The sequence below is a fragment of the Chaetodon trifascialis genome, chromosome 10 (assembly GCF_039877785.1).
Source record: "Chaetodon trifascialis isolate fChaTrf1 chromosome 10, fChaTrf1.hap1, whole genome shotgun sequence".
Classification (NCBI taxonomy): domain Eukaryota; kingdom Metazoa; phylum Chordata; class Actinopteri; order Chaetodontiformes; family Chaetodontidae; genus Chaetodon; species Chaetodon trifascialis.
Genome location: NC_092065.1, coordinates 28,772,857 through 28,839,867, shown reverse-complemented (window position 1 = coordinate 28,839,867; position 67,011 = coordinate 28,772,857). Strand labels below are relative to the sequence as shown.

General features: G+C 48.3%; 9 protein-coding genes across 16 annotated transcripts in view; 6 read left to right on the top strand and 3 right to left on the bottom strand.

Moving 5' to 3' along the window:
• irx5b (iroquois homeobox 5b) overlaps positions 1–1,883 on the top strand; it is a 4,344-nt gene extending 2,461 nt beyond the window's left edge. Inside the window, exon 3 of the mRNA XM_070972568.1 lies at positions 1,040–1,883. Coding sequence (XP_070828669.1) covers positions 1,040–1,680 — 641 coding nt within the window. The 3' untranslated portion in view covers positions 1,681–1,883. The remainder of the gene's footprint in view (positions 1–1,039) is intronic.
• Positions 1,884–10,012: 8,129 nt separating this feature from the next.
• On the top strand, positions 10,013–13,226 carry LOC139337792 (uncharacterized). 2 transcript variants are annotated; one of them, XM_070972557.1, is made up of 3 exons: positions 10,013–10,831; positions 10,916–11,036; positions 11,285–13,170. In XM_070972557.1, exons 1-3 carry the CDS (start codon positions 10,053–10,055, stop codon positions 11,729–11,731), a joined length of 1,347 nt encoding a protein of 448 aa, XP_070828658.1. In that variant the 5' UTR covers positions 10,013–10,052; the 3' UTR covers positions 11,732–13,170. The 2 variants fall into 2 exon arrangements, with proteins under 2 accessions (XP_070828658.1, XP_070828659.1); XM_070972558.1 differs by having other exon boundaries at positions 10,041–10,831; positions 10,919–11,036; positions 11,285–13,226.
• A 429-nt stretch (positions 13,227–13,655) lies between these two features.
• Positions 13,656–27,385, top strand: rbl2 (retinoblastoma-like 2 (p130)). Of its 3 annotated transcripts, XR_011602538.1 has the most exons (23): positions 13,667–13,986; positions 15,375–15,505; positions 15,915–16,115; positions 16,303–16,367; positions 17,916–18,044; positions 19,252–19,412; positions 20,164–20,228; positions 20,510–20,681; positions 20,767–20,930; positions 21,017–21,129; positions 21,224–21,327; positions 21,424–21,561; positions 21,663–21,827; positions 22,031–22,139; positions 22,316–22,606; positions 22,680–22,879; positions 23,295–23,471; positions 23,563–23,634; positions 23,939–24,029; positions 24,303–24,532; positions 24,638–24,811; positions 25,053–25,997; positions 26,048–27,384. XR_011602538.1 is itself a non-coding variant. In XM_070972344.1 (22 exons), exons 1-22 carry the CDS (start codon positions 13,849–13,851, stop codon positions 25,218–25,220), a joined length of 3,255 nt encoding a protein of 1,084 aa, XP_070828445.1. In that variant the 5' UTR covers positions 13,656–13,848; the 3' UTR covers positions 25,221–27,385. The 3 variants fall into 3 exon arrangements, 2 of the variants coding, with proteins under 2 accessions (XP_070828445.1, XP_070828446.1); XM_070972344.1 differs by having other exon boundaries at positions 13,656–13,986; positions 24,306–24,532; positions 25,053–27,385; XM_070972345.1 differs by having other exon boundaries at positions 13,714–13,986; positions 22,334–22,606; positions 25,053–27,385.
• A 1,655-nt stretch (positions 27,386–29,040) lies between these two features.
• sall1b (spalt-like transcription factor 1b) lies at positions 29,041–38,242 on the top strand. Its single transcript, XM_070972959.1, has 6 exons — positions 29,041–29,113; positions 29,809–33,068; positions 33,558–33,770; positions 36,109–36,169; positions 37,108–37,237; positions 38,173–38,242. Exons 1-6 carry the CDS (start codon positions 29,044–29,046, stop codon positions 38,240–38,242), a joined length of 3,804 nt encoding a protein of 1,267 aa, XP_070829060.1. The 5' UTR covers positions 29,041–29,043.
• Positions 38,243–38,337: 95 nt separating this feature from the next.
• snx20 (sorting nexin 20) lies at positions 38,338–39,875 on the top strand. The gene is made up of 3 exons (XM_070972742.1): positions 38,338–38,425; positions 38,558–38,697; positions 39,120–39,875. Exons 1-3 carry the CDS (start codon positions 38,338–38,340, stop codon positions 39,789–39,791), a joined length of 900 nt encoding a protein of 299 aa, XP_070828843.1. The 3' UTR covers positions 39,792–39,875.
• A 1,245-nt stretch (positions 39,876–41,120) lies between these two features.
• mphosph6 (M-phase phosphoprotein 6) lies at positions 41,121–43,957 on the top strand. The gene is made up of 5 exons (XM_070972707.1): positions 41,121–41,310; positions 41,706–41,818; positions 42,132–42,222; positions 42,424–42,527; positions 42,675–43,957. The coding sequence occupies exons 1-5, from the start codon at positions 41,263–41,265 to the stop codon at positions 42,811–42,813; spliced, it is 495 nt and encodes a 164-aa protein (XP_070828808.1). The 5' UTR covers positions 41,121–41,262; the 3' UTR covers positions 42,814–43,957.
• A 642-nt stretch (positions 43,958–44,599) lies between these two features.
• hsd17b2 (hydroxysteroid (17-beta) dehydrogenase 2) lies at positions 44,600–48,292 on the bottom strand. The gene is made up of 5 exons (XM_070972111.1): positions 48,022–48,292; positions 46,773–46,985; positions 45,789–45,974; positions 45,572–45,709; positions 44,600–44,998 (listed from the first exon to the last, which is right to left on the bottom strand). The coding sequence occupies exons 1-5, from the start codon at positions 48,281–48,283 to the stop codon at positions 44,658–44,660; spliced, it is 1,140 nt and encodes a 379-aa protein (XP_070828212.1). The 5' UTR covers positions 48,284–48,292; the 3' UTR covers positions 44,600–44,657.
• Positions 48,293–49,421: 1,129 nt separating this feature from the next.
• Positions 49,422–59,769, bottom strand: gpia (glucose-6-phosphate isomerase a). The gene is made up of 18 exons (XM_070972103.1): positions 59,495–59,769; positions 57,711–57,801; positions 57,080–57,148; positions 55,912–56,031; positions 55,740–55,823; positions 55,170–55,316; positions 54,736–54,807; positions 54,431–54,475; positions 53,854–53,907; positions 53,257–53,317; positions 52,422–52,465; positions 51,959–52,111; positions 51,381–51,510; positions 51,162–51,238; positions 50,601–50,729; positions 50,368–50,443; positions 50,017–50,083; positions 49,422–49,875 (listed from the first exon to the last, which is right to left on the bottom strand). The coding sequence occupies exons 1-18, from the start codon at positions 59,611–59,613 to the stop codon at positions 49,752–49,754; spliced, it is 1,662 nt and encodes a 553-aa protein (XP_070828204.1). The 5' UTR covers positions 59,614–59,769; the 3' UTR covers positions 49,422–49,751.
• Positions 59,770–60,369: 600 nt separating this feature from the next.
• lsm14aa (LSM14A mRNA processing body assembly factor a) overlaps positions 60,370–67,011 on the bottom strand; it is a 12,321-nt gene continuing 5,679 nt past the window's right edge. For 4 of the 5 annotated variants that reach the window (XM_070972107.1, XM_070972105.1, XM_070972108.1 and 1 more), the window contains 4 exons: positions 66,268–66,442; positions 66,078–66,116; positions 65,628–65,868; positions 60,370–64,825 (listed from right to left, as the gene is read on the bottom strand). In XM_070972107.1, coding sequence (XP_070828208.1) covers positions 64,802–64,825; positions 65,628–65,868; positions 66,078–66,116; positions 66,268–66,442 — 479 coding nt within the window. In that variant the 3' untranslated portion in view covers positions 60,370–64,801. The remainder of the gene's footprint in view (positions 64,826–65,627; positions 65,869–66,077; positions 66,117–66,267; positions 66,443–67,011) is intronic. The other variant, XM_070972106.1, reaches the window with a different exon arrangement.

Genomic DNA, 67,011 nt, shown 5'->3' with positions numbered 1-67,011 from the left:
TAACAATTAAAATAAATAATCAAATCAATTAAAACAAATAATCAAAACAATCAAAATAAAAAATCAAACTGACACTGACAGCAGCTTCATGTGTTCATCTCCTCCATCCTTCATGTGTTCACAAAGCTCTGTCCTCTGTGATCGACTGATTCATACCCAATCATGATCCTCTCACCTGTTCACCTGTGGAACGATCCAAACAGGTGTTTCTGGAGCGTTCCATCTTTCAGTCGCTGCATCAGATTCACACAGAGATATTTACAGAAATCAATGAAAACACTGAACATTTTGACTCTGAGCTGTTCTCAGGTCAGTTTGTCAGACCAGCTGATCACAGTCTGTTTTAAGTCGACTCGTTATTTTCATCATTGATTAATCTGTATTAATCTGTATTAATCTGTATTAATCTGTATTAATCTGTATTAATCTGTATCGACACGCTGATTATACGTTTGGTCTGTAAATGGTGATTTTGTTTTGTTCGACCAAAAATCCAAAACCCCAAAATATTCAGTTTACTGAGACAGAAAAAAAAGAAAAGCAGGAAATATTATTTTGAAAAATAACAAAAAAAAACATGAATTCATTTAAAATAATTGTTGATTAATTTTCTGCCGTTCAGCTCGAATTCTGTTCACTCTGTCATCATTTTAATGTGTTCATTTTGTGTTTCTGCTCGTGTTTTACATCAGATTGAATCTGTTTGTTTGTTTGTTTGTTTGTTTGTGGATTCTTTTAAAACCCAAATTTAAAAAATCATTAATTCATTTATCCAGAAAATAATCTGCAGATTAAATTATGATGAAAATAATCAGTCGTGTGCGTGTGTGTATGTGTGTGTATGTGTGTGTGTGTGTGTGTGTGTGTGTGTGTGTGTGTGTATGTGTGTGTGTATGTGCATGTGTGTGTGTGTATGTGTATGTGTGTGTGTATGTGTGAGTTTATGTGTGTGTGTGTGTGTGTGTGTGTGTGTGTTGCTGTCCGTGCTCTCCCTCCTCTCTGCTGACCTCCTCCTCTTCCTCCTCCTCTCCCTCCCCAGCCGTCCGTCGCCCCCCCTCGGTCGGAGACTCGTGTGTGTTGATGTTCAGGGACGACAGCGGCAGCGACACCGATCGAGGTTTCACCGATCCGGACTTCAGAGACTCTGGGGACCGCAGGCTGGCCCACGTCCAGGGCCCCGCCTCCGCAGGGGCCCCTCCCCAGAACCCCCTGCAGGGGTCGGTCAGGGCGCCGGAGCCGGAGCGCGGGTCCAGCCCGCCGTCTAAAGAACACGTCGACTCCTGCCGCGCCATTCAGGGGCCCCACCCGGCCCCTAAACCCAAACTGTGGTCCCTGGCTGAGATCGCCACGTCTGCGGATAAAAGCAAAGGATCTAATGACTCTTCACAGAGCGGGGGGGCCGGACAGCAGCGGGCCCCGGCCGCCCCCGCGTCCACGCCCCGGACCCCGTTCCCCCACAGCCCCGCCCTGCCCCGACACCTGTACTACCCCTCCCCCTTCATCCCCGGGTACTCGGGCTACGGCCCCCTGGGGCCCCTGCACGGCAGCCCCGGCTCGCACTTGGCCCCCACGTCACATTTAAACGGATTACAGCAGACGATGCTGCAGCGCGCCGAGGCGGCGGCCAGAGACTGCAGGCTGCGCAGCCACGAACTGAAGAAAGGCACGACCAGCGCGTAGACCAGCGCGACCTTTGACCTCACTTACCGGAGCCAATCAGCGTTTGTGGGATTGTCCCGGATATCAAAGAAAACTATTTAACAGACAAAGGCCTCTGACTTTTATTTAGACACACAAATATTCAATTTTAGACGGCGTTTTCTATGTTGGTAAGATGTAACCTTTGTAGTGCGTTTCTGCACAGAACACCAAGTCCCATTAAAAGATAGTTTTATTAATACCAAACTGAGCAGCCGCCGTTTTTCAGCTCGCACAGCGCAGCGCTGAGGGGCAGGGCCGGCGTGAGCAGAAGATTTTCATTTGACGTTTTCCAGAAAACATCAGCAAGTCTCACAAAGTCTGACAATCAGTGAATTCAGAGCGGGAAAAAAAATATCAAAAAAAACAAGGTTTGAGCCCCACTCAGACTGGATTAACGAAATCTGACTCCTCGTTCAGGACGCCATTTTAACCACGGCGAAGTTACAGGACCCGGTCTGCGTCAGACCCGGTCTGCGTCAGACCTGGTAACAGTAGAGGGTGAAGCAAAGATACTGCATGAGCTGAATTCCAGTCATAAATCTCACACAGACATGAAACATGTTGATCTCAGTCAGTGAGACTTCACTTCCTCTGATGATCCACATCAAACCTCCAGAAATCCACTCAGAAACCAGACAAGAGGTGATTCAGACCTTCAGTACGTCCATGAGCACACTGCTAACAGCTAACAGGAGCTGCTAACTGCTAACAGGAGCTGCTAACTGCTAACAGCTAACAGGAGCTGCTAACAGCTAACAGGAGCTGCTAACTGCTAACAGCTAACAGGAGCTGCTAACAGCTAACAGGAGCTGCTAACTGCTAACAGGAGCTGCTAACAGCTAACAGGAGCTGCTAACTGCTAACAGGAGCTGCTAACAGGAGCTGCTAACTGCTAACAGCTAACAGGAGCTGCTAACAGCTAACAGGAGCTGCTAACAGGAGCTGCTAACAGCTAACAGGAGCTGCTAACTGCTAACAGGAGCTGCTAACTGTTAACAGCTAACAGGAGCCGCTAACAGCTGACTCAGCAGACTGTTCATGGAGGCAGCACCTACCTGCAGCTACAACAGCACACCTGTCCTGATGGCTTTCATTGTTTGTTATCATGGCAGTTCCCAAATAGGCCTATATTTTGTTGTTAGCCTGTTAGCATCTCTCAGATTAATGTCAAATTTTACACTAATTTATTCCAGATCCAAACTTTATTAAATGAATGAATCCGTTTTAATTGGTGGATCAATCAGTTCTGCTTGTCCAGGTTGCTTCATTTAATTAATTCAATCAAAGGAAATATTGTTCTTTAGCAGCTAAGCTAAAAGTAAATAGTGCGTTTACAGCCACTATGTCATTCTTCCTAACTTAGGGTGCAACAATAATAATAATAATAATAATGATAGTAACTTGTAGCTCGTGCTCTGCTGGGCTTTGGTGTTTTGGACAGCACTTACGCTACGCTATGCTACACTACGCTACGCTATGCTACACTACGCTAACATAACGGCAACCTGACGTTACGTTTTTGAGGTTTCACAGGTTTTCATTATTTAGCGCTGACCCACAACACTCAAAAATATTGAATTGGAAGTAACCTGAGTATATTTCACGTATACTCGAGTCCTGCCCTGCGAACGTCCACACAGTGTGGCGCTCGAGCTGCAGGTGAGCGGTGGAGGGCGGGTGTAGGTAGAATAACTACATGAAGGCAAAGGTGTAGAGTTACGCAGTATCTGAGCCATTTTAAGGTATTTTTACTGGGAAAAAACTTTTAAAAAAAATGTAATACTGTTACGATTTGTGGCTGTGCAAAAAAGGAAGTGAAACCAAATTGTGGACTTTATCAAAATAACAAGGCAACAGAGGACTTACAGGAGGGAGAGGCAGGTGAGGTCAAAACCAAAGAAAAATAAAATGCTTAGAGTTCAAAAATCCCAAAAACAAGAAGGCAGCTCCATCGAACAAACAGGAAAGCAGGAACGAGACGAGGACAAAGGGACGCGATCGCTTAAACGGACGGGGGAGGACACCTAATCACACACAGGTGGACACAATCAAACAATCACAAGGGCGGGAAGACACAGGAAGTAAAGCAAACATTGACACACGAGGGACGGCTACAAAATAAAACAGGAAATAAAATGAAAGTCCTGACTCATATCTGAGGGTGCGGAGTCATCGACACGTCCACTGATAGGAGACAATCTGCTCCACATCAAGCAGATTATAGATGAAGGTGGGGGCCACACAGGGTCCACGAGCCGCAGCTTGGACACCACTAATGTCTACCAACATTTCCTCAGCGTTTATTTCTTATTATTTATTCATTTATTTCAGTGGAGCTGCTCATAGAGAGAGCAGCAGGTCTTCATCAGCAGTCATCACGAGTCAAACTGCATGTTTATCACACACACACACACACGCACACACACACGCACACACACACACACGCACACACACACGCACACACACACACACGCACACACACACACACACACACACGCTGGAGGCGAGTAGGTAGCATTAATCTGCCTATTGAGCTGCTGCTCTGACAAACAGGAGGGAGCGCTGGACACGGAGGATGTGAGCGGCTAAGAGGCTTACAGAGCTGCAGCGCTGCCTTCAGCCTCTCTGAGGAGCGAATCGTGGACGTTTCAGATTCACACTTTTGAAGCGGGCGGATTTGATGCTGATCCTCCAGCAGCAAACACAGGAAGTGTGTGTCAGGGTGAGCTGAGCAGAGTCCATGTTTCATGTTCAGCAGAGAGGAAGAGGAGGAGGAGGAGGATGCTGTGAGGCCGCTCACCGCCGGGCAACCAGTTTTTATTCTGGAGCGTCTTCATGTTCATCTGCTGCCTGTACATTTACTGCACCGTGATACTGCAGACACGTCTGTCTCCTGAATCTCAGCACGACGTCTGAAAAAAGCATTTATAACACCAACATTTTTCTCTTTAAATCCCAAAATTTAAGTTTTCGTTTCATCTCAAATGTCCATTTGCAGCCTGAAGGAAGCCGTTTAATTTATTTTATTTATGCGTTTACAGCCACAACCTGTTTGCTTTTCCTGCGTTTGCAGTACTTTTATATGCACTGTAGTATTTTCCATTATGAGATTCATTTCACTCACTGATGCTAAATTACAGGCTTTTCTTCAGATGTTTTATTTATTCAGGCTAAAATAAATCAGTTTCAGTCAGTTCTGAATAAGCCATCAATGAGGAACAGTTCAGCATGATACAGACACGTTTAAACAGATTTTTCTAATCAGCAGAGATTAAATCAAACACGGAAATTAAATGCAAAATCAGCTTTTAAAAGAGGAAATTCTGCACTTTTTATGACTATTTAATTTAGTCAGATTGTCCCTATTAAAAACAATTAATCTGAATATTAATTATTTCAGGTTGAATTCTGAACATTAGTGTTGATGGTGAACAGTTGGAATAATAATAGTAATAATAATAATAATAATAATAATAATAATAATAATAAATGAACAGTGATGGTCCTGTTGTGTCACCACGTGAGACTCGCTGACGTGTTCGTGTGAATAAAGACTGAGGGGACAAAATGAGACGTTTCAGCCACGTTTGTCTCTCAGATAAAAGACGTTCACATTATTTTAAAATGAATTATTGTTTTGGTTGCTCTGTGTCGCCACAGCACGTCTGTCCTTCATCTTTGTCTCGTGCAAACCTTTGATTTAACTTTTGTTTTTAAGGACTTTTGAGGTGAAACCTGATTTCTCAGAACAAAAACCTGGAAAATAAAATAAAATGTGTTTCTTCTTGTGGTGAGCCGCTGGTTGATTCCCATCAAAATGCAAAATGAATTTTTAAAAAACGATTCAAACTGAATCAAATCGTGCCGTTAAAGCCGATCAAGGGAAGGCGTCGCGTTAACGTGAGCTGACCTCTTTGCATTTCTCACACAGCCGACTGTTTCACGCTGAGAGTTTCACTGCAGGCGCAAACTTTCCGCCAAAGTCGACGAAACCAACATGTCACATTTCACCTCCGGCCTGCTCAGACGCTCTCCGGCTCCCCCTGAGCGGCTCCACCTGGCCTCCCCCTCACCTGAGGTTGCTTCCTGTAAGCTCTCGCTTCCAGCTGCGTGTTAACACCGAGCTAAATGCTATCAGACAGCACGGAGCATGTCGGCGAGCCAGCGAGAGGCCCAGCCGTGGGCCGTCAGCCCGCAGGAGCGGCAGATGTCGCGTCGCGATGCCACTCAACCCTCCTGCCACGCTGCTCCTCTGCCCTCTCCGCCTGCTCCGCCCTCCACCGGCTACAACAGCTGGGCCAGCAGACAGCTCCCCGCAGCTCCTCGTCACGCGCCGTCCCTCAAAATACACCAGTGTCCCCAGTGAATCCGCGCTGCAGCCACTGGGACCAAACCAGTCTGCTGTGTGCATCCAGTCTGTTTGACCCAGGCTGTTTTTCCTGCTGCTCACGAGCTTTTTACACACCGTCTGCACCGACATCTCTGTTTCTGATTTTCATCTTCATCGAGTCGACCTCTTCATCACCTCCACACGCAGACAGCAGGAGGACGTGAGCGTTGATGGTGCCATAAATATACTGTGAGTTAATAAAATAAAAGAGAAATTTAAGAGAAATTTAGAATTATTATTATTGATGTTCTGTCTATATTGTAATCAAATTTATTCAAAATGTATTAAATATTATTCTAGTCATCATTAGTAGTAGTACATTTATTCCTGAATAAATGCAATGGGAAAAATAACTTAATGAGGGCTAAACATTTAAATTAAATTTCATTTTTCTGATGTGAAGCTTTATTATGTGAACGAGGTCCGCAGACACAATAAGGCCTCGTGTTTTATTCAGAGTGGGTTCACCTCAGTTTGCTTTGCTCGGAGCGCCCCCTACTGCCACATAACAGTTATTAAACATTAGAAATATGAATTATATCAATTCACAAATCATATAGTATGATATTATTTAATGTACTGAACAACAGTTACACTTTACACAATGATGACATCAGGTTAGTGAGTCGTTACGACATGTAATAAATGTCAATTTACTATCAATTCAAATGTAATAAAAAGTAACAAAATGAAAATGTATCTAAAACAGCACAAATGAAAATCAGAGCTGCAGCAAACAGTCGCTTTCATCATCAGTTCATTTCTTCATTATTTTCTTCCTGAATCGTTTCTTCTCTTAATGTCAGAGAAACAGAGAAAAAATGTCTGTGGTTCAAAACCCCAAATATTCACTTTCCTGTAATATAATATAATATAATATAATATAATATAATATAATATAATATAATATAATATAATATAATATATCCTTTCATAATCTGGAACATTCAAACTGGTATTTGTTCTTGTTCTTGGACTGAAAGCAGCTCTGAATCCGGAGCGTCTCGTCCAGACAACTCTGTGAATGTGAATTAAATGTAATGTAGGTGGAGGTGCAGCGCGTCGGGTGGAGGTGTAAATAAAGGCGGTGCTGAGCCTCCTGCAGGCCGCTGGAGGTTTGGCTGAAGCTGCGTGACAGATGGTGCCATTTGCTCGCAGTCATTCCTCCAGTGACCCTTACTGTTGAATATCACACGGCGGGAAGCTGCTCCGTGTGTTCCAGGTGGCATCCTGTTAGCCTAGCCGCCGCTAACCCATCCACATGAATCCCCGACAGCCGAAACCAGCAGCAGATGCATGAGGAGCGAGAGGACGTCGCCTTTAATATCGTTTATTGATTTTATTTAAGGCTCTTAAACTGTTCGCAGCCTGTTCGTCTGACGTGCTGCTGATGTTCGATCCAGACTCTCTCAGTCGTTCACAGTCGCTTCCAGGAACACAGAAACATTTGAGATCGTCAACGAGCTGTTAGAGCTGATCTGAGAGCAGCTCAGACTGTTGATGTCTTTAAAACTGTGTAGTTTTTTACTTTTATTTTTCTTTTCTCTTCTAATTTCTTTCTTTCTTTCTTTCTTTGAAATGTATGATTTTAATGTATTTCTATGCTTCTGTAAAGCACTTTGAATGGCCTGGTGTATGAATTGTGTTAAATTTGCCTTGCCTTTACTCTGCCGTGATAAAACATTTTCATAGAGTCAACAAAACAAACAAACCTCCATTATACGACAAGTTAGCGTTAGCCACAGCTAGCGGTCATACCAGACCAGGAGAGGCTTTAAAGGTCCAGCGTGGATTCATGAGGATCTATGGGCAGAGGTCCATTCTGGACTGATCCACATATTATTCCACATTCTGTCTGAATGGAGAAACAAAGAAACATCTTTTTACTTTAAATCGGTTCATATTCTCTGTTTTCTTCGTGGTTCACACAAAGTGTTTTTGTTTTCTGACTGTAAGAACATTCAAAGCTGTTTAAACTCGCTGTGAAGCACTTAGTCGTTCGTACTGTCAGGTGGCACACCTGACGCTGACCTCAGCAGGTAAACTCCTGTGGAGAGTAAACAAAGGCAGGTCTGGCACAGCTTCCTGGGCCTCAGAGCTGCAGATTAACAGGCGCTTACGGGTTTCACTGCGACGAGCCAAGATGACGGACAGACCCCAAACGCATCATTTCAGGTGAACAGTCATGATCTGATGAACAGCCGGCTCGGTGCTGCCCTCTGCAGGAGGAACAGCGTCACCAGGTGTGACGTTCCTCTGCAGAGTCCACTCTGTCCTCTCAGCTCATCCGTCCGTCTCACGTCCAGACGACACCGAGACACGCTGAGGACCAGGACAGTCCTCACATCGCAGCTTCCGTCCTCACCTGTCCTCACCCGGAAGGAACCTGATGCCTGAGACATCCTGACCACCTTCACCTGCTGGAGGACAACAGGTCCTCTGTGGGCTGAGGGGTGGAGACGAAGGTGGAGGAGACAAAGGTGGATTTTGAGTTTGACAGGGACCTTCATCCTGGCTCACGTTGTTTTTATTATTATGAAGAGAAGAAGACTGAAGACACCGCAGGTTTTCATCAGTGTGAGACTTTAAACTGTGAGACAAAGCATGCTGGGAAGTCTGTTCACATGCTGCAGGTCTTCAGACGCGTGATTCGATGAGTTCAGTCTCTTCATAAACTTCATATTATAACATAAAGGAATGATGAAGATGAGTTGACTCCAGGCCTTCAGCAGCCTTCATCCTCCTCTTTGTTTGCTTTTGTTTGGGGTCTCGGGGGTCTGAGCCGCAGCAGCCCGGAGGAAGGGGGCCCCCTGCAGGCCGAGCCTCCCCACAGCAGCTGGCCCGGCCTCACGCTCCACCTGAGCCAGGCAGAGGCATGCTGGGAGCTCCGGCAGCTCTGAGGCAGACTTCAGAGCGGCTCAGGAGCTGGATCCCAGACCGCATCATTCCTCTGAAGCTTCAGCTGTGGTCTCTGCTGGGAGCGACGCCCCCTGCTGGCCGGCGGGTCAGCCCGGGTCAGCGCCGTCAACACCTCTGTGTGCTGTCCAGGAGCCGGATCCTTAAACCTGGACCCTGCTGCCAGGACCCTGAGCCAAGTGGAGCTCTCAAGAGTCCAAGGAACCAGGAGAGGACCTGGACCTGAACAAACATCACTGACAGCAAACAGCTGAAGACACACGGAGAGGTTAAAGTCACTGAAGATTACACTGAAAAACAGCCTTAAAACTGTGGTTTGATACAAATTTTTCCTTTTTTACATTTTCTTTCTGGGCTGAGGTCAATGATAATCTCCAAAATTAACTGGTTGTTTAGTCTGAAATATTTAATATTAATATTTTCACATTTCTTCATTATGTCTGAGCAAAAGTCCAAAACCCAGAGAGACTCAGTTTAATGTCATAGAGGACACAAATGCACATTATAAGCAAATGTTCAGAAGGAACCAGAGAACTGAGGTCATTTTTGGACACAAATTCATAAATATTCATGTTCGAGAAGCTGGAAATCAGTTTATCTTCACTTTCAGTTCTTTTTCTCTTTTCATTGATTTAATTCCAGTTTTTATCACTGCGGACTTCATGAGGCTTCACTTCTGCTGGTGGACATCACATCAAATGATCTTCATCAGCAGACTGTCAGCAGAAGATTCTCTGATGGATGGATGGATGGATGGATGGATGGATGGATGGATGGATGGATGGATGGATGATGATGGATGGATGGATGGATGGATGGATGGATGGATGGATGGATGGATGATGATGGATGGATGGATGGATGGATGGATGGATGGATGGATGGATGGATTTAATTACAAAGAAGAATCAAAAACAGATTCTTCCTGTCCATCATCATCATCATCATCTAGAAATCTTTGAAATAAAGAAAAACACTCGTCACGTGGTCGTCTATCCTGACGTCATAACTATGCGCCGCTTAGTTCGTTTACCGCCGGTTCAAAATGGAGGCGAACACGGAGGAGAGCTCCTCACTGACGGCAGCGTTACTGTCCTCCGTTTTAAGGCTGAACGTCGCTCCGGTGTTCGGGGACCAGATGTTGGAGCTGTACCGGCTCCAGACGGCGCTGCTGAGGCGGAGGAGGGTGCGGGAGATGATGGAGCGGGACCGGCGGCGGCGGCTGTACCTGCGGCGGAGGAGGGCGTTCCTGCTGTCCTCCATCGCCGCAATTCTGAGCGTCATCACGTCCACCAACAGACCCATCTGGGTCCGGAACCGCAGCCCGGGTCAGAACTTCTGGTCTTTGGCGGAGTCGTTCGACGACGAGGAGTGGAAAGCGCAGTTTCGCGTGTCGCGAGCGACGTTCGACTACCTGGTCGAACAGATCGGACCGGCCATCAAACGCCGCAGGACGAACTACCGCGTCCCCATCGAGCCGCGCCGCAGACTGGCCATCACGCTGTGGTGGTTCGCCAGGTCCGGAGAGTACCGGTCCATCGCCGGCATGTTCGGCGTGGGGATCGCCACCGTGTGCATGATCGTGCGACAGGTCACCTCCGCCATAGTGGACCGGCTGTACGGGCGCTTCGTGTCGCTGCCGAGCGGACAGCGGCTGGACGACACCATGAGAGCCTTCAAGGACCGCTGCTACCCGCAGTGTGCGGGGGCCATCGGCGGGACCCACATCCCCATCGCTCCTCCCAGAGACAACCCGGAGCACTACCTGAACAGGAGAGGCTGGCACTCCGTCATCCTGCAGGCTGTGGTCGACCACAACGTCTGGTGAGCCGGACCGTCTCTGGTGGTCTCTGGTCTCTGATCCAGCTCCAGTGATCCGTCGCAGCCTAACTTCTGCTTTCTGACCAGCAGCTTCACTGACGTGTACGCCGGCTGGCCCGGAAGCACCAGCAGCGCCTCCGTGCTCTCCAGCTCAGACCTGTACCTGAAGGCGGAGGACCGGCCGGACGGCTACCTGTTTCCCAGAGAGGTGAGTGGACTCCCTGCTGGACCCGGACTGACCGTGTCCGTGGTAAGACGTCAGATCGCGGTTTGAACTGCAGAAACACTCAGGAAGCATCTGAGTCTGTATGCGTCTCCCCGCTGAGCCTGAGTTTGGTTTAATAAACGATTTCCAGAGTTCAAAGATGATTAAATAATGGTTCCACATTCAGAATATCAGAGATTCAAATGATCAATAACTGATCTGTAACACTGATGCTGAGGCGTGTGTTTCAGAGGTCGGTGGTGTATGAAGGAGTGGAGGTGCCCGTCCATCTCATCGGTGACGCGTCCTTCCCTCTGAAGCCGTGGCTCATGAAGGGATACAGCCAGGAGCACCTGCTCTCTCCCGAGCATCGCCGCTTCACCTACACCCTGACCTCCGCCCGGGCGGTGGTCGACGCTGCTTTCGCTCAGCTCAAAGGACGCTGGAGGTGCCTGCTGAAGAAGAGCGACATCGACACCTCCATGATGCCCAGAGTCGTGGCCGCCTGCTGCGTCTTACACAACATCTGTGAAGAGCGGGGAGACGCTTTCCTCCCCGAGTGGAACGCTGAGATGGTTCCCTCCGCGGGTCATCTGAGGCAGCCGGAGACAGAGCCGTACGACGGAGACACGTACTGCACCGCCGAGGTCATCAGAGACACCATCACCTACAACCTGCTGACCATACTGCAGCACTGAGCCAGAGGACGGACGCAGAGGGAGACAGCAGGAGGACACCAGGAGCCAGCGCTGGTCTCCTGGATCCCTGGTTCATTCCCAGCCAGGCGGCGATGAAGAGGAGGGAACGAGGTCAGCTGAGTCTGTGCCTTCACGCAGTCTCACATCACAGATCCTGAGGAGGACTCGTTAGTTACAGACGGTCATGTGATCAGACAGGTGTGGTCAGGTGTGATCACGTCCTGGGCTGCAGCGATGAAGGACAGTGACAGCGTGTCCACTGCAGCGAATGGTCGTCATCACAGAGGAAGTCATGGAAGAGCGCCATTAACCTGCTGACTTATACACACACACACACACACACACACACACACACACACACACACACACACACACACACACACACACACACACAGCTCCTCATCACTCCATTGTAAACTCAGGACTTTTGTCCCTGTCAGGCTCCTGTAGGAATGATGGCTCATCTGATTGGTCAGTACCATCAGTATCTGCTGGTCAGAGGCATAGTGCAATACTACATAGTACAGCGCGTTGTTTATTGTATATAAACATGCGATACACACACACACACACACACACACACACACACACACTTATATAATGTGTATATATGGCAGGTGAGTACAGTCAGACGTACCTTCAGACGTCAGACACCGCAGGACACGTCTCTGTATGCAGTGGTGGAAAGTAACTACAAGTACAATTCTGAAGTACTTGTACTTGTGTATTTTTTGCATTTGATGGCACTTTCTTCTGCTCCACACTTCAGAGGGAAATGTGCTTTTTACTCGAGTCACAGGTGACTTTACGCCTTCAGTGACACGTCGCCGCGTTTCCAAGGCGTCCGGCCTTGAGTGTAATGATGTGTGGTTCTTTCCAGGTGTTCTCAGGTGTTCTTGTTGTTACACCTGCTCAGTCTGGGGTAGGAGGAGGAGACAGTCTGAGCACGGCCCCACAGTCCTGACAAAAAGGTCTCATCAGGTAAAATAAGTGAAAACACCTGTGCAGGTGAGCACAGGTGTGCAGATGCTTTGAAGAACCAACACTTTATGATGTTCTTAAACCAAATAATGAACAATAATCCACTGATGTCATATTTAATACACAGAAGGCCTGAAAATAAACATTTCACTTTGCTGAACAAAATCATTTTAATGTGCAGTTTTAACACATTTTAACACTTAAGTTCACAGAAATCATCTTTCAGTATTTCAAATGCTTTGTAATTTAACTGACAAATATTCATTTTTTATACTTGAAGTACATTTTGATTGGACTTTTTTTTCTTTTACTCAAGGATTATTGTGACTTAGTATGAGTGATGAGTGCTTAATATTTTTACACATTCGTGTCTCTGCTACTTCAACAAATACTGAGTACTTCCTGCACTGCGTCTTAGGAGGTTAAGGTAATTAAAATCAAGTTTTTACTTGGAATGGAGTATTTTCTGTGTGCGTTTTTGTACTGTTACTTTAGTAAAATATCATAAAACTTCTTCCACTGCTGGTTTTTCACAGTTTGAAGTAAACTGATCGTGTCCGTCGGTTTGAATCAGGTTTAGTGTGAAAAAGACAGATTACATCTGTTTTTTTTCGACGGAAATCAGTTAAACTTAAAGAGCCGAAGCCTGAATTTAAGCCTCATTTTGTTTCTGAAGCTGTGTTCACGGCATTTTAGTGACGGACTTCCTAACAAACCGTTTAACCATCCTGAAAAACCACCATTAGAGCAGCGAAACGCAACACAAACAACCGGAAGTCGTAGTATTTAGATCGACGCAGCGTTTCCGCTCAGCTACGCACGTTTAGTGGGCTGGGGCAAGATACGCAGTTTTCGTATTCTCCACGAAGAAGACGCACAGAAGTGACGTTTCGCTCCGTCGCTCGTGCCGCTCCGTACGTCCGCAGCGGCTACGCGTCGCAGTACCTGTCAGTCAAAGGACATTTAAATGGCCACACTGTACAGAGCCGTGTACCTCACAGCGCGCTAATAACAGCGTTAACGGTAATATTTGAGCAAACAGCTGCGTGAACGGCGTCTGTTCTGCCTGTCGGTGTTGCTCTCTCTCCTCTAAACCCGCCTTTTACCCGCTGAGTTTGTTCAGAAAGACAAAAAAAATGAGCGACGAGGACGACTTTCTGCAGAAAGCTCGGACCGGGTTTGATGATCTCTGTCGGGCTTTGAATATGGACGAAGAGGCGAGCAGCGAGGCTTGGAAAACCTACGAAAACATCAGCAGAAATTTCACATTAGAGGTAAAAGCAAACATTCATCTGCCGTGTTCATGTTTTGTGTCGCAGCCGTATTTAGCGCAGCGCTAGCTCAAATAATCCAGTAAGCTAACGCTCAGTCCGCTTTGTGTCGTTTTATTCTGACTGTGACTGAAAAAGGGTTTAAAACCGACAGTCTGGAGTCTGAATGACCCGTTAAACACCACACACCACGGGCTCCACCCGCAGCTGTCTGTAAACATGATGGTTAGCCTCCCACAGACACGTTACCTCCGCGCTGAACTCACAGACACGGTGAATAAAGCGCGTGCAGTAACCGTTGAGACGTTACATGGTCGTAATGACATGAGGGGGAGCAGGAAGCCAGCGGAGGATTTCCACCAGTGAAACCCGACACAGGATGGATTAATGACACAACCTGCTTATTAAATACGTTTATTTATAGAGAAACTGCAGCCTGAATCCCTCTGAAGGCTCACTGCTGAGCATTGTGTCCAAGTACACGCTGCTAGTAGTCTTTTACTTCAGTGTTTCTGGAGGCAAACATACTTTCTATTACCATTGTTTGACAGCTGTGGCTGCTCTGCATGAAACATGATCCGGTTGTAGTACATGAAGTATTATTGTAGAGTAAAGTTTTCCCACTGTAATACACAGTTAATAGTTGTGACGTGAAGGTGAACTGAGTATCTTTGTAGTTTTGGACAGTTGGACATGTAAACCCATTAAGTGGAGACATTACCAGTGGAGGAAAGTAACTAAGTACATTTACTCTATTACAAATTTGACGTACTGCACTTGAGTATTTCCATGCAGCTGTATACTTTTACTCCATTACATTCGTCTGACAGCTTCAGTTACTCTTCAGATTCCTTCAGTCCAGTGAAAAGCTCGTATCTCCAGCTATGTTGATGCTGAACGTTTGTGCTGAACTGAAGGATGAAGAGTTCCTTCATGTCTTCTTCGGCTCAGTAAGCTCTGAAAAAAGCCTCTTGGATCAGCTGAAAATGCATCGTCACAAAGCTGAAAACAGGCTTTTTGGAGATACGTGGTTCTCACGGGACGGCCACACTGCAGACAGCAGTAAAATGCAGCAAACACATGAATGCAGCAGGATTAAGAAACAGCAGATAGAAACACACTGACAGGAACACTTTACTCATACATGAGTACTTTTACTGTAAGTACTTTAAGTACATGTGGCTGATAATACGTACTTTAACTTAAGCAGAGTTTTGTATGAAGGACTTGTAGTGGAGTATTTTCACAGCTGGTATTTGTACTCTTAGCTCAGTAAAGGATCTGAATTCCCCTCCTCTCCCCCTCTCCCCCACGTCCTCCCGCACGTCCTCCCCCACATCCTCCCGCACGTCCTCCCACACGTCCTCCCCCACGTCCTCCCCCACGTCCAGGGCAGCGAGCTGCACTGGCTGGCCTGCGCTCTGTACGTGGCCTGCAGGTCCTCGGTGCCGACGGTGGGAAAAGGCACGGCCGAGGGGAACTTCGTGTCTCTGACCAGAATCCTGCGCTGCTCAGAGATGAGGTAGGCCCACGATGCACCTGTGCTCTCACCTGCAGGTCTGTGTGCGCGAGGCTGTTGAGGGACAACAGAAGCTTAACTTGCTGTCTTGATATTTAGTTATTTTTCGTGGAAAATGTCAAACATTTGCAAGTTTGTTCAGTGTGTTTTCTGCTGTTTTTCTACATTTAACAGAAATCCGTTAGTGGTGAAATCATTATTTGCAGCTCTGCTTTATTCACATTCAAAGGACTGAACTTCTCAGACTGACGCAGGTGTTTGTGATATCTGTCTCTACCTGAGACATCCTTTGACTCGTCTCCTCTGTGAAGTCTTTGTGCTCGTGTCAAGCACGTGCACAGATGTGTCTCCTGGTGGAGTAATGCTGATGCTGAGGACCACCTCCTCACATGTCCCCGCCGTCCCCCCGCAGCCTCATCGAGTTCTTCAATAAGATGAAGAAGTGGCAGGACATGGCCAACCTGTCGCACGACTTCCGCCAGAGCACCGACAAGCTGGAGAGGAACTTCACCGTGTCGGCGGTCATCTTCAAGAAGTACGTTCCCATCTTCAAGGCCATCTTCAAGACGCCATCAGAGGAGCCGCCGCGAGTTCACCGCAGCCGCAAACAGAGGTGGGACACCGTGACCTTTGACCTTTAACCATTCAGGTCACTGAGTGAAGTGGGGGGGCAGGTGCACATGAAACTCGCAGTACTCCCAGCTGCGTGGTAGTATCACGTGTTGTTCTGGCCTGCGTGACCTCGTGCGTGTCGGTGACCGTCTGTGGACTGACTGATTTTACTCGTGTTCTGTTTCCAGGCGTCACCCCTGCACTGTGACCGAGGTCTTCAACTTCTGCTGGGTTCTGTTCGTCCACGCTAAAGGTAAAGGCTCTTCACTCTTTCATCCACAGTGAGTCGCTGCATCAGCAGCTGAGGTCACAACAGGTCATGAAGTCCACCTGTCTCTGATGTCAGCGCACCTTCAGAGGAGACGTGCAGCCATGCACTGAATGAACCCTGAACAGTCACCTCATGCTTATTGGCTGCGTCAGATTTCTATTTGGCATTGACTGAAAACTCAGAGGCTTGAACTGATATTTTCACTGCGGCTACACACACTGACCTCCATCAGCTCCATCAGCTCCATCAGTTTCAGCTCATGGTTTCTCTGCACGGACAGAACTTTAGAAACCAGCTGGTGAACACGAACAAGGACGGATTGTAATCCGATTTGAGACGCACGCATGTGGATCAGGATCAGCGAGTCAGTGTCAGTGATGGAGGACAAAATGTCCTCGCTTTGTGAGGAAAGTTCAGCTGAAGTGCCCTGAGCAGCTCACACCTGTGCACACCTGGAGCGTTTCTGTGCTGAGCCTCAGTGGAGGGAACACAAGCTGCTCCAGCGTGAGCAGGAGGAGTTTAAATGAATGAGAAATAATTAAAAAGCCCCCTCCTGTCTGAGTGTATGAGCCGTCCTTCACAGGGAGGGGACGCTGATCTGAGTGCAGGTTCAGGCTTGTTAACACCAGCAGGACATCATCATGTAAACTCTCTCTCCTGCTTCACGGAGCTGATGTTTTCACTGCCGTTACTCGTGATGCATCAGAGCTCAGTGCGATACAGATTCAGTTCAGTCCAGAAGGACAGATCAGTGATTGAGTTTGAAGCTTTGGCAGGTGATTGTTTGTCTGGTTCTTCTGGTCGTCCAGTTTTATTTGCGTCCCGGTGTCTTTAACGGTGCGGCGCTCAGGCTGGTCTTTGTGTGCTGAACAGCTGAGCGGTGGGAGCTGACAGCACAGCATCAGTCCTCTGCTGGTGGCACCAGGCTGTCCTCTCATCTGTGACGCTGCAGTCGACTTGCAGAGCGTCTGACTTAATGAAAAATGAAAACTTGGCAGTGTTTGAAAAACCCAGGAGGAGGTTGAGGAGGCGCCTCTGATCTGGATGAAAAATGTTCTGTCTGCTGCTGCTTTAAAAACAGCTTCTGGAGCCGTGACTGTTTTATATCCAGCTGTTTTCCTTTCAGCCGCCATCTTTGTTTCTACATGAGAAACATGTTAAAACTCTCCTTTATGTTTTTGTCATCCAGATGTTTGACGAGTCTGTGACCATGTTAGAAAAGGACAACAGGAAGTTTTATTTTGAAAGCATCTCTGGCTTCTTATTTGAAGGCATGAATACCTGAGAGGAAGCCTCAGAGGTGCCTTGCTCAGGGGACCCAGAGGGGCAGAGAGTCAGGGCTCATTACTGTCTGCTGTCGTCTGACTCACCTGCTGCTGAATCCTTCTTTAATCCTCCCGCACTCACAGTCGAGCTCAAACCTGCCTCTAGCTTTGGCTTTGATGCCGGCGTGTTGGGCTGTGCCAGCTGAACCCGAGGACATGAAAATCCTTCATGTGGTGTCTCGTTTCTTCTCTCTTTCTTTCTCAGGGAACTTCCCGATGATCAGCGACGACCTGGTGAACTCGTACCATCTGCTGCTGTGTGCTCTCGACCTCGTCTTCACCAACGCTCTGCTGTGCAACGCCAGGAAGGACCTGCTCAACCCCAGCTTCAAAGGTGCTGCAGCGCCCCAAACGTGAACGTGTGAGGTTCTGTGCAGAGCGGAGGAGGTTCCACCTGTGCTGCTTTAGCTCTGAAGTGTTGATGTGTGTTTGGCACGGCTGGATGCTCGTGACGTTCATGCTCCCCTCAGGATCGACTGTTAGAGCTCTGATGATCCTCTGACTTTTCTTCTAGCGCCACCACCAGGTCAGCATGTTAATGTGTCCAACAGCTCGTACCTGCAGGACCGAAGACATTCCCATCAGCCTCAGCTGTGCTTCGCTCTCCACAGGGCTGTGACACTGAGCAGGAAGCCTGCTTATCGCTGGTGTGCAGCACTAAATCAAACACGCAGAGTAAATCAAAAGTTGCTCTTTTTTATGAACTCATTTCAACCAGCCAGCTCCCAGAAACGCCTGCAGCGGCGTGTATCTGCGCTGCCTTGTCTTCCTGTTGACACCTGGTGTTTCCTGTGCTGCCCCCGGCCCCGCCCCCGCCTCCGTCTCCAGACATGCTGTTTGTTATACTGGAGAACGTGTTGAGAGGGGAAGCTGCTCTGCCAGCCTCAACATGAAAAATGGCTCCACGTCAGCCTGCGTTCAGGCAGGAAACAAACCTCTCTCTGTTCTGTGTGTTCGTTTGAACATCCAGACGCACAACCAGGGAGTTTAAGACGCCGTGAAACGCCTCCTGATTTCCCTCCTGTGGGAAAAGAACGAACAGTTTGTTGGAGCAGCAGCAGAAAACACCTTAAAGATGCTGAGCGTAGAATTATAAGAACAGCAGGGTTGTTCAGTCAAACGCAGTCAAACTTTAAAGGATCAGCCCCTCAGATTTCAGTCCTGGTTAATATGTATGTAACACCTGTGGTTACCATGGTAACAGTCTCAACACTTAAAACAGCTGAGGTCAGCGTTAAACCCCCGTGTTTGTCCTGAAGAAGTATTTCAGTGTGAAGCAGCAGCAGAGGGAAACGTTGCATTAGCGTTAGCATTAGCGTTAGCGTTAGCATTAGCATTAGCGGTGAGCTAATCCAGCTCTGATACAGTGAGGTCAAATTACAAATGAATCTATATTACATATTGATGACAGCCATAAATAAGGAGCCTTAAAACCAGTTTGACTTCATGTGAATCTGGAGGATCATAAGTCAGTCAGCCAGGGACAGTTTCAGGGACGAACATTTCACCGGCTGTCTCTGGTCTCTCCGTGTGTCTTCCAGGTCTGCCAGAGGACTTCAGCAGTAAGGACTACCGTCCGTCCTCGGGTCCCTACTGCTTCATAGAGCAGCTGTGCGAGCTGCATGACGGCCTGGTGCTGGAGGCCAAAGGAGTCAAAGAACACTTCTGGAAACCTTTCATCAAGAAACTCTTCCACAAGAGGGTGAGCCACTTTTTCTTACCTTGACCGTCACCGCTCATACCTGTGAGCGTTTGTTTTTCCATTCATCACAGCACAGGTAGAGCATCGACTCACAGACAGCAGCACAAACACTAAGGTCTGTCTGTGAACAGGTGTGTGTTACCTGTCAGCAGCAGAAAAACCTGAACCAGATGAATCGAGTCGAGCCTGGTCTGAAAACACCTGGTTCTTTATGTCATGGAGTGCTACCTGCCCAGACAGGTGTTCATTCATTCATTCATTCATTCATTCATTCATTCATTCATTCATTCAGAGAGATGAAGATGTTGAGTGTCAGCTGCTCTGTGAGCAGAGGATCAGCCTCTGTGTGCTGAAAACAGTCTAAATACCTTCAGACTGGAACCATCACTTTCCATGAACAAGATCCCTGAAAATAAACCTGCTTTTACAGGTCACCTGGCTCCCACACCTCCACCTGCTCCATCCATCCATCTTTGTTTTGGTCGTTAAATCCACTGAACATTCAATTGATGCGTCCTGGTTTCAGTGGAGGAAGTCTTTTCTAATAAATGTGTCGGCTGCTGATTTCCCTACATGATGTGGTTTTTCACTTCCTACCTCCACGACACACACACACACACACACACACACACACACACACACACACACACACACACACACACACACACACACACACACACACACACACACACACACACACACACACACACACCCAGGTCAGCTGAACCTCCTGTGTGTGTCTCCCTCTCAGATCCTCAGAGGAAAAGAAGACGGTCTGAGTGGATTTCTGGATCCCATGAACTTTGGAGACAGTTTGTGAGTTTTCTGTCGTCACACGGCGTTTAAAGGTTCACTGCTGAGAGGATTTAGAATCAAAACTGATCATGAATCAATAAATCCTGTCTGCAGAACCTGCCTGAGAATCTTCATGTCTTTAAGTTTTCTTCAGTATCACAGTGATCCAGTGAGAGCTGTCTGTACGTCCATGAATGCACGGCTAACAGCTATCTGCTAAGAGCTGACTGCTAACAGCTGACTGCTAACAGCTGACTGCTAACAGACTCCTGAGACCCTCTTCGTCCATCCTGTTCCCTCAGTTTATCTCTCAGTCGGGTGTATGAGGAACATGTTCTGGCCACCGGCAGTCTGGATGAGAGGATCTTCACCGGCGAGGGGGCGAGCGAGGACATCGGTACCCCGGGGCCCTGCCTGTGTGAAGGGGTGGAGAACCAGGACGGCGCCACCCACAGGCTTCACTCCAGCCTCACGGTGAGATCACAAGCTTATGTTTCTGTGTTTTCCTCCTTCAAAGCAGGCGTTCTGGGTTTGATTCTGGCGTCTCTCCTCTCATCAGGCCTCGGCCCTGAAGGTCTCCACACCTCTGACGGGCAGGAAGTACGTTCAGGAGAACAGCTTGGCGTCTCCGGTCTCGTCGGCCATGAAGAGCGTCGGGCGACTGCACACCCTGCTGTCAGGGACCAAACAGGGACCGAGCGCCAAGCTGACGGAGACTCTCCGGTACGTTTCTGGCTTCCTGTGACATCAGCACACGTCTTTCAGGTGTGTTGTCCTCTGCAGTGTAATGACAAACTGTATCCCTGCAGGACCTGCGCCAGAGACCCCAGTGATGTCATCAGCAGGCGCCTGAAGGACATGTTTGACCTCTTCAGTCAACATTTCGAGGGTCAGGGGGAGGAGAGCTGGGGGATGGGGAAAGGTCTGTGCACACACACACACACACACTGAACAGAAAACAGATGTGTGATAGCCGGGCTTCTCTCTAACCTCCTCTGTAAACGCTCTCCTTGCAGAGATGGCAGTGAAGTACTTCCACCTGGCGGAGGCGCTCTACTACAGGATCCTGGAGTCCATCATTGAGAGAGAGAAGATGATACTGGGAGACGCCGACCTGTCTGTGAGTGTTTCCTTTCAAAGGCTCGGGGAGGTTAACTCTGGGAGCCTGACGCTCACAGCGATGGCCTCACGCTGACGCCCTGCTCGTGTGTTTCAGTGCATTCTGGAGCAGGACGTCTTCCATCGCTCCCTGCTGGCCTGCTGTCTGGAGATCGTCATCTTCTCCTACAGACCTCCAGGAGACTTCCCCAACCTGATCCGCATCTTCCAGCTCCCCGCTTATCACTTCTACAAGGTATGAACGCAGCCCACAGCGTGTCTGTTAGCGTGTCTGTGCCTGAGTGTCTGTGTTTGTTTGTCAGTCATTTGACATCTAATACGCGTGTGCGCGCGCAGGTCATCGAAGTGTTGGTGCGGTCGGAGCAGGGCCTCTTTCGGGAGGTGGTGAAGCACCTGAACCAGGTGGAGGAGCAGGTCCTGGAGAGCCTGGCCTGGACCAGCGACTCCCCGCTGTGGGAGAGCCTCCGTGGAGCCAAAGACCACGTCCCCGCCTGCCAGCAGGTCCAGAACACACAACGCACGGGACAAACACACACACTTCAGTTTCACTCAGCACAGATTCTCACAGCAGTGTGTGTAAACACACACAGCAGCCATGTTTGAGTGCTTTTAATCCTACGTCTAAATACAGGTCAGCACGAACAAGGCTGCTTTATGGTGTGTGTGTGTGTGTGTGTGTGTGCATGCGTGTGTGTGTGTTGCAGGTGATGCCTCCTCAGTATCTGGAACAAAGCGATGAAAGCAGCTCAGGCAGCGTTCCTCTCACTCCCATCAACCACGGACAGGACCTGCACACCAGCAGCACTCTGAAAGGTGTGTGTGTGTGTGTGTGTGTGTGTGTGTGTGTGTGTGTGTGTGTGTGCAGTAAAAGTACAATTAAATAGTAGTTTAAAATGAAAACTCAAGTACAAGTACCTCAAAATTGTTCTCAAGTGCAGTACTTGAATAAATGCACTCAGTTACATTACATTACCCCCCCCCCCCCCCAGGCGTGTCCCCCTCCCCAGGCGTGTCCCCCTCCCCCACCACCCTGCTGGACCGGTACAGCTCTCCCCCCACCGGAATGGCTCGCCGCCGCCTGTTTGTCGACCCGCTGGACGGCGAGCCCGGAGCCACCTCCGCCAGCACCACCAGCACCACCAGTACGGCGTCAGCGGCCGTGACCAAGAGCGGCCAGGCCGGCCTCGTTGCTGCCATCCCAGCCGGGCAGACCGTGGTCACCGTGGCGACTGCCACTGTTACCGCCAACAATGGGCAGACGGTCACCATACCTGTGCAAGGTGAGGGAAACACTCGACCGAACGCATCACGTGACCAATCATAAACACAAACACTGACCTCTGACCTCGGCAGGTATAGCCAACGAGAGCGGAGGCATCACCTTCATCCCAGTCCAGGTGAGCGTGACGGGACAGGGCGGAGCCACGCTGCAGCCGCTGTCCACACAGACGCTGACCGGCACCCTCGCCGTCCAATCGGCCGTCACCAAACCGGCTGCCAAAGCGGCCGGCAGTCCGCTGAGGAAGGGCTCGCTGTCGCTGTTCTTCAGGAAGGTACGAGTCCTCAGAGTTTCCATGTAATCTGAGTATCCAGGCTGCGTGTAATCAGAGTATCCATGCTGCGTGTAATCAGAGTATCCATGCTGCGTGTAATCAGAGTATCCATGCTGCGTGTAATCAGAGTATCCACGCTGCGTGTAATCAGAGTATCCATGCTGCGTGTAATCAGAGTATCCACGCTGCGTGTAATCAGAGTATCCATGCTGCGTGTAATCAGAGTATCCAGGCTGCGTGTAATCAGAGTATCAGCAGAACACACTCTGCAGCTCAGCAGGATGTTCTCTGAATTCGGTCAAACAGGAATATTTTAGCTTTCACGTCTTTAAAGGTCAACGGGTGGACAGGTGGACTTTACTCACGTGGAGTCGTATGTTGTGATGTGAACTTCGTACCTTTCCTCCGCTCTCAGGTGTATCACCTGGCCAGCGTGCGTCTCAGAGATCTTTGTGCCAAACTGGACATCTCGTGTGAGCTGAGGAGGAAGATCTGGACCTGTTTCGAATATTCTCTGGTTCACTGCAGCGAGCTGATGATGGACCGACACCTGGACCAGCTGCTCATGTGTGCTGTGTACGTCATGGCAAAGGTAGGTGTGTGTGTGTGTGTGTGTGTGTGTGTGTGTGTGTGTGTGTGTGTGTGTGTGTCTTGAAGTAAACGTGTGTCTCTGTTGTCGTCAGGTGACCAAAGAGGACAGATCCTTCCAGAACATCATGAAGTGTTACCGCTCTCAGCCTCAGGCCAGCAGCAACGTAAGAGCCTCAGAGTCAGACCTGACAGGAGACGACAGCTGTCAATCAAGACACACCGCTCACTTTATCGATCAGAAAGAGACAAAACAGTCGTTGTCCTTCATTGATCCACATTTAACAAACATCGCCTCCTCTGCTCAGACACAGGGTTTACTTCAGTGAGGTACTAATACCACAGTGCAGGAATACTGTCACAGCACCCCGTCTAACACACTGTGTGTGTGTGTGTGTGTGTGTGTGTGTGTGTGTGTGTGTGTGTGTGTGTGTGTGTGTGTGTGTGTGTGTGTGTGTGTGTGTGTTGCAGGTGTACAGGAGTGTGCTGATCTCAGGGAGGAGGAGACGTCACTCAGACACCAGCAAGCACAGCTCGTCTGCAGACGCCCAGCAGGATCCAGGTATGAAAACACCTGTTTTATCTATGAAACACTGTCGTTCATCGTCGTTAATGTTGAGTGAAAAGGTCAGTGCGACGTCATCAATGTGTGTTTTTTGTTTGATGTCGTGTGTGTAAAAGGTTTCTGTCATCGTGACGTTTAGCGTTCAGCAGCTACAGAGCTGGATCAGGTCATGTGACCTGATCTGATTCCTCCATCCTTTGGGTGGAGACCTGACTGACTGTTGCTTGTTTGTTGATTGCCGTCTCCCCTGCTCCCCCCCCGCCCCCCCAGCAGGTGGAGACATCAGTCCAGTCCCCATTCGCTCCAGCAGCACCTTGCCCACCCCCCAGCCTGGCAGCGCCCCCTCCACCCCCACCAGCACCTCCAACAAGAACTCCTCCTCCACTGTGTGTGAGGGTGAAGAGGAGCGAGGAGACCTGATCCACTTCTACAACAGCGTCTACATCAAACAGATGAGACACTTTGCTCTGAGATACTCGGCGAGCTCGCCGTCTGCAGGGGTACGTCAGCAGCTCCGATCGTCAGCTGATCCACTGGTCATGTCTGAAGGACATGGAACAGGAGGTCTTACTGATGTGTGTGTGTGTGTGTGTGTGCACGCGCAGGTGGAGTCCCCCCCTCTGTGTCCGTACCCCACCCTGAGGACCGGCTCTCCTCGTCGGATGCTTCTGTCCAGCAAACACTCCATCTACATCTCCCCCCATAAGACAGGCTCCGCCCCCACAGCGACCACCCCCCGAGACAAGATTTATTACTACATCTGCAGCAGCCCCCCCAACGTGAGAGAGACACACACACACACACACACACACACACACACACACACACACACACAGAAGGCTTGACCCACCTTCACCCTGTTAGCATTTGTTTTTAGCGACCTGTCAGAGCTCTTTTCAGGCTTCTGATTGGCCAGCAAGGCTTAAGATTCCGACCAAAGACCAAACGAGCGACTGTTTGACACAAAATCTGCTTCTGATGTTTCTGATGACCCCTGACCTGTGACCTCTGACCCCGCAGCGTCTCCAGGAGATCAACAGCATGATCCGGACCGGGGAGACCCCCACCAGGAAGCGCAGCATGCCTCTGGAGGAGGAGACCTCACCCAAGAGGGTGTGTCCCGACAACCACTCCGCCCTCCTCCGCCGCCTGCAGGACGTCGCCAACGACCGCAGCTCCTCGCACTGAGGCCACGCACTCGTGCATGCATGCACGCACACACACACACGCACACGCTAAATATCACCATAGTGACAAACCAGGTGCACCATCATGCTGTCGTACCACCATCGTGCTACACCTTCACGTCTTGTCATACGTGGAAGAGATCAGACCTTCAGGTGTGTTTTGGTCACTTGTGTCTGATCAGGTACACAGTGAGGTCACATCACACCTGCCGCAGCTCTCGATTCTGATTGGCCGAGTTGTTTCTGTGCAGCTCAAAGCAACAAAGTGAGAATCTAAAAAAAGTGCCGACAACAAAACGACAAACCTGCCGCTCATCATCCTTCTCTCAGGTCACAAACATGAAACCACAGGAGGGGAGAGGACAGGTGAGGTGAGAGCAGGTGATGACGGTCGACGCCGTGCGCATCCAAGTTCACGCTCACATCTGACCACGGACATGAAACACTCATTCTGAGACTTACTGTGACTTACAACAGCACGCCATCACCAAAGCAGGTGAAACACGAGCTCGCCCAGGTGAGACGTCCTCCACCTGAGGAGATCGTGTTTGTGTCTTCATGAAAAACTCCCGAGAGTCTTCATTTTAAATTTCCTTCAGCTTCACTGTGAGAGTTTTCTGAACATCCATGAGTACGCTGTTAACAGGAGCGGCTAGCAAGAGCCGCTAACAGGAGCAGCTAGCAAGAGCCGCTAACAGGAGCCGCTAGCAAGAGTCGCTAACAGGAGCGGCTAGCAAGAGCCGCTAACAGGAGCGGCTAGCAAGAGCCGCTAACAGGAGCCGCTAGCAAGAGTCGCTAACAGGAGCGGCTAGCAAGAGCCGCTAACAGGAGCGGCTAGCAAGAGCCGCTAACAGGAGGTGTTAACAGCTAAATAAGCAGAGTGTTAATGACTGAACGTAAACAAATATTGGAAAAAATATTGACAAGAAAAAGTGAAATTAACAGTGAAAGTTAATTTACAGCTGATGAGACGATTGGTCTCTGCGAGCAGCTGAAGTCAGATCACACATTCATCTGAGAGCGTTGGCTGTTTTCCATTTAACCCATCATGCATCTGTCTCATCCAATAATAATCATAACCTCAGCGGAGGACTTCCTGCCAGTCGTGGATGTGTTGTGAGGAGGAAAACACAGCCAATCAGAAAAGAGGCTTCCCACAGTGTGTGCTTTATCTGTTCGTTCCCCTTCAGGACTGAAGCTAACGTTAGTGCCGCTCAGAGGTGTTTGTGCTCCGTTCAAACCATGATTTAAGACTTCTCTCCACTCTGAACTTTAAACACACAAACATCAGTGATGAGTAATGTGAATAATACAAATCTGATTGTATTACACCTTTAAAGGAACAAAGTTTTCTCTGATGTGAAAGAAGAACAACGAGACAGAAAACCACGACTGACTAAAATTAGACTTAAGATTAAAACTGAGCTCAAAGTAAAACAAAATATACACAAATTGAATTTTAAGTTGCTCTCAGGATGAGTTTGGAAACCCGCTTGTAATCAATAATCAATAAGGAGACGTGGATCGGCCAGCAGACACGTCCGGGGTGGACGAGCGTCTTCGCGCCATCGCTCGCTCTCTGATGCCTGAATGTATTTTAGATTTGATGGCTGAACGTTTCACATGAAGTTTGAGGTTAGATGAAGTTTTTCCTCTTCCACTCGTTCCCTCACAGTTTTATTGTTTTTTATGACGTTAAAGTCGTTTCAGATCTGTCTTCTCTTTAACTGTTAGTTTACAAACGAGCTTCACTTCAGCCGTTTTCTCCCTGATGAAACTCCCTGATGGTCATTAAAGAGGCGATCGTGTCAGCTAAAGGGCTCCGGACAGACGATGACTTCGATCATGTTAACGTCACACCAGCAGATGCGACAGCTTCACGTTTCCTGTTTCCTCTCAGTAAACGTCCTCCTCCTCCTCTCACGTTCTTCACCTGAACAAACTGTTTTTGTCGACCGTCGCCTCCTCTGACGTGATGAAAAGTGTGTAAATATTTGTAAAAAAAAAAAGAGAAAAGAAAAGAAAAGCTATTTTATGGAGGTGATGTCAGTGAAGTGCCTTTATTTTTTACTCCTGAAGTCTGTTTGTTTACATCAGACAAACTCTACTTTTATTAGATTTTCTTGATTGTAAAAACTCTGATGAATAAATAGAATGTTTAAAGTGACCTGGTTGATTCTGTCTGTCGCCACTAGAGGCCGCTGTGAGCGTTTATGTGTTTTTATTATTGTGTCACAAACTCAACGACACTCAGCATGTTTCTCCATGTTTCTGCAAAACACCATGAGTTCATGAAGTACATCCAAAAATATCAAACCAAAATAATAAAAAGATAAAAGCAAAAGGTTTCTTATACAATCCTGCAGAAATCTGAATAAATACTAATGTCCAACTTCTTCACAAACATCTCACAGAACACTGAATCTAACAAACAGCATCATGCTAATCACTCGCTGATTAGCATTTTTGTGCTACGAGGACATGGACTCAGTGACTTTAGAGGAAAATAACTGAACCTTTAATGAGCCACAGACAAATAAACGTGTGTTATTATTGTGATTATGGGGTTTGTTCCTGGAGTCGCGGTAGTCTGTCCTGTTTGAAGTGTCAGTACTGATTAAGGGATTTTTCTGGAGTACCTCAGAGCTCTTTCCTTGGTCCCTTCAGTTTCTGTCTGCATGCTTCCACTTGGACAGATTTGACATAATCATAAGGTTTCTTTTCACCTCTGTGTCAGTGAAGTCCAACGTTATGTCTAAAAACAGGATCCATCAGAAGGCTTTATCAAACTGTTAGAAACCCAACGCTCTGTTATTAACAAACATCTGAAATCCTCTCCTATCGTTTCTTCAACACGAGTTTTCACACATGAAAATAACGCCAGTGTTTGCTGACGGCGTCGGTTTTCTCTGTCGAGTCTTAAAAGCTTCATTTCCAAGTTTGTTCAGCGGAGTTTAAGCCGTAAACTCACACCATCAAAACTGACGGCGCCGTAAAACACACAGCTGCTGACGTGGTTTCTCTACGTCCACTCTGATTTACTCTCACAAACTCCACCTTTACACCTCCAACATGACACAGCAGTAAATCTGCTGAGTCGCTCTGCTGAAGAAGCTGCACAGCAGCTGAAGTCTTTACGGTCCACTGAGCTTGATCCTGTTTGAGAAACGATAAGAAACTTCATCACAGTGTCGTCTGACGGCAGCGGCTCGACTTCATGAGTGCAGACACAAACAGGACGCTTCAGATCGTCCTCAGTGTGTCTTCACTATCAGCCAGAGTCCTGCTGTTTTAGCCTTTTTTAGAATATTTAGGGAGTCAAAGTAACTACAGTGGCAACTTTAGGCAACATGCAAAATTAAGAAAACATGTTCATCAACACGTGCAGCATTTAGAAAAATCAACCAAACTGATCATTTGAGCTGAACTGCTGGGTAGTTTCATTTATAACAGAACATCAGATTTTATAAACTCAGAGGTGTAAAAACCTTTAATTTGTTTCAAGTAACCAAAGCTGTCACATAAATGTGGAGTGAAAAGGTCAATATTTGTATGTGAGAAGCAGTGAAGTAGAAGTCAAAAGGAAATACTGAAGTACAAGTACCTCAAAGCTGACGAGTTCAGTCTGAAATATCATGTTCAGCTGCTTCAATAAAACTTCTGGAGGAAGATTTGTTTCCACATATACTGTGTTTTCTGTAGCCCCCCCCCCCCCATCAGCCCCCCCGCCCTCTCTCTCTCCCTCCTCCTCCCCATCAGGACCCCCCACCCCCCCCACCCCCACCCCCCGCCTCTCTCCATTCGGTGGACTCAGAGTTGGAAACATGTCACGGAGGAAGCAGCTCAGACCTCGGCACATTCAGACTGATGATTTGTGTGTGAGCACCTTCACAGGTGAGTTATCTTCATACATGACATCATTTCTGTTGTTATTCAGTTTTTTTCATGTCGATTTTATGTTTCTTTACTGAAGTTTGATATAAAAATCACTTCATGAGGTCACTACGCCGTAACTTCTGTATTGTAGTGTTTCCATGTAGGACCTGTAGTGTGACAGTAATAATCACAGGTAGAAATACAGCAATAGTTTATGATGTAGTTGTACTATAATGTACTACCATGCAGTACAAATCTACAGAGCATTTCTACACAAATATGTGGTATTTGTCTTGTGTCCTTAATTTATTTTAAGACTATTGTTGCTCATTTGATCACATCTGCTTCATTAAAGCTTCAATTAAAGCTGCCACATATTTAAATTTGAATTCTTGCACGTATGGAGGCGACTTCTGTATATTCAGATTAATTCTTAATGAAACACTTTTGGCCGTTGGCAGAGTGCACTCAGGTGAGAAATTGGTTATGATGTTTCGTGGCTTTGAGACTGATCTTAAATTAAGATTTTCTTACTTTCTACTGGTCAGTGCGTTTGCTTTGAAGACAGTGTTAATGAATCGCTTGTACTCTTTAAATTCATGAAAGAAAACAGTGGTTTTATGATTCAGAGGCGTTTCTGAATGTTATCAGATGCTCCAGGAAACTGCAGTGGCATCGTGACAGTAATAATTTCCCCCTTTGATCTGTTGTAGAAGATGTGTCTGTGGGTCCTGCCGTGGATCACTGCGCTCTGGTCTGCAGCCGATGCTGTGCAGAGTTCAGCGCACCATCAGACCTGGAACAGCATCAAAGAGGCTGCTCTCCAAATCCTCCAGTTCTGATTGTCAACGAGGATGAAGATCTGCTGTCTGGCAGCAACATTTCCCCGGCCTCATTGCCAGCCAGCCCAGCAGGGGAGCCGAGTGAAATGCTCTTTGAGATGGAAACTGTCAACACATCACAGGACAGATCCTGCAAAACTGCAGAATTCATAGACTGTTTTAGCAGCAGAAGAAGCCGCAGAGGTGCAGGAAGCCCAGAGAGCAGCAGCAGCCACCGGAGCATCAGTGGACCTGACTGGAGGACTGACACTGCCCTTTGTACCTCAGTTTTCCCACAATCCTTACCTCAACCTGGCTGCTCAGCTGAGCGAGAAGGATGCCTGTGGATGAAGAGCAACGCCATTGTTGAAAATCTGGAGAGCACTAAAGTGGCCGTGGCTCAGCTGTCACAGCTGATGCGCTCGGACAGCTGCCACAGTAAGACCACCATCTCATCGCTGCTGCAGCAGCTTCTCGCTCTGCAAATACAACAGATCCACCAGCTGCAGCTCATTGATCAAATCCGACACCAGGTTATGTTGTTTGCCTCTCAACAAGCCGAGATACCTGAGACCCTGGTGATCTACGCCAAAGATCTGCCATCCTCAAAATCCACCAATCAGCTGAAGACTCTCAGCGTTCATCTTTCTCAGCAACTAGCTGCAGCAGCTGGACTAGCCAAGTGCTTATCAACTCAGTCTGCTCACATGACTGACTTCAAGCATTTTACAGCCACTGAGAAGCTAAATAAAGGTCAATCCGACTGCAGTGACGTCCTGTCAGGCTCAGAGTCCTCACAAACTTTTAGTAAGTCCACGATAACCGCAGTCAACGAGCATGTTTCCAACAAACAGCACATGGACTGCGGCTCTTCTGACTCACGGTTTAATTTCTTCTCCAAAACCAAGATGTCCTCTTTGAAGTTCAGCAATAATACCTTCACTAGCAAGACGTCTGAGAACTCCCACTTACCTCAACCTTCATCGAGCGATGAGCACGCAGCGTCAAATCCCATCCCCAACATCAGCGAGATTGTGGAGGATCTGGATTCCCTGGCAGCTTTGGCTCACCAGAGGAAATGCAATAACCTGCAGCTTTCTACACCCACGCTGTCCTCAAAGGAGTCTCTCTTCAAAGTCAAGTGCAGATTTTGCACCCAAGTTTTTGGGAGCAACAGTGCCTTACAAATTCATCTGCTGTCGCACACCGGAGACCGGCCATACAAATGCAACATCTGTGGAAACAGGTTCTCCACCCGCGGGAACCTGAAGGTTCACTTCCAGAGGCACAAAGAGAAGTACCCGCACATTCAACTGAACCCTCATCTTGTCCCAGAGCACCTGGACAATATCCAGACCGGTGATGGGATTCCTCTTGTTATGTCTTTGTTGCCAGAGAAAGCAGCTGCAGGATGCTTTGATAGGTCTCCATCCTCAACTACAATGACCTCTGGTTCCCTGGACTCAAACAACCTGTCCTCCCTCATCAAGACAGAGGATGACCTTGTCTCAGTACCCACCCCCCTTGCTCAGGGTGATCTTTGCTTTAATTCAGCAGCAAGCATGGACTTAAGGTCAAAAGTGAACCCTGCAAAGACGCCTGAGTCAGTGGAGACCAGGAAACAAAGAACAATGAATATTAAAAGTGAGGATGTAAAACCATCTTTTAATATTGTCTCTACAATGACTTCAGAACCGGAGGAATCGGTCAGCGTCATACCAAATCCAACCAGTCTTCTCAATTCTACCTCGTTTTCAGGATTCCTTTCATTAAAACACTCCAACACCTCCAAACTCCAGCTGCCATCAGCCATCACTGACAAAAGATCGTCAGATCCAAATGAGTGCGTCATCTGCCACCGCACACTCAGCTGCCAGAGCGCCCTGAGGATGCACTTTCGGACACATACGGGGGAGCGTCCATACCAGTGTAAACTGTGCGGCCGAGCTTTCACGACCAAAGGAAACCTGAAGACACACCAAGCCGTTCACCGTGCCACGGTCCCACTGAGGGTCCAGCACTCGTGCCCCATCTGCCAAAGGAAGTTCACAAATGCAGTCGTCTTTCAGCAGCACGTCCACATGCACGTGGACACTCACTTACACGGTGCACACTTTACAGCTCACAAATATTCAGGGGATTGTAATGAAGGATTCAGGGACAAAGCAGAAGTGAATCAGAGAAAGAACTTCTCAGATGACAATGGGGACTTCTGTGACAACCGATGTCCTCGATTAAAATCTTTATCCATCCGTTTGTCCTCACCTTTGTTTAGTAAAAATCAAATTGATGCTAAGAAGAAGACACGTGGACCACATGGGGAGCTGCAGCTCAGATGGATCAAAACAGAAAGGCCAGAGGGATCAAATGAGGAATGTAGTCAAACAAACAACCAGCGGGCTGCTGAAAGTGGTCAGCAGACATTCCCCATGTCTAACAGTCCAGCTTCCGATCGGTCTCTGTCCCCTCATGGTCGAGCGTCAGTGTATTTTAACACTGCAGGCTTTGATGAACCACTCCAGACCTGGCTGGACTCGACCTCTTTGACTCTCAAAACGTCTGCTGCAGCGCCCACTTGCCTAAAATTATTTACCCACTCCGAGGATTCTCCAATTTTGATGCACAATCTCAGAGGAAAGGGCTTTCTGAAGAACACTTACTGTGATCTATGTGGGAAGAACTTTGCCTGTCAAAGTGCCTTGGACATCCACTACAGAAGCCACACCAAGGAGAGGCCGTTCATCTGCACAGCGTGCAGCAGAGGCTTTTCCACTAAGGGCAACCTCAAGCAACACATGCTCACACATCGAATGAGGGACTTCCCGCCACATCTCTTTGAACCCTCCAGTCCAAGCCAAGCGCCCAACCCTAACGTCTCCAGGTTATATGTTGGCTCACAAGCTGTGAAGACAGAGATGACTGCTTTCCTGAACTCCTCTTTTAGTCGTTCACACAGCTCGTCTGTTTCCGAGTTTCCTGTGTGTGCTGCAGCGCCGCCTCGCCGGATGGCCAAACAGCACCATTGCCAGACCTGTGGGAAGAGCTTCTCGTCCTCCAGTGCTCTGCAGATCCACGAGAGGACGCACACCGGGGAGAGGCCATTCGCCTGCGCCGTCTGTGGACGAGCTTTCACCACCAAGGGAAATCTGAAGGTTGGTTTCACGTACATGTTTTCAATCCTTTTCCACTACAGAAACTTAACGGCCCATAACTGAACACAGGCTCTGCTTTACTTCCAACTATTAGATCTGGATTCCTGGTTCTCGCTCAGGGGGCCTGGGTTCAGGTCTTGGTAGTTCACCAGGTGTTTTTAATCTGAATCTGTCATCGTCTCATTCATGCTGGCGTGTTGTTTAAGGTACCAGTGATCCATCCTGAACACTCTAAACACTGAGTCCTAGACCGGGAGTCGAACCCACCCACTAGACCGTGTGGGACTTATTTTACTTCTAAGCAATCAGACGTCTCCTTCCATTTCATCCAATCACGTGAGCGTAGATTTGAGGGAGTGATTTAATGTGATGTCTCACGTCCTCACATCTCTGATTCCAAATGCTTCAGGTAACGAGGTGACACTGTTTTAAGCACCTGTGGCACCCAGCACATGTCCAGACTGGTAACCAATGACTGCGCTCCTGCAGGTTCATATGGGAACGCACATGTGGAACGCCCCCAGCAGGAGGGGTCGCAGACTGTGTGCGGACAGACTGCTGGCAGGGGCTGGGACTCGTCCCGTTAAACTTCCTGAGCTGTCACAGAAGAATCCGGCAACGGTTTCCGACAGCAGAGAGTCTGTTTGGAGCCGAAGTCCAGCAGGTCTGAAGGTGAATGATGTGGGTGTGGTCAGAGTGCAGGTATGTCCGTCCCCTCAGGACACGTAGCCAGAAGAGGACACCTGTAAAGAACAGGTGTTTGAATGACTGCTGCTACATTTTCAAAATGTATGTAAATGTTAATATATTGAATATAAAGTGCCGAGTTTTGTTCATTCCTGGTGTTCTGCAGATCTGCTGTGTGAATTTACAGCTGACACACGTGACATGTCAGGAAAAGCATCATGTGATCATGAGTCCTTTAAACTGTGCTAATCGACTCAGAGAGGCTGGAATCGAGGGACACCTGAACCCAGACCGCCATCCTGAAGGCTAGACCGTCTGGACCTCTGTGGACCAGGACCTGCACCAGCGAGCATCTGCGGTTAGTTCAGGTGTCTTAGTTACAGCAGGACAGCGGAGCGTCTGCGGTTAGTTCAGGTGTCTGTGCCGTCACGTCCGGCTGATGTTGTCGTCGTATCTTGGTGTTCATGTCGGCAGCGAGGCCTCGATCGGCATCGCAGTGATTCAGAGTTCAGCTTCCACACAGAGACTAAAGCCTGAAACAAAACCTGCACAAAGCCTGACTGATGGATATCTCTAACAGACAGACATGAATCACTGCTGCGTGCGCACACACACACACACACACACACACACACACACACACACACACACACACACACACACACACACACACACACACACACACACAGTGTCAGTGTTACAGGATGATTGACACAAACGTTCAGGATGAAACTGTTTCCTGTTCAGGCAGCAAGAGCTCTGCTGACTGTGAGCCTCAGACAGAGACAGAGGACAGAGGACAGAGGACAGAGACAGAGACAGAGACGGATGGACATGTTGCTGGTTTGGGACTTTCAGAGTCACGGCGGCATCAGAACCAGATCAGATCAGTGTTTGACTTTTTCTACAAGTTCTGCTGGATCTGACCTCTGACCTCTGACCTGGTCATCATATCGCAGCGGCCTGGACGTCCACAGAGCCTCACTCTGCTGTCTGTCCTGACTGTGTCTGGTGTAGTGCTGCGCGTCCTGTCCTGGTGCATGAGGGACAGTGGACAAAGCCTCCAGCAGCTCACTCAAACACAAAGGTGCTTTTCTCTCGACTCAGCGGCCGTTAGCAGAAAGGCATTTCCTCCGTCAGCGTTTCAGCGTCATCACAGCACTTTGTTACCGGGACAATGGAAATATTCAATAACAAGAAGACCTGCCAAATCTGCGGACCCCCCCGGGCCCGTCAAGCCCCCCAGCCCGCGATGACGCTGTGACTCTGTCTTTGTCTTGTCCATCAGGCTGCTCGCTCGCTGCGTCTCCTCTGAGCTCCACAGACCTGACAGTCATGAAGGGTCTTTGTGGTTCTGGGTTCTGGATCGTGGACTTCAGGTCCAGCAGGACCAGAGACTCATCGGTTTTTACTCTCAGTTCAATTTGGGCTTGTTTCTCTTCAGTTTCTAGGGGGTTGACTCACAGTCTGTGTGCGCAGCAGCGACCAATCAGGAGCTTACAGGCGACAGGTGTTTGATGAACTCTCGTGGTCACGTGACTCGTGGTCAGTTCTTTGCGGTGGAACCTGACGTGGAACATGAACCTGTCCTGAACTCAGAAAGAGTATGAACCGAAGGAGACGCAGGTGACCTGAGGCGTTTACCTGCCACAGGTGCCAAATCCCTGAGCGACACTCACTTCTCTCTCAGCTCCATCTTTTCCTCACGTTTAGTTTCCGCGATGTCACTTCCTGTTTGTTTGTTTTTGTTTGTTTTTCTATCCACTAATAATCAGGATGTTTGTAGTGAACTTCAGTGTTTCGTGGTGTGAAGAAATGTTTTAACATCTCTCGTTAAATTAGTTTCTACCTGACAGACGACGAGTTTCTCACGTCGACATTTTGAGTTTTCAGTCGTGAAAGACAAACGTTCAGAAGGTGTTTAAAGAAATTCAGTCAGCTAATAAACCACATTGTGAACACACGTCGAGTGTGTCTGGCTTGTTTTTGTGTTTCTTCCTGATGATGATGATGATGATGATGATGATGATGATGATGATGAAAAGCTGAACGTAGTGATGATGACCTCAGCTCACAGCTCAGTTTGTTTGCGGACACGCTGACGACGTCGGGCTTCAAACTGACCTTCGCTTTAGGAAACTGCTCGTGTCTCCTCCGACGAGGCCTGACTGTCCTCACAGACGATACATGGGGGTGGGGGGGGGGGTGGGGGGGCAGTGATGTCCTTTACAGTGTAGTATTAGTACTGCAGTAAACGATGTGAATATGTGTTTTTACTGTTTGGGGGTTCAGCTGTGACCAGCAGACGGAGGGTTTGATGACATGATGTTGTGTTGCTGTCGGCGTCTCGCAGTCGTCTCCTGCGTCTCTGATGGACGAAGTAAACGTGCAGGATTTGGGTGAAATTATGGGATGTGAGATCTTCAGCTGATGAAGTTTCCAGAGAGCAGACTCGAAGCTCCTCGCTGAGGCAGTTTCAGGGTTCACTGAGCAGCTGCTCTGGAGCTTCTGGCCACCTCACATGGTCCTCATCAGGCCTCTGAAGACAAACTGTCACCTCTGAGGTCAAAGAGACAAAGAGCAGCATCGCCTCCGTCAGCTGACGGAGCGACTGTGCAGAACACACAGAGCTGTGTCCGACAGAAAACTGTTAAAAGTGATGAATAAATGCATCCAGCCTGAGCCGGCTTTGTCCAGGCAGAGCAACGTCTCTGTGTCCTTCACACACGAGCGCCGACGTCCACAGACGACGACTGTTTCACACACGACGCCAGAGAGAAGTACAAGAAGAAACACAGAAAATACTGCTCACGGCGGAGTACAGATATTCATCAGCTGTTCGTGCTCGCCGTGTTTCACATCCAAACACTCACAGAAGTATTTCTACACAAAGTATTTCTACAGTGTGGTATTCGTACTTGTACTGAAGTGAAGGATCTGAATCCTTCAGGGCCTTTTGAGGTAAATGTTAATCTTCAGCATCCAGCAGTGAGGAAGAGGAGTGACACACTGAAGACCACTGTGAGGAAGAGGCTCTGAGCATCAGTCACTCGTATGAAGAACCAAATGAGGACACGATGAAGTAAAAATACTTCAACACTTCACACATACTGATGTCTCACAGTCATGCTGTGAGGTTTGAACTCTTGTACTTTCACGTATTGAAGTACAAGTACACAGAAGGCAGTACTGCACATGAGCGTGACACGTCCTTTGAATCTGTCTCCACCCAGAGCAGCAGAGAGGAACTGAAGGCAGCACATCCGTCACTTCAGTTCCTGATGTGACGAAGGGGAACAGTTAGGCTGCGCGCCGTCAGGCAGCAAGACCACGTTTCTCTGAAGTCCACCAGATCCTCTGATCCTGCTGGACCCTGCTGGACCCTGCTGGATCCTGCTGGATCCTGCTGGACCCTGCTGGACCCTGCTGGACCCTCCAGAGCCACACGGGCCGAGAGCGGTCTGCACTGCAGACGCTGACGGGTGAGTTACTCATGCTGTCACACACATTCATGTTCATTCACTGAGGACACAGTCTGAACTGACAGAGACTCGTCATCAGCTGTGGCAAACACCGCCCGGCTGCTGCGCAAAGATCCATAAAACAAACGCTGAGCTGCAGCTGTGATCAGAGCTGATCCACAGTCTGATGTGCTCACAGTCTACATGTGATTCAGCACACACACACACACACACACACACACACACACACACACACACACACACACACACACACACACACACACACACACACACACACACACACACACACTCTACCATCTCACTGCTGTTCATTTTCACTTCCTGTTCATTCTTTCTGTCTTCATTCTTTCCTGGTAAGAGGAACTTCCTCCTCTGTCAGCACACACACACACACACACACACACACACACACACACACACACACACACACACACACACACACACACACACACACACATCAATATGTTTATATGCAGTACTCAAACACTGTATTTATTTGTTTTGACAAACTTTGAGTATTTGCATTTTGTGTTTCTTTACTTCATCTCAGAAGGGAACGTAGTACTTTTTACTCCACTACTTTTACTTGACACTAGTTCCTCGCTACATAAAACACATAGAATACAATGCAGTATTATTATTGATGTACCCAGCAGTACTCAGAGTACCTATATGTCAGGACCTCCAACATTAAAATACTCTGACTGTGATACAAGCAGTACTTCATCTTTTTTAATCACACACAGTGTGAAAGGAGCCACTCTGAATACTGAATACTTTAAGTACATTTGGCTGACAATACTTCTGTATTTTGACTTGAATAACATTTCAAATGCAGGACTTCATGTGTAACAGAGTATTATTAGACTGTGGTATTTCTGCTTTTACTGAAGTAAATTCTCTGAGTACTTCGTCCACTCTTTGTGTATTTTCAGGACCGACTCGGAGTATTTCTACTTCACTGGAGCGTTCCAGCAGCAGGCTGAGCTGCAGGAGTGGAGGTAAGTTTTTACTGCTGTGACTGTGATGAAAGTCTGAAAACTGAAGCTGAAACAAAGTGAAGACCTGAAGCTAAAGAGGCTTTAATCTGATCAGCTGTGATGGCAGAACCAGAACCAGGACCAGGACCAGAACCAGAGAGGGACGCTGAGGAGCCGTTGGAGGTGGACGTCATGACTCTGGATCCAGGTTTGACTGACAGGCCAATGAGATCTGTGTTTCCATTCAGGCTCATTGACTCCGTGACGCTTTAACTCACTGCTCATTCTGTGTGTGTGTGTGTGTGTGTGTGTGTGTGTGTGTGTGTGTGTGTAGATGAAGAAGCCCCCAGTTGTTCCAGTTTAACCACTAAGGAGCTGCAGCAGAACTGGAGGGCGGTGAAGCAGAGAGAGCGACCCGTCAGGCTGCTGTTTGAGATCCCCTCCACCCGCATTGTTGAACACACTCTGTCCAGATACGTGGTGAGACGCTCACACACACACACACACACACACACACACACACACACACACACACACACACACAAGTAATGCTGCGAGTACTTCAGTACAACTTTGAAGTACTGTGAGATCAATAACAGGAGATATTTTACTGCAATGAGTACTTTTACTTTGAACATTTGAAGTACATTTTCCTGATTAGACTTAGACACTTTTACTGAAGTAACATCAAAACTGCAGTGATAGAAGTTAGCCTCAGTGCATCTGTGTCCAGCTGTGGTCTATATATATATATATATATATAGATACTACTACTACTACTACTACTACTACTACTACTACTAATAATAATAATAATAATAATAATAATAATAATAATAATAATAATAATAATAATAATAATAGTTTTTACTAAAGTTTTGCTGTCCCCTGACTCTGTGCAGGTTTATGAGGTCGTCGTGATGCGTTCAGGGAGCTTCGATTCCCGCCGCTTGTCTGTGGAGCGCCGCTACAGCGACTTTAACCGCTTCCACCACAAACTGTTGGAGGAGTTCAACGAGGAGCTGGAGGAGGCGGTCCTCCCTCGGAAACACCTCACGGGGAACTTCAGCCCTGAAATCATCTCGGAGCGGCGCCTGTGTCTGCAGGACTACCTGGCCAAGCTGTACTCGATCCGCTGCGTCCGCCGCTCGCCGCGCTTCGCCGCGTTCTTCACGGAGCAGGAGCAGAGGCGAGCGCGCGGTTTGCTGCGCGCCGGTCAGTTTCAGGCGGCCCTGGAGCAGCTGCAGGCCGTGTTGGAGATCGAGGAGAAGCTGCTTCCGTGGCAGAAGCCCACCCTGATCGTACCGACCCTTTGCGCCATGGCGGTGTGTCACCGGGACCTGGAGAACCCGGAGGAGGCGTTCGCTGCCGCTCAGAGAGCGCTGCCCCCGGTGAGGCGCTACGGACTGAAGCAGTACCGCGCCGCGCTGCTGGACCTGCTGGTGGATTTAGGCTACGAGCTGGGACGTCCTGTGGCCCAGTTACAGGAGGAGCTGACTGTCCTGAAGGACGCTGAGAGGGGGGAGGTGTCCCCCCGCTCCCTCAAGGAGTTAGTGATCCAGGAGTTCGCTTGAGGACGATCCAGGTGACCAGAACCAACGAATCACTGCAGAGCTGAACTGAGTCCGCCAATGAGCGCTCAGCAGCCACTTTATTAGGAACACCTGTGACCTATAGAGCTCCTCCTCCCTGTTTCATGAGGTGGTCAGAATATTAGGAACCCCTCGAATATTAAGTATCACTAACCGATGAACACGCAGAGGTGAACGAATGAAAACTGAGCTTTGAACTTTTCCTGCACATCCAGGTCGTCCAGGTTTCTCCGTCCGGCCTCGTGGACTCAGGAAGCTGTCCACAAGCGTCCCCACACTGTGACGTCCTCAGAGGACTGCTTTGACCCAAAGACGTCAACATCACGTCAGACACAGAAAACAATGAATTCTTCATCAAAACAGATGCTGATTAATTTCTTCTGTTGTTGCTGATCAGCTGATTGATTGATGACATCATCATTTGTGCACACTAACCTGACGCTCCGTGCTCACACACACACCTGCACTGACGGACAGACGGACAGAGAGCTGAGCAGCAGCGTCCATGACCTCCTCCTGTCCCCTCTGAGGCTGCATGGAGGACGTCCTGTCTGCTGCTCAGCTCAGCAGTTCAGCGAGCTGTGAGGACAGAGACGTGGACCGTCCACATCTACAATACTACAAATCCCTGGTTTCAGTATGTTTACTGTCTGCGGGCCGTGACGTGAATCTGCTGCGTCATCTGTGCAGAGGAACCGACGCACGTCCTGCGTTTTCAACACACGTTGGTCAACAGACAAACTGTTTCAACAGACCATGACTGGAAGTCCACAATTACCCAACATGCTTCAGTCTGTGTGTGTGTGTTTGTTTGTGTGTGTGTGTGTGTGTGTGTGTGTGTGTGTGTGTGTGTGTGTGTGTGTGTGTGTGTGTGTGAAGAACATGAACAAATATCTTCATAAACAAGTCAACTAAATTTAGTAAAGTTTTAAAGTGAAGTAGTGAATAAATGTGTCTGACACAGTTTGCTTGTCTTCTCTCTCTCTCTCTCTCTCTCTCTCTCTCTCTCTCTCTCTCTCTCTCTCTCTCTCTCTCTCTCTCTCTCTCTTTTGGCCTTTATGAAATTAAGATCATTCCCAAAATATCTAATAAGGAGTTTTGTCAGTCTTTGTCCTGAAGTCACGAACAGACACACCAAAGGACTACAGATGTTTAACTGGCTCTATAAAGTTTATAATTTCAGTCTTATGTTGACTCGCAGGAAATAAAGACAGAATTCATCATATCGATGCTTCGCTTTGTGTTTGTCTTCTTGAACATCAGCGACATCAGCGGTCGATTAGCCGGACTGCTAACTGCTACAAGCGGCTCGACATTCGGCTGCTTCTGTCTGAATGCTAACCGCATCTGCGTGGAGCTGCGTGGTTTTAGCTCGTGGTTCTAGTTAAAGATAAATTCTTCAAACTGCCAGTTCTTCTTTTAGTTTAGTTTGTCTTCTTCAGAAAGGTTAGTAATGGCGAACGACTCGGTGAGACTGTCCAAAAACCTGCTCCGCATGAAGGTAAGCCAAGCAGCAGATGTTAGCTGTGTTAGCTTTAGCCGTCAGAGCGCCGCTCAAAAGCTCATCCACACATCACACTATAATTAGTCTACTGCTTTTACGAAAACGTTAAGTTGTGGAAAACGTCGACATTAAATATGTTCATGTAAAGTTTGAGCCAGTTATTAATTCGGCGTGTGTTACAGCTTCCAACTGGCTCCTAAATTTAATTAGGTTCACAAATAATCTGACTTTGAATGCATCACTGCGTGTTCTGGTGGATGTCTGCCGCCATAGTTTAAAGGCAGAGAGAAACGAGTTTGGCTTTACCTTTTAAATGGTCATGCTCTTACCCACCTGTCCCCCCACCCATGACAAGATGTTTGATTACGTGTGATCTGGGGTGTTTCCCACAGTTCATGCAGAGAGGTCTGGACGCAGAGACGAAGAAGCAGCTGGAGGAAGATGAGAAGAGGATCATAAGTGATGAGCACTGGTATCTGGACCTGCCAGAGCTGAAAGCTAAAGAGTAGGTCCCTCAGCCCCTCCACTGAATGTCCTTACAAGCTCCATTCAGAAATCAGACACTTTAATTCAGATGGGAGTTAATTAGCAAACTGACGCCTCATCAAACTTTATTTATAAGCCTTTTGTTAACAGAGGGTCGTTTTTAAAGGAGCAGTTTGATCGTAGTATTCAGTCTTTTGGTTATTTAACTCCTAATTATATAATTTAAGTTCAAGCTTTTTGACCGAACTCTCAGATGTTTGGAGGCTGTCTGTCTTTTCATTGTGTTTGTTCTGAGACGTCTGTCCAATATTCTGTCGTCTTTCGTCTCTCAGGAACTTGATCATAGAGGAGAAGAGCTTCGTTCCCTGTGAGGACCTGAAGTTCGGTCGCATCTCATTCAAGGGATTTAATCCAGAAGTCGAGGTCTGTTTTCTTCATTGTCTACTGATCCGTCACTTCGTCTGCATAAATGTTCAAAACTTCTGTTTTCCACTGAAATATCAGGAACTAAGAGTCTGTTTGTTGAAAATTAGATTCTTCAGGTGAAAACGTGTTTTCAATAGAGACGTGACCACGTTTCATCTAAACCTCTGGATGGTTTTCATTGTTTCCTCTTGGTCACAGAAGCTGATGGCTCTGATGAATCCAAAGGACGAGGAGGAGAAAGAAGAGGAAGAGGAGGTCAGCCGGATGCAGACGGACGTCACAGATGAAGAAATGGCTCTGAGGTACATCCAGGACGAGATGATGTTTTCAGACGCAGCTGAAGTTTGTTTCTTCGAACGTTCGTTTCCTGTCAAACTGTTTTCTGACATCAGAAGGAAACCTGAAGAAGGACCTTCATTTTCTCCTCCCTGTTTCTTCTTCTGTCTCAGGTACGAAAGTTTAGTCGGAAGCATGAAGAAGAAGTTTGCGAAGAAGCGTCAGAGAGCAGCGACAGCAGAAGAAGAAGACCTGAACCACAACGTCCCAGAGACCAACACGAAGAGAGCGTTTGTGAAGCCTCAGGACTGAGACCAGCTGAGGCGACCTCGCTGTGTTTTCATGGACATGACTGGACTGAGTTCAAACAGACGGACTGTAGCAGCGTGCTGATTGGATGTTATACATCCTGTTTTTTTTTTTTTTTTTAAAGAGAGACAGATCTTTGAGATGCTGCAGAGTTTTTACAGTTTGTGCAGAGACACTCATTAAATGCACACTTCAGTGTATTTTTACATCTGTGGTTCCTTTAAATCGCTGTTGAAGCAGAAGTTCAACATTTTGGGAACATTTACTCGCTCATTCGATGTTCATAGTGATCTCAGACTCATGTTTTTATGGTGAATCTGAAGACGAAGGAGATGAACGTCTTAATTTAAGAGCTTTAGAGCTGCTGGGATGTTGAGTTTTAAACTTCTGGGTGGAACCAGGCTAGCTGTTTCCCCCTGTTTCCAGTCTTTATGCTAAGCTAAGCTAGCTGTTTCCCCGTTTCCAGTCTTTATGCTAAGCTAAGCTAGCTGTTTTCCCCGTTTCCAGTCTTTATGCTAAGCTAAGCTAGCTGTTTCCCCCGTTTCCAGTCTTTATGCTAAGCTAAGCTAGCTGTTTCCCCCGTTTCCAGTCTTTATGCTAAGCTGACTGACGTATCGTCTTTATAACATAAGGGTGTGTTGGAGCATGGGTTTCCTGTTTGGTTTTCCCATGGGAGCTGTCGTGGATCGTTAAAGCCACAAAGGGTCAAAAATTCAGCTGTTCAGTTGTTCAGGAAAAATCTCCATGAGTCAGAAGTCTGAAAGACTTTATTGCCGGCAATAAGGAGAGTAGTTCAGATATGCACGAGGTAGAAACCTGAAGGATTCTGACCTGCAGTGCTCTGCGCTCTGCCTTAAATCCAGTTCAGCTCAGGGTTGGCCACGCCCCTGCAGGTATCTCTGTGTTTCTGGGTTTTTTCAACTTTACACCATCAGGTAATCTTTTGGCAGTTGATGTGCGTTTGATTTCTCTTTTCTCTCCAGATTAATGCTGTCACATCGAAGGTGCAGCCTCAGGACGCACTTTCTATTTTCTCTCTATTTGTCCCAAATTACACCATTATTTCTTAACTACTGTTCAGGCTATCAAACATAATTATAAAGTAATATAAGCAATACGTGCATAATACAAAGTGTAAGAGCATAACACACAATAGTATTGTCATTAAGTGTACTTCAAAACCATGGTGAGATTATAAGAACGTTCAACCGTCAGTAGTTCTGGTAAACTACTGTCAGACAATAAAGGCACTGCGAGTTTATGAGGCTAAAGTTCACATCACAGAAGCAGCTGCCAAGACGCCTGCACACCAATCATAGGAAAGTCCCAGGAAGCATGCGCATGAGTGCCATCACGCCTCTGCTCAATGCTCGGCGCAGTAGCACTGCACGATTGATGCCACAGCCGCTTCTCTGGTCATCAGTGCTCCGCTTACATCACAACACGATGGCTGACATCTGTTTCCAAGTCATCGCATGCCTGCATAGGAAAGAATTATACTACAGAACCTGCTGACGGTCAGCTTCAGAGGTGAAGACGTTTGAAACAAATCTAAAATCAAACCAGAAATGTTCAAACTTTGTCTTTCAGCAAACTACCAGCAGATTCTTCTGATCTTTGTCACGATGTTCAGTTTTATTGTTTGACTTTCAAACATCTTGAATCGATAAAGTTTCCTCTCTGACCTCTGTCATCACAACGGCGACGTAAGACGGAAAAACTCAGCTCACGTTTTAATGAACTTCATATTTCAGCAGGTTTCATGGTGAAATGAGCTGAAGCTGCCGGCTGCTCAGATGGTCAAAGATCAGTCTAAAGTTGATGCTCAGGAAACTTTCCCATGATCCTCAGCTCCTGCTCAGTGCGGCTGGCTCACGGTCGGTGTTTTTGATGAGGTTCGTGACGACGGCGTTGAACATGGCGGTGGGACAGTAGCGGTGGATGAATGGGAGCAGCCATCCCATCTGTCCGGGGGTGTACGTGGCTTTGGGACAAACAGACAGCAGCGCGTGACATATGTCGTCCACCACAGGAGACAGATCCTCCGCAGACTGCTGGGACATTTTGGACAGACTGTCAGGGAGGGACAAGATGTACGCCTCCCCATAATCCTCTCTGGCCTTGGGAGAAACAGCTGCAAGGATCTCGTCTTTGTAGCGAGTGACATCGTCGCTGTTCCCAAATATATCTGAGAGGAAGAAAGGTTAAAGGTCGTCATGAGGCTGGTTTCCCATTGCCCGCTCTGACATCACAAATAAACAACAACAAAATGAACAGTAAATAAATGGTACAACATCTTACCATTTTACCAGTTCTGACACATTGTACCACAAGGTACAATGTGTCAGAACTGACCACCTCCAAACAGGCAGGGGGCAGCGTAGCCCCAGAGAAACCTCCACAGTCTCACCTGAGGCTAACTTTGGCTGGAGCTGCTCATGCTGTTAGCTGGTTAGCTCAGTTAGCCGTGCAGCAAGTGGCTCTATTAGCTGACAGGACTGTTTCTTCTTCTCTGCTGATAATGTTCGTTCATTTTTTGGATGTTTTTAAAATTCTGACACATTGTACCTTTAAAGAAGTCACCTGAGGTCACCTGTTGTACCTGTAAAGAAGTCAGGCAGGTTTGTCTGTAAAGCACCTTTCAACAACAAGAATTCAAAGCGCTGCATGAGACAGAAAGTCAAGATAAGAAGCACAAAGAGAAGACAGGAGGCTGAAAGCTGCATGTGATCAGCAGTTAGAGAGATCAAATCAGACCTACTCGTTCTGAAGCCTGAAGGTTGGATCAAGGCCACGCTGACGCCCCACACAGACAACTCCAGCCTGATCACCTGAGAGAAAACACTCAGCGCCGCCTTCGAGGCTCCGTAAGCAGCGAACATGGGCATCGGCACCTGACCTGCAGGAGACATGTCGCTGCGTTGAGACACACTACGGAGCATTCATCATCTGCCTGGTGGCTCTTTGGACAGATCTACCTGCCAGGCTGGACACGTTGACGATGCGTCCTCTGGACCTCCTCAGCAGAGGGAGGAAGACCTGACACATCTTCACAGCCCCCAGGAAGTTGACGTCCATGCAGCGTCTGTAGTCTGTGATCGGGTGGAGCTCTGCGTCCATGGGGCATCGAAGAACTCCGGCGTTATTCACCAAACCCCACAAACCTGCAGGGACATGACACCACAAGACATGAGACAAGGGCCCTCGGTGGTGCATTCAGGTGCTTACAAATCGTTTCAACATCTCAAGTCTTGACCAGTAATAATACTTTAGAAACATTTCAGCCAGGTTTCCCACAGCAACACAGCACTGAGACCGTCCTCATTCAGGTTACCAGTGACACCTTGATGAAAGCTGATACAGGTGAGTGCTTGGTGCTGGTTTTTGATCCAGTGGATCAATGAATCATGACTGAAGGGTTGCAAACGTGGGTTGGTACCTGGAATTGGCTCTCTTCATACTTTTCTAACAGAGAATTGTTGATGGCTTCACTTCCTCTCAAGCTTTAAAGTATGTGGTACCACAGGGCTCCATTCTAGGACCACTTTTATTTCCCTTTATTTCCACCTGTTTGCAGCATTAGGTCTCATTTCGTTGCTGTGCAGATTCTCGGTCGTACTCGGTCGTGTTAATGCTCTGAAGTTATCTTCCTGTATAGTTGCCTAGCTGCAGTTAAGGATTGGATGGCAGAAAGTTGTCTTCATCCAAAACAAAACTCCTCATTAAAGGCCCTGACGCTCGAACGGCCTCATTCTGCCTGCACTTAGCTCTTAGCACTTAGCTCGTCATGTTCCCTCTGTTCAGAGCTGTGGAGTCATTTTAGATCACAACCTTGAGTCCATGTGGTTGTGAAGCACTTTGTAACGGTGATATTTGGAGGTCTGACACAGATAAAGTTATTAGTATCGTATATATACATTTAACACACCAGCACCACCCACTGACGTGGTCTTCAGTCCTACCTGTGTCAGCCACCTGAGCGCAGATGTAGCGGTGAGCCGCCTCTACCTGGGAGCTGTCGGTCACGTCGAGCTGCAGGACCTGCAGGTTTTCAGATCCCGGTTCTCTCAGCTGCTGAGCTCCGGCTCCGTTCGCATCCAGCACGCCAGCAAACACCATCACTCCCATCTCACTGAGCCGCTTCGCCAGGATGTGACCGAAACCGGAATCGCAGCCTGGAACAGAAGAGAGGGTTCCACGTTTGTCAGCTGAGCCTCTGTGAGATGTTTTACCACCACTTCAACATGAACAGGATCCTCTGTAACACAGAGCCAGCCAAACACATCAACACGAGGCTGCCCTGGGCCCTTCACGCTTCACGTTAAATGACCTCCACAGAGTGCAGAACGTGTTTGAATTCACCTCACGGATGCTGGGAGCACAGTTCCCGATGAATCAGCTGTTTGTCTCACCTGTAAACAGTCTCAGCAGCGGACGGCTCGTACATCTTTAAAGGTGTTGCATAAAGACCAGCAGAGGTTTTCCTGTTTTTCCTGTCTGAGCAGCTCAGTGAGGCAGACTTATCAAAAATGTCTTCAGAGATAAAGACAGTTATATCTGCATCATGCTAAAGGACCTGAACACTTACAGAAGACCTGTTCCTCTTCCAGCTCCATAAGATAAAACTGTTGGACGGAGGACAACAGATGGAGAGACAGCTTTGGTGTCCTTAGCTTCTCACCTGTTTGAGGGCTCTGACTAGCCTGTCAGGCTAAGCTATGCTTGGCTTTGAGCTGATTGATAACATGAGTGAAATAAAGTGGAAATATTCTTTTTGCTGACTTTAATCTCCAGCTCTGGTTCAAAGTGTTGGTGACTGACATTAACAGTTTCTCACTGCTCACTGATCCGAACGACATGAACTCAAATTAACAATGAAAAGTAGATATAATGGATGTAGCTTGTTAGCATGCAGCATTTAGCATGTTAATGTTAAACAGTCTCAGTTCTCAGAAGCATATTTTTGGTTTTATCTGTAAAACATTCAGTGTTAGTACTCTCAGACTGATGGACTTAACTTCCATGATACCTGTTTGCATTAGACTGACACGCGTCTCTCAGTGCACTGATGTAGGTGCGTTATGAGGACCGTCTCACCACACTCTGCTCAGTGTGTGTTGATGTGTGTAGCTGTGTGTTCATCTGTGTTGATGTGTGTTAATGTGTGTGTTGATGTGTGCTGATGTAGGTGTATTACGGGGACCGTCTCACCTGTAACCAGCACCACTCTGCTCTTCGCCGGCAGCAGCTCGACTCTCTCGCTCACACAGACCAGGATGAAGCTGCAGCTGAGGAGGGCCACCCCACAGACAACCGGAGGAACAAGAAAGTACAGAGAGGCTCCGAGGGCCCCTAGGAGGGCCCCCAAGGCAGCGGTCCAGTACTGGGCACCGGAGCCGTCCCTCAGCTTCCACAGCACGGTGAAGATGAACGCCGCTGCAGCAATGGCGCAGAAACAGGAAGTGATTTCCATCTTCTGACAGTCTGACGGGCTTTCGTGTGTTTGTCTCTGTTACCTGTGTGAGAACTGTTGAGTGCAGTCTGAAAAGCCACACCTGCCGTCCTGCCTTCTTTTACTCACCTGCACACAGGTATGTTGAGCTCTTGCCAAAGGGCGTGTTTTCTGGAACCTGTTCCTCTCCTGCGGCTGCATGGAGGACCAGCAGGGTGGAATCAGAGTCTGATCCGGCTCGTATCCTGTTGTTATCAACACCGTCAGCCCCCTCCCACCAAACGCTGGGCATCAACATCACAGACACCAGCGCCGTCAGCCCTTTTCAGAGTAATATGTATGACTGGATTATAACCACTGATGCATTCATGCGTTCATGACTTTAGTGTTGGAGCAGGTCACTGGAATGACTTCATGTATTTCTGAGTAGTTTAATCAATGACAATCACTGATCAGCTGATTAGATTTGTTTTAATAATGTGAATTCTAATTCTTTCCTTTTAGAAAGTGAGCTATCGTCTCTTAGGGCAGCAGTATTCTTATACTCTAGTACACAGTGTACATATATTCAGTTTTAGTTTTATTTTAAAAAGTGCAGTATTTGCTTCTGAGATGTGAAGTACAAAAACACAAATACTCAAGTCAAACTTCCTAAAGTACTGCAGTGCTTGAGTAAATGTATTTAGTTACTTTGCGTTCGTCTCTAATTTTATTTCTTTTCCAGTCTGGACGTCAGTCTGTGATTCAGCTCTAAAATCAATCGATTGATCGATAAAGTGAAAATGTTCATTTTGAGTCTTCATCAATGTCTTTAAATGTCTCAGGATTCAGTTGGAGACAGAAGACAGAAATAAAACCTGAACATCCTGTTTGTTTGTCCATCCAGCTAAAATAAAGTGATTAGAAACAATAACATTGATCATTTCTCTCGTGTTCATCCGATCATTGATCGACTGAACGTTAAACAGACTCAACTTGCTTCCATTAGAAATGTTCGTTAATCAAGTCATGAAAAACAGATCGACTCACGCTGTGGAAACTTTTCATTTTCTTGCTGTTCTCTGACATTTAACAGCCAAACTGATCGATCAATAATGAAAATGAAGGGATGCACTCGGGGCTCAGCTTCAGTCACAGCAGGTTCAGCACACAGACTGAATTCATGGCTCTAAGTTTTTATTTCAGAACAAGACGAACAATTCAGTGACAACCAGGACTTTTATTTTGAAAGTCAGCATCTGCGTGAAGGTGTGGGACGAGTCGTCGCCGACGGTAACATCTACTCATTTCCCTTCATCCTCCAAAATAAAAGCAACAGAAACGTTTTCCCTTTTTTCAAGTCAAACACGTCTACGAGTGAAGTCTCAGACCGACAGAAAGTGCTCGTTCTCGCGGGTCACAGCGACAGTTTCAGCCAATGACAGAGGACTACGAGGTGGGAGGATCCAGCAGAGGAGGAGGAGGAGGAGGTCTGACGAAGGTGGAGGACTCAGGCGAAGTTCTTCTTCAGGAAGTTGATGAGTCCGTTGGTGGACGAGTCGTGGGAGCTGACGGCAGAGTCGTCCTTCAGCTCCGGCTCGATCTTCTTCGCCAGCTGCTTCCCGAGCTCGACGCTGTGGGCGGGGACACGGAGACACATTACTGATGTCACTGACCAGGACCAGGACCAGGACCAGGACCAGGACCTGGGGCGAGCTGGACTGAGCTTCATGTGATTCAGCTGAATGTGTGAACATTCGTGTGGAGCGACTCACCCCCACTGATCGTAGCTGTTGATGTTCCACATGACGCCCTGCACGAAGATCTTGTGCTCGTACATGGCTGAAAGGAAAGAGACGACGTTCAACACGAGGTCGTGATCAGTCACAGCTGCTGACTCCTGATGACCCCGATGACACCCTGCTTTGGTTGAAGTCTGACTGATTCTGGAAACACGTCAGCTGTGAACTGACTTTGACTCGTCTAAATGCTCAGTCATGACTCAGCTCTTCTCTGGCCTCAGCGTGACGTCCCGTCTCACCTGGTTCACTTTGAGCTGCAGGTGCAGTGACCTCTGGTGGCGGCTCACAGAGCTCCTGCCTTGGCTTCAGACTCCCATTACTCACCAATCAGAGCTCCCAGTATGAACGGGGTCAGCTTCTTGAACACGATGGAGTTACTCGGCTTGTTTCCTTCGAAAACCTTTGAAAGAAACAAACAAGAGAAGCAAACTTTTTAGAACCTTTGAGGCAAAAATCAAAGCAGGCGAGAAACTGAACTCCAAAATCTGAAGACAACACGAGCACTGATGTGATGGAGCTACTGGTGGAGCTACTGGTGGAGGTACTGGTGGAGGTACCTTGTGGGGCAGCAGCTTCTCCAAGGCGTCCCCCTTCAGGCCGGCAGCCTCCAGCTCCTTGCGAGCCTCCTCTGGAGTTTTTCCTTTCATCAGAGCTTCAGTCTGAGCCAAGAAGTTCGCCACCAGGATCTGAAACAGCGTCAGCAGGTTACTACACTGTGTGTACTCCTACACCACCGCAGTACACGGAGTACAACAAAAGTACAGTAACCCAGCGGGATGTTTACACCACAGAAGAAGAAAAGTTCTCCTGCAGTTTAACTCAGAGCTCATCTGGTTCAACCCTTCAGCTCTGATCCAGGACCAGTGAACGCATCGCAGTCTGAGCTGCTGAGTCAGCGAACGACCGTGAACGAGTCTCAGCTGAAGACTCGGTGTCAAAGGTCAAACGAGCTCTGAACTGATGTTAAACAGAGAAACTCGTCTGTTTTTAGAGCCAATGAGCTGCTGAACGACCGGCAGCCATCTTTAAAGTTACTGATGAACATGAACTCTGAGCAGCAGGTGAACGTGTGACTCCAGGTGAGCAGGAAGTGTTGCTATGACGGCAGTGGGCGTTACCTTGTGATGGAGGTTGTCTCTGATTGGATGCTGAGACTGAGCAGGAATGAGGAAGTCAGCGGGAATCATACGAGTTCCTGACGAGGAAACAAGAGTCAGTCGATATGTCTCATTGGTTACTGATCCGCCTCCACCCACACCTCCACCCACAGGTGGAGTTCACTACAAAGAGCTGTTGTTGCTCTGAGCGCTCTGACGGCGGTGGGTGTGGGCGCTCACCTTGGTGGATGAGCTGGTAGAAGGCGTGCTGTCCGTTGGTTCCGGGCTCGCCCCACACGATTGGTCCGGTGTGGTAGTTGACGCGGGCGCCGTCTTTGGTGATTGACTTCCCGTTGGACTCCATGTCGCCCTGACGAGCACACACACAGTCACACGAAGAGTCGGCGGCGGAGCGATCTGTGATGACGCGACCTGACAGGAGCCGTCAGCTCGACAGACGAGCTGCTCAAACCTGAAAACTTTATTTCAAATCTGGCAGAATGATCGATTGATCGACGAGTTCATCGACAGGAAGTAAATCTGATGATCAAATATTTGGTTTTTAGCAGAAACGTTTGCTGATTTGATTCTTTTCTCTGAACTGACAGAATGAACAATCAGCGAATTCAAAAATAATAAAATGATTTTAACTGTTAAAATAATCGTTAATCTTTGAATTCAGAAAACTGTCTTCAGCGACGAGTCGACGAGTCCTGAACCTTCAGCTTCACGCTGAGTGTTTCCTCTCTGAACCTGCTGGTCCCTCCTCGCCCTGAACAGATGGTCCCCCCCCGCCCCCCCGCCGCCGCCACACTGACCTGCTGGAAGTAGGCGGCGAAGCGGTGCATGTACTGGTCATAGGGCAGCATGGCGTGAGTCTCCGCCTGGAAGAAGTTGATGTACCAGACGCCCAGGACGGCCAGCAGGACGGGCACGTTCTGGTCCAGGGGGGCGCTGCGGAAGTGTTTGTCCTGGAGACGAGAGAGGAGGTCGATGACGGGGACAGGGACAGAACGAGACACTCAGAGGACGTCTGTCTCCGTCCTGTTTGTTCATGAAACAGAAACAGTTTCATCCTTTACTGAAGTAACGAAGCTCCTCATGAATCAAACGTTCTTTAAGCTGATTGGCTCCAAACACACAAACGCAGACGAGGTGTGTGTGCTGCAGTCAAACAGAAGAAAGTCAATATTTAACGTCTGACGAGGCGTCAGAGCGTGAACGAGACAGACAGACGTCCTCAAACAGAACGTGAAGCAATGAAGAGAAACGTTCTCCTACCATCCAGTGAGCTCCTGCAAGAAGCTGCTCGAAGCTCTCGAAGCCTGAAACACACACACACACACACACACACACACACACACAGGTCAGAGGTGAGTTTCAGTTCTTTGCACAGTGACTGAAAGAAAAAGAAAAAACTAGAAAAACATTGATAGAAGAAACAAATAGAAAACGACTAAAAAAAAGACATGAAGGACATGAAGGACAGACAAACACAAAGGAAACGTTCAGCTGGACTGTGGACGTGAGGACAGTCAGTGGTCCACTGACGGAGGACCTGCGGTGATGACAGATACTGATGGTGTTACACTGAAGACTTCTGATTAGTCTCAGTCTTGTGTTTAACAAAGCTCAGTTTAATTCGTCCATGTTTGTCTTCAAACTGTCTCCGTTAGCGCTCCGCTCAGTCAGCTGTTAGCAGCTCCTGTTAGCAGTTAGCGGTTAGCACAGCTCATGGACGTACAGACGACGTCACTGGATCACTGCAGGAAACTGAAAAACAGGAAGTTCTGCAGTTCTGAGGTTTTTCATCTCTCAGTGGATTTATAGATGTTTTTCATGATGGACATCAAGGACACTGATATCACCTGTCCCCTGCCTCACCTGTCCCTCACCTGTCCCCCTCTGACCCTCTCAGTGTGTGAACCTCCTCCACAGACCTTTGAGAACAAGCTAATGAAGCCATGCAGCAGCATGCGGCAGCTGCTTCTCCGTCATCAAACCAGCGACTTCACCGAAACGTTTCTGCTCGGTTCCTTCAGCCGAGCGCCGCTGATCAGTACGGGCCTGACTGGAGGGAGGAGTGAAGGTCAGAGGTCACGAGCAGCAGACGTACCTACGTGCAGAGCGATGGACAGACCGATGGCCGACCACAGCGAGTAACGACCTCCGACCCACTGAGGATGAGCAGACATGACATCACACAGTCACTCCACCAATCAGAGCACATGCAGAGCATCACATCAACAAAGCAGTCAGTAAAGGCCTGGAGTCAGTTTACACAGACCTGGAGTCAGTTTCTACAGACCTGCAGTCAGTGTCTACAGACCTGCAGTCAGTGTCTACAGACCTGCAGTCAGTTTACACAGACCTGGAGTCAGTTTCTACAGACCTGCAGTCAGTTTACACAGACCTGGAGTCAGTTTCTACAGACCTGCAGTCAGTTTACACAGACCTGGAGTCAGTTTCTACAGACCTGGAGTCAGTTTCTACAGACCTGCAGTCAGTTTCTACAGACCTGCAGTCAGTTTACACAGACCTGCAGTCAGTTAGTGAAGTTAGTCGTGTTAGACCACAAACAGACTCTCTGTGAACTTTCTGTGCTGCAGTTTAAATGTCATCAATCAGCTGATCGTTAGGTTTTAATTACACAGCTCAGACACATTAATAATGACATCATCACAATAATCAATCAACAAGACGACTGACTTACATCCCAGAACTCAAACATGTTGGCTGTGTCGATGCCAAAATCCTTCACTTTGGCCTGAAGAGGAGAGGAGGAAGAGTAGAGGAGAGAGGAGGAAGAGGAGAGGAGGAGGAGAGGAGCGAGGAGGAAGAGGAGAAATAAAGTTACTCATGAATGTTTTTGCTCTCACTCAGACATAGTTTGGTTTTCAGTGCGTTCAGACAGGAAACAGCTGATCACAGACTGACGGCTTCAGCCTGTCACTCGCCGGCGCCCCCTGCTGGTCGGGGCAACTACAACATGGCGGCGGGTGACTGACAGACCGCTGTCACTCAGGTGAACGCTGAGGCTGGATTGGGCCACACAGTTCAATCAGATGGAAAGAAAACGGCGCCCTCTACAGGAAATGACTGGTTTTCTGCCTGACTGCAGCAGAAGTTCAACTGAAGTGAACTTTGACCTCTGTAACACGTGTTTTTGGGATTCAGGGACTGATGAGCCATGTGACTCGACTGAGCCTTCAGGGCTCCCGTTCAGGCTTCGGCACAAGCGTCCACCTGAAGCTGCAGGTGAACTCAGCTGTGATTGGTCGTTCACTCACCGCGTTGGTGGAGAGAGCCACAAAATGTTTGGCGACGGCGGATTTCTGAGGAGAGAAAACATGTGATGAGAAGGAGGAGGAGGAGGAAGAGTCTGCTGCTACACACTCAAACATCTCTTCTCAGAAATAAAAAACACTGTCAGACACTTCCTACAGTGAAGCTACCGTCATCCAATCAGAGGCTCCGCATTTAATCAGCTGAGCTTTTACATCAGAATCAAACTCTCTGATCGGATCTGTGCTCATCAGCGGCTGCAGGCGGAGCAGCGTCATCCTATCAGCTCTCAGGGAACAAATCGACTCACGTCATTGGCTGCCTGGAGGAACCAATCCTTGGCAGACTCAGCGTTGGTGATGGTCTCCTGGGTGGTGAACGTCTGAGGAAAGGTCAAACAACAACGAATGAGACCAGCAGCTGCTCTCAGTGAAAACAACAGGACTGAAACACGGGGGGGTGGGGGTGGGGTGGGGGGGGTGTCACCTGACGGCCACCTGACGGGAAAACAGTTAACTTAAGAATCAGAACACATTCATTAAAAACTACAGGAAGCAGAGTGTGTGTGTGTGTGTGTGTGTGTGTGTGTGTGTGTGTGTGTGTGTGTGTGTGTGTGTGTGTGTGTGTGTGTGTGTGTGTGTGTGTGTGTGTGTGTGTGTGTGTGTGTGTGTGTGTGTGTGTGTGCGTGCGTGCGTCGTGCGTGCGTGCGCGCGCGCGCGTGCGTGCGTGTGTGTGTGCGGTCACCTTAGAGGCGATGATGAAGAGTGTGGTCTCTGCGTTGAGCTGAGCCAGAGTCTTGGCCATGTGAGTCCCATCAATGTTAGAGACAAACCAAACGTTTGGTCCTCCGGCTGAGTACGGCTTCAGAGCCTCCGTCACCATCAGAGGGCCCTGAACGCAACACGAAGACACAGTTTACAGTTACAGCAAATCACAGTTACCATCAGAGGGCCCTGAACGCAACACGAAGACACAGTTTACAGTTACAGCAAATCACAGTTACCATCAGAGGGCCCTGAACGCAACACAAAGACACAGTTTACAGTTACAGCAAATCAGTTATCATCGGAGGGCCCTGAATGCAACATGACGAATGAAACTGAAGATGACTGCTGGTCAGACAGAGACACTTTGACTCTTCACATACTGAACAGATTAACAGAGAAAACAATTTTCAGATGAATTGAAGCAGGAAATGGTCACAGACTGGTTTCATTCAGTCAATGAGGACAGAGGAGCTTCAGTGGACTCAGTGTCCTTACGTCCATCATCAAACACAGACGGTCTCATGCGTTTGACTGGCGGGTCACTCACCAGGTCAGAGCCCCCGATGCCGATGTTGACGACGTCAGTGATGCTTTTCCCGCTGTAGCCTTTCCACTCGCCGCTACGAACTCTCTGCAAACAGCAGAAAACACCGGTCACACCGTCCTGTTCTCCTGCGTGTGAGAGGAACCTGAACGCATCACGCGAACACTCCACGTACCAGACAGAAGGCCTTCATCTTCTCCAGCACGCGGTTCACCTCCGGCATCACGTCCTGACCGTCCACGCTGATCGGCGTGTTGGAGCGATTACGCAGAGCGGTGTGCAGCACGGCGCGGCCCTGTGTGCGCGCCCACACACACACACACACACACACACACACACACAGTTGATTTCTCCATTGAACATTTAACAGTGAATCACCTGCAGCTGTTGTTAGACTGAGAGTCTGTGGTGCTTTGAGCTAACATGCTAACACGCTAACAGGCTGATGTTCGGTCTTTACGGCTCATCCTGGCAGGAGCGTGAACGTCTCATTATCTGTGACACTGGAGCCGGTCTGACCCCAAAGGTCGACCCCTTCACACACACACACACACTCTCTGCAGTAAACCCACATGACACAGCGTGAGGGATGATCCGCCTCCTTTAATGTCAGAGTTTGCAGCCAGAGGCGATGAAATGTCAGACGTGTCAGAACAAATCAAATCTCGCTCACGTCTCTCACATGCAGTCTACCTGCAGACGAGCTGACCTGCTGTGAATCAACCAATCAGAAAGAAGGAGCAGATCAGCTGATAAAGGATGTTTGTAACAAAGGAGGCGCAGCTGAACTCGCTCACTGAGAGTCTGTTACACAACACACACACACACCGCAGTGTGTGTTCTGCTTACTCAGGGAGCGTGTACACACACACACACACACACACACACACACACACACACACACACACACACACACACACACACACACACACACACACACACACACACACACACACACACACACACACACACACACACACACACACACACAGGCTGAAGGTCATGTGCATTTTGTTGTACCTGCAGAGTTTAGTTCATGTGACACTGACCTGCTAACAAAACTAAAGACATGAATCACTTCTAGAAGTTCATTAATGAATGAACGATGAACTCTGGGAAACATCAGCCGCTGCTCTCCTCTCGGCCTTTGTTTCCATCCACAGGTTTAATGAGCATTTTCTTTGTCTAGCTCTTGTTTAAAGGCGCCGAGTGGAGGATTAGCTCCAGCAGCCGGTGGACTCAGTCAGTGGACTCAGTCAGTGGACGTGAGGACCAGGAGAGCAGGGCTCAGCTGACGCTGCCCCCTGCTCTCGGCCTGATGAACCAGGTCTGCTGCCGTGTACCTCAGTGAAGTTGATCTTCTCCCCGGAGAACATCTTCTCTCTGGCCTCGTCCACGCCTCGAGACTTGGCCTGCGGACGAGACGAAAGCAGTTTACACACGAACGCTGAACGCATCGGAGTCAGAACACGAGTTTATCACGTCAGAGTGCGAGCGACAAAAGCTCCTTTCTTCAGCTGAGGAGGAAGTGCTGCGAGCCGTGTTTCCACATTCCCACAGACGTTAGCACATCGCTGCCGAACAATGGCGGCGCTCGCTCGCTCGCTGCAGGGTCAACATATCGCCTTTCCCTTTCAAAATAAAGTGTTGAAATCTTCCTGTTTCATTGTGTCTTTGAGCAACAGCGTGACCATCAGGGCTGCAGCTTATCAGCCGTGAAAGAGGAAGAAATCAGCCCAACAATCCTCAGAGCGTCTGACGGTCAGGAGACGACCGTAAACCTGTGAACACACCTCACAGCTCACCTGGAACCACGGCTCACCTGTGGCTCACCTGCAGCAGGTTCACAAGATCTTCACTTCAGATTAGATTTAAGAGAAGCAGAGAGGCTTACGGTCGATTAGAGGAGGTGTGTGTGTGTGTGTGTGTGTGTGTGTGTGTGTGTGTGTGTGTGTGTGTGTGTGTGTGTGTTACCAGGTCAAGCAGCATGGCCAACACTTCCTGGTTGATGAGATTCTTGGAGAAGTCGAGCAGGATTTCTCCATCGTCCGTCTCCAGAGTGGTGCTGTCCGACACACAGAGACACGACAGGAAGTCAAACAGTTTGTCCTCAGACTGACGCAACAACGGTCCAGGTGCAACTTCCTGCTTCATCGTCTCATTTTGAGCAATCGGTCGACCGGCAGCGACCCAGTCAGCGGTCGACCTTCTGAAACGTTCTGATTGGCTGCTCTTCTGTTTCGCTTCACGCTCATAAACGTCTCTGAGGTTCAGACCTTCAGGTCCTTCAGACCTCTGAGGAGCTGTGACGGCGGTTTGTCTCATGTTTTCATTATTTATAGATCACAGATGAATGGATGAATAGAAAAAAGGTCATTTATGGAGAAGATCAGATCACTGAACTGAGGACAGACATTCACAGCTGGACCATGTTCACACAGCTGCTGCAGCCCTGAGAGTGAAGTACACACAGTACTGTGTACATACACTGTGTACCTACAGAGTTCTCCACGTCTTTGCTCCTCATTGGCTGATTCACGTCAAAACCTTTGTTCAATAAACACACCTGTCATTAATCTGATGGACACATGAATGTAAACAGGCTGATATTATGAGCCGTGTCTGAAGGATTAAGAACAATGTGCAGCATCCTGATGGACAAGAAGAGTGAGATCATTGTTGGAGGTTTGATTTGCGCATCAGTCGATGTGTCGCCCCGCACGTACACCTCCAACATGGCAGCTTCATGACAAACCTGCCGGACAGACGCTTTACATCGTCTTCATGCATTCGTTTAGGAGAAATGTTTACTAAGTTTGTCATTAAAGTGCTCAAAATGTCAGTGAACTCATTTCACCGCATCGACGCGCTGAGGGTTTGGATGAAGAGAGCAGGACCGCGCAGAGCGTCCATTATCGGACACACCCCTGTCCCTGCACGGTGCTAACAGGCTAACGTTAGCCTGAGAGCAGCAAACATAGTTTACACATCAACAAGTTTGATCAAACTTAGCGTTAGCTTAGCTTCGGCTACGATTAACTGCCGCGCTGAACACGAATTAAACATGAACCGTTTATTCTCCAATGTGTCTCAAACTGACTGAAGGTGACATTTGACAGTAACCTGCTTCTAAATGGCGATTTCGAGCCATTTATCTTCTTGTCCAGTAACGGAATTAACATTGATGTTTTAGCTAGCGTTAGCAACATGTCAGGGACAGCAAGTGTAAGTAGGCGACATTAACAGAGAGGACACGGTCTGTCTCCGTCAACATTTCATACATGTGGAAGACAACCTGTTACACGGAGCTCAAATCAGGGCTAGCCAGGCACTGTCCGATAAAGGATGCTGCGACGTTAGCACGCCAGCTAACATTAGCTCGGCGACCGTTCAGTGTCGCGGCCTGTCGCCTCTTCTAACGGGTTTACGGACATCCAGAGGAACATTTCAACCGCCGTGAGACAGCAGCTCTGAAAGGGACAACTGGACACGTTTATTCTAGGAAATGACAGCAGAGAGGAATTCATATGAAACGATGACCTTGTCTCTCAGGTAGAGGAAGATTATTCATGACATCCGCGCTGGGAGGAACCAGGATGAGACACCTGGACGAGCAGCTTTATGAGTTACACCTGCGATCTACAGAGGAGCCTGAAGGCCACACGGCGGGTCTAACTGCCAGCATCACGCCCCCCTCCCCTCCCATCATCATTATTATCATGTCCACCTTCACATGGTGTCAAAGTGTCTCCTCCAACCTGAACTTGCTGAATCTGTCCTCGTCGGCGTCAAACATGTCCCTCATGTTGAGGCTGCCGGCGTTGCCTCTGTACCACTGCTCCAGCTTCTTGTAGATGGGATCGTTGGTCAGCGCCATGATGGTGGTTCCTGGTTCTCCTGGCAGCGGCCCGCGGTGGACTGGTGTGTCTCTGTGGCGTTCAGGAGCAGATGAGCAGGACCGACTGAGGCTGCTTCACCACTGACAGGGGACGGAGGTGGATAGACGGGTCTGCACCAATGGCTGCTGAGGTCTAACCCCGCCCCGCTGGGAAGCTCCGCCCGCTGCTCCGGCTGGCACGTACGGCCAAATGAAGCTGTATGGAGGCTCATCAGGGCCAATAATCAGACCCGAGTTATGTAAGATGGACACGGTGATGTTATTACGGGGCTGTGTGGCGGTATGGAAGCAGGCTAGTGCCGATAATACTTATGTCAAAAGGAGGGGATCATGCTCGATATGATGGGCTGTATGAAGATTATGGAAGCAAATTAGCGCCAACACTGTCAGCTAAAGATAATCAATACCCCTGCACTTACATAACTGCCAGCCTGAATCAGTGTATTAAAGTTGTGCATTGAATCAGGTTTTGAATTTGTCATTATAATCACACTGATAACTACACAACTCGTTCATTTTATTAAATCATAATAAATGTTGGAAGGCCAAAAAAATGTTTTTATACGTTTTTTAAATTGGACTTTATTATTGGATGCACGAAGAGGCACAAACTGGGCTCATGCAGGTTATGTTACTTAAGTCTGAATTAACCTGTTCAGAGTGGACAAAACGACCCATTTCTTTTGTCTCCTACATCCCAGATGTGAAGAGGACAGACGAGACAGGACGACAGACTAATGAACAACAGTTTATTATTTGCTCTTAATAAAAACCCCAGTCCACTGAGGCCCACAGAGGAGGACGCCATGCTGGGTTCAGAGACAAACATGTGGCTGTGACTCCAGAGAGCGTTCACGGACGCCGGAAGCGAAAAGCAAGCACAACCTCGTGCGCCTGCGTTCCTGCCGCTCAACCCGCCAACTCTCGTTCAGTTATTGCATCAACAACCTTTATCAAAAAATCTCTTTACATCCAATTTAGTGGCGACTGACAGATGTGAACATCGTGTAGTGTCGTGTGCGTTTGTAGACAACACCGGTCAGAACTAACCGCCGCTTCTCATCCCAGTGGTTCTCAACTTTGCCTCAGAGGAGCCTGAAACTCGAGATTTTATGTACAAGTACACAAATGAGTATGTTTACTTCCAATAGACGAGGCCGGTTTAGCAGAGCTGCTGAACAAACTGTGTATTTCTCTGCTATTCGTCAAAGTCCAACACTAACTGAAACGGTCGAGGTTTTAAAGAGCAGTTGGACACTCAGATAAATCCTCCTCTTCCTCTCTCTGCTCAGACTGATTCCACCGTCATGTCTGCACAGCAAACATGAAGCTACGGCTAGCAGGCGGTTAGCCTAGCTTAGCATTAAAACTGCAAACAGGGGGTAACAGCTAGTCTCGAGCTAGCACTGTCCAAAGTCAACAACACATAGTTTACAGTCAGATGGACAGAGCTTTAATGCTAAGCTAACTGACTGTGGCTTCATGTTCACGTGCAGATGTGACAGGAATCAATCAGAGCGTCTCTGAAACAGAAGAAAACCGTTTCACTGAATGTGACGCTGTCTCTTTAAGGCCTCGCTCATCTCAGCGAATGAGCTTCATTCGTCCATAAAACTTTATTTAACGATAAAATGACCAGACTTTGAGCCACACTGCCGAAGCTTTTTTAAAGTTTGATTTGAGACTTTCTGTGCAGATCTGTCACGTCGTCGCACAGGAAGAGTTGAGAACCACTGCTGTCCGCCATCGAGCCCATCCTGAACGACCGTTTGTTAAAAACCAACGGAAACAGACGTCTGTCCCGGACGAGGTACCAAATCAGTGTGGACACATCAAGGAAAGTCAGAGACCTGCAGGTCGAACCTGATTTCATGGTCTGAATGAATGAATGAATGAATGAAAACAAAGCTTCATTCTAATCGATCAATACGCTGATCAATCTGAGCCGTTACAAGACCGAGACGACTAAAGATTGGGCTTCAAAAATGCAATAAAGTGATTACACATTTGCCAATTAATACGTCCTGATTCTGTCTTCAGAGGGACAGATTCCAAAGTTTTTTCTTTCATCATTTTCAACTTATCAAAAGACAAAAGGAGGAAAGAGTTTTGCTGCGTGTTCAATCTTTGTATGAACACATTCAGCTGATAATTAGACGAAGGATCGTGTTCTGATTCATTTAGTTCTTGATTAGAGTTCTGAGACATTTTCTTGTTGTGTCCAACTCAAGTTTTCTCAAAGCTCCCAAAACTCTCACAAGGTGGAACGACTGCTTTTAGAGCCTCAATGCAAAGGAAACACGAGGACGCAGCACAGAAAGTCCTCAGCAGACGGCAGAGCTGGACAACAGTCTCTGATGTCCCCCTCAGGTTGTCTAATGATGTGACGTTGGCGCTGTTCTCGAGCTCGAAGGCGAATCAAGGAAGAAAACTCGTTTTCTCTGCGTGTCCTGAGCACATGTACGCTCGTTAAAGGAAGCTTCGCATGGCGAGCGGACGTCTTCTCAGTGTTTTGGGAGACTTGGTGGTTCTGGAGTCAAAGCCGTGAAGCAGACATCTTTCAAAAACAACTTTATGCAAACAGACCTGCGTCGAGGAACATCTTCATTTCACCTCATTTAAAACTGCTACAAGCGTCCAAACGCTGCAGGAAACGAGCTGGAAATAAATTCATTGATCGTTTCACTTCTCTGATGAAGAAGAACGCAGCGCTAAAGACTGAACGCCTGTGCTGCCGATGAAGATGAAGATGAAGATGACTGACCCAGGTCTGTAAGGAACACTTCTCCTGAAATCCATCATCATGAACTAGTTCATGCTCGGGCGTCGTTACCGGACACAACAGTCTGTTAGCTCGATGATCTCAGGACAGATGAACAGAAAACAGCCTTTTCTTAACTCCACAAAAGTGCAACTCTCTACATTTCCTGCCAATCAAATAAAAGACAAACAAAAATAGAGTTTTAAGTACTTAAATCATGCCAGGCCAGGATGGCGTTGGATCACTGTCATAATTCATCACCCGCTCCTTCATCGCCTCACAAGTGTGAATATTTCCAGAACTACGATGCAGCTACACGCACACAGCGAGCTCACGGTCAGAGCTGACATCACTTCCTGTGGCTTCAGCGGGCTGTCGACCGTGCGCAGTGGCGCGGGGAAGGTTAGCGGCATCAGGAAGCCGGCGAGCCGTCATCTGTGTTCATGAAGCTCGACGAACTTAAAACACCGAACGAAGCAGAAACGAGGTCGGACAGAACGCCGCTATGGAAGGTCTAAAATGTCCAAACTTCTCTCCACGTGTTTACCGGCGTTTCAGCGAGACTCAATTTGTCTTTACAAACTGAACAAACTGTTCTGTTGTGAAGTTTCCAAAGGAAAGACAGAAGACGAAGCGGCGTCTCTCACTTCAGTGCTGTTCAGAGGCCGTTTGACATTTCAACATGACGTAATTGTACTTCATAAAAGGTCTTTTTGGGCACATCTGAAACAAGACGCCGCTTTGTTTCCTGTGACTTAATTCTGAAGATTCACGTCAGACTGAAAGAAAAAATATTTCCGTCTCTAAAGACAAATCTTTCTTGTGATTTTCACGTTTGACACTGAAATGACAGAAAACCGATTAAAAAAAAGGAAAAACATGGAACATTGTGTCCTGTACGTGACTTCCAGGTACACTTTGCTGGTTCGGGTGTGCAAACACGACATTCAAAGATGGCCGCCCCACCCACAGAACACACCTGGCTCAGTGTCGCACCTGCAGCATCACATGCTGACATCAGGCAGTGACTTCAGAGCAGCGCACCTGAGCACCTGCAGCTTAACGAGTGATGAGGAATCGACGAGGCGTCATGACAGACTCGCGTCCACGTCTTTGTTTGTGTGCATGATCGAACAGGTGCGCTCACAGGTGGATGACTGGCTGATTCTGGTGAGTTTAGCCGTTAGCTCGCTAACACACCTCGTCGTAGACAGTAATTACACGTCACGTTAGCGTAATTAGGAAACCTCGTAATCCGCCCAGTTACAGGTGTGTCCAGTCAGCGGAGCTTCCTGAACAGGTGACAGCATCAACCTGCCCGCTACCTTTTAACCTGACCTCACCCGAGCGCTGTGATTGGCTGGAGGCGACACGCCCACTGACACGCGACACTTCCAGTGGGTCATGTGATGATTTCTGTCCTGCATGTTTCACTTCAATCTGATTGGTCTAGGCATTTTAAATCTTCCTCACTGAGAAGCTTTAAGTGCGTTCAGATGGATTTCAGTCCTCGTCTGTGTGAGTCACACTGCAGCGACGACGGATGAATGAAGGAAACCACAGAAAAACACGTGAAGAGGCTGAAAAGAAAGCAGCTGAAACCTGACCTACAGTCCGTCTGCATCCCAGACCCAGTTAGCTTTGGACTGGGAGTAAAAACTACCACCGTCGAGCGCACGTCTACCAGCAGCTCGCTACGCTAACGTTAAACTGTGACACCGAGTGAAGAGAGCGTCCTCTACGCCGTGAACAGAGGGAAACACTTTGAGACGCCCGGAAAAGAAAACTACGGAAGCTGAGAAGTGACCGATTTTAGGTGAAAGGCAAAGAATCACGAGCACTGAGACTGAAGACGGGCGGGAGACGAGCGGGCTGACCAGAGGACAGCATGAAGTCTATGGAAGAGTAGAAAAATACATGTTAGAAAGGTGTGACTGCGCTGTGGCGTCCGGTGCTGAAGGTACGTTACAGGATATACTGCCCCCCCTGCCCCCGCCTCCACCCCCCATAAAGCTATGTCAGTAAGTAAAAGAAGTGAAGTGGACGACCCCGGACAGCTAACAGAGCATCATCAAACAGAGTTTAGGAAAGGGAAGATCGCTCAGTGAAAAACAGAATTTACTAGCATCGCTCTGAAATATGACGTTTACACAGACTCAGTTCAGCCACCTGGAAATGATTAGATTTGGACTTTTCAATGTTTTTCTGATAAACTGCGCTGTTGTTGTTGTTGTTGTTGTTGTTTCCATCGTTGTTTTCGAGCAGTCTACCCCAGTGCTGGTGACAAATATACAACTAGTAGACAATCTTCATTATTTTAGTCAACAAAGTAGCAACTCAAACTATTTGTTTTCCTCTGAAGCGTGAAGAAGTTCCACCTTTGTGAAGGATCTTCCTCCATCGAGACTACGCAGCCACTTTGTTGTCCTTCTAGAAGAAAACGACAAACACAAACAAACATTTTGGATTAAGAGACGACATCGTGGGTTTGCTTAGAAAAAGCTCGTCGGGTCAACACGTCGTCCACGTCGTGTTGACCCGACGTCGTCCTCTGAGACACATCGTCCTCTGAGACACGTCGCTCAGTCTGGACGTTCATCAGCATATCTACAGCTGATGAGCAGACACTTTGTCCATTTACAGCTTCAGGACGGACAGAAGTCTCAACGAGACGCAGCAGGACAAGCTCTCATAAATATGGACAGTTGGATCTTGTGCGTCTCACCCGTCCGTCCATCGTTTGTTTACAGTGAACTGCTTTGTTTTCTCAGTTGTTTTTGTTACCAACACTGAACATTTTACAGACTGAACAACTTATTGATCAAATGAATCAAAACATGAACTGATCAGAAAATAATCTTCATCATCTTCATCATCTAAAAGAAACGCGTCCAGTTTGAGCTCCATGACTCACTTCACTGATCGGCCATCGCGGCTGAAGTGCAGAGTTTTTCTGCTGCGTGACTTCATAACTTCAGCCGAACGTTTCTCTATAAATCAGGTTTAAAGAGTCGGTCTAGAGATTTTAATGGTGTGAAGCGCAGCAGCAGCTCGGTCTGCAGAACGCTCGACGTGTTAAGGTTAAAGGTCGACAGCTTTAAAGTGAACTTCTTGAAGGTCGGGCGTTAATAAGCTTCAGATGTGAACACGTTAAACAGCCTCTGGTCCCGTCATCACCTCCTGCTACGACATGAAAACAGCCTCAGACTCAGTCGAGTGAATGAACTTTTACCCTGTAAGCTGATAAGTCGGCAAACTCCCGGCCGGCCTGGTTTCCTCTGTATCCTCCCCTGAAGCCGCCGCCTCCCTGCGGGGGCCCGAACGACCCTCGGCTGGCCGAACGACCCCGACCTCCGCGGAAGCCCATGCCGCCGCGCCCGCGGTAACCTCCGCGTCCTCGGCCCTGACGAAGAGGGATGCCGAACGTCTCGGCGTTCATCCTTCTCTCCTCCGCCCAGGTCTGCCTCCGCTCCCTGCAGGTGGAGAAACCAGAGGAGGTGACGGAGAGCAGCTGCAGATACGCCATCACCGCGTGGCGCTGCAGAGACTCAGGCAGAGCCAACGAGCTCTCTGTGTCCGTAAATCTCCATGACTGACCAACACGGTGCAGCGCCACCACTGACAGCAGCTCCACCAATTCATCGCAGACACTAATGAGTCATGTGACCAGATGAAGGCTCACCTTGGGAAACCTGAGCCTCCAGACTTCTCATTTGCTTTCCTGAAAAGGAAACAGACAGCGGTCGAATCATTGAGGCAAACACCTTTCACTTGTTTCAGAGGACACAGAGGTAGTGACACTTGTGACATGATCAACGTCTGCCTGTCTCTAGCTTCTGCTGTAACGACGCGTCCATGACTGGGACTCGGACCTGGTGTCGTCACAGGAGATGTTGTCGAAGAAGGACTTGGACTTGTCATAGTAGCAGTTGGGGCCGAGCGGGTCGCACTCCTCGTCTGCGTTGCCCTCGCTGTTCTGGGTTTCCACGCCAGAGTCGCCCTTGTCCTCTCCGTTCACCGCTTTCTCAGACTTCTCAGTCTTCTCATCTGAGACCAGAGAACAGACACGGTCACATTATGACGAGCACCACAGAAGAAGAAGAAGAAAGATATACAGACAAACATCTGCTGCAGCTGATTTACACCTGAGGAAAAACACCTGGAAACTGTGCTGAGAGAGAGAGAGAGACAGAGACAGACAGACAGGGAGAGAGACAGACAGAGAGACAGAGACAGACAGGGAGAGAGAGACAGAGAGAGAGACAGAGACAGACAGACAGGGAGAGAGACAGACAGAGAGACAGAGACAGACAGGGAGAGAGAGACAGAGAGAGAGACAGAGACAGACAGACAGAGAGAGAGACAGAGACAGACAGACGGGGAGAGAGACAGACAGAGAGACAGAGACAGACAGGGAGAGAGAGACAGAGAGAGAGACAGAGACAGACAGACAGGGAGAGAGACAGAGACAGACAGACGGGGAGAGAGAGACAGAGAGACAGAGACAGACAGGGAGAGAGACAGAGACAGACAGACGGAGAGAGACAGAGACAGACAGACGGGGAGAGAGACAGACAGAGAGACAGAGAGAGAGACAGAGACAGACAGGGAGAGAC

Excerpts from the sequence above, each read along its gene's own strand:
- LOC139337792 (XM_070972557.1), top strand. The coding sequence starts at position 10,053 with ATGGAGGCGAACACGGAGGAGAGCTCCTCACTGACGGCAGCGTTACTG. Across the intron at positions 10,832-10,915 it reads GTGGTCGACCACAACGTCTG|CAGCTTCACTGACGTGTACG; the intron begins GTGAGCCGGACC and ends CTTTCTGACCAG. Across the intron at positions 11,037-11,284 it reads GCTACCTGTTTCCCAGAGAG|AGGTCGGTGGTGTATGAAGG; the intron begins GTGAGTGGACTC and ends CGTGTGTTTCAG.
- rbl2 (XM_070972344.1), top strand. The coding sequence starts at position 13,849 with ATGAGCGACGAGGACGACTTTCTGCAGAAAGCTCGGACCGGGTTTGAT. Across the intron at positions 20,229-20,509 it reads ATGAACTTTGGAGACAGTTT|TTTATCTCTCAGTCGGGTGT; the intron begins GTGAGTTTTCTG and ends CTGTTCCCTCAG. Across the intron at positions 21,328-21,423 it reads TGGGAGACGCCGACCTGTCT|TGCATTCTGGAGCAGGACGT; the intron begins GTGAGTGTTTCC and ends CGTGTGTTTCAG.
- sall1b (XM_070972959.1), top strand. The coding sequence starts at position 29,044 with ATGTCACGGAGGAAGCAGCTCAGACCTCGGCACATTCAGACTGATGAT. Across the intron at positions 33,771-36,108 it reads TGGGTGTGGTCAGAGTGCAG|TCGTCTCCTGCGTCTCTGAT; the intron begins GTATGTCCGTCC and ends GGCGTCTCGCAG. Across the intron at positions 36,170-37,107 it reads TTTGGGTGAAATTATGGGAT|ATCCTCTGATCCTGCTGGAC; the intron begins GTGAGATCTTCA and ends GAAGTCCACCAG.
- snx20 (XM_070972742.1), top strand. The coding sequence starts at position 38,338 with ATGGCAGAACCAGAACCAGGACCAGGACCAGAACCAGAGAGGGACGCT. Across the intron at positions 38,426-38,557 it reads CGTCATGACTCTGGATCCAG|AAGCCCCCAGTTGTTCCAGT; the intron begins GTTTGACTGACA and ends GTGTAGATGAAG. Across the intron at positions 38,698-39,119 it reads ACACTCTGTCCAGATACGTG|GTTTATGAGGTCGTCGTGAT; the intron begins GTGAGACGCTCA and ends GACTCTGTGCAG.
- mphosph6 (XM_070972707.1), top strand. The coding sequence starts at position 41,263 with ATGGCGAACGACTCGGTGAGACTGTCCAAAAACCTGCTCCGCATGAAG. Across the intron at positions 41,819-42,131 it reads CCAGAGCTGAAAGCTAAAGA|GAACTTGATCATAGAGGAGA; the intron begins GTAGGTCCCTCA and ends TTCGTCTCTCAG. Across the intron at positions 42,223-42,423 it reads GATTTAATCCAGAAGTCGAG|AAGCTGATGGCTCTGATGAA; the intron begins GTCTGTTTTCTT and ends TCTTGGTCACAG.
- hsd17b2 (XM_070972111.1), bottom strand. The coding sequence starts at position 48,283 with ATGGAAATCACTTCCTGTTTCTGCGCCATTGCTGCAGCGGCGTTCATC. Across the intron at positions 45,975-46,772 it reads CGCTCAGGTGGCTGACACAG|GTTTGTGGGGTTTGGTGAAT; the intron begins GTAGGACTGAAG and ends ATGTCCCTGCAG. Across the intron at positions 44,999-45,571 it reads ACCTTCAGGCTTCAGAACGA|ATATATTTGGGAACAGCGAC; the intron begins GTAGGTCTGATT and ends TCTTCCTCTCAG.
- gpia (XM_070972103.1), bottom strand. The coding sequence starts at position 59,613 with ATGGCGCTGACCAACGATCCCATCTACAAGAAGCTGGAGCAGTGGTAC. Across the intron at positions 56,032-57,079 it reads AGAAGATCAACTTCACTGAG|GGCCGCGCCGTGCTGCACAC; the intron begins GTACACGGCAGC and ends GCGCGCACACAG. Across the intron at positions 53,318-53,853 it reads ACATGTTTGAGTTCTGGGAT|TGGGTCGGAGGTCGTTACTC; the intron begins GTAAGTCAGTCG and ends GCTCATCCTCAG.